The 70,374-nt window shown below is 37.7% G+C and overlaps 2 protein-coding genes and 1 long non-coding RNA gene across 5 annotated transcripts; 1 reads left to right on the top strand and 2 right to left on the bottom strand.

The window, feature by feature from the left end:
* The first annotated feature begins 8,795 nt into the window (after positions 1-8,795).
* On the top strand, positions 8,796-9,747 carry LOC121955001. The gene is made up of 3 exons (XR_006106584.1): positions 8,796-9,257; positions 9,409-9,466; positions 9,588-9,747. It is a non-coding gene; the product is annotated as an uncharacterized LOC121955001 (long non-coding RNA).
* A 2,527-nt stretch (positions 9,748-12,274) lies between these two features.
* On the bottom strand, positions 12,275-57,757 carry LOC121954632 (equilibrative nucleoside transporter 1-like). 3 transcript variants are annotated; one of them, XM_042502269.1, is made up of 13 exons: positions 57,657-57,757; positions 27,460-27,550; positions 27,156-27,237; positions 25,811-25,992; positions 24,616-24,755; positions 22,045-22,179; positions 21,085-21,182; positions 20,672-20,753; positions 19,374-19,459; positions 19,103-19,211; positions 17,998-18,083; positions 15,978-16,177; positions 12,275-14,121 (listed from the first exon to the last, which is right to left on the bottom strand). In XM_042502269.1, exons 2-13 carry the CDS (start codon positions 27,486-27,488, stop codon positions 14,010-14,012), a joined length of 1,341 nt encoding a protein of 446 aa, XP_042358203.1. In that variant the 5' UTR covers positions 27,489-27,550; positions 57,657-57,757; the 3' UTR covers positions 12,275-14,009. The 3 variants fall into 3 exon arrangements, with proteins under 3 accessions (XP_042358203.1, XP_042358201.1, XP_042358202.1); XM_042502267.1 differs by lacking the exon at positions 57,657-57,757 and adding an exon at positions 39,298-39,388; XM_042502268.1 differs by lacking the exon at positions 57,657-57,757 and adding an exon at positions 28,121-28,190.
* A 6,265-nt stretch (positions 57,758-64,022) lies between these two features.
* LOC121954790 (zinc finger protein 2 homolog) lies at positions 64,023-67,431 on the bottom strand. Its single transcript, XM_042502491.1, has 2 exons — positions 67,198-67,431; positions 64,023-65,912 (listed from the first exon to the last, which is right to left on the bottom strand). Exons 1-2 carry the CDS (start codon positions 67,376-67,378, stop codon positions 64,915-64,917), a joined length of 1,179 nt encoding a protein of 392 aa, XP_042358425.1. The 5' UTR covers positions 67,379-67,431; the 3' UTR covers positions 64,023-64,914.
* Between the last annotated feature and the right edge of the window lie 2,943 nt (positions 67,432-70,374).

Here is a 70,374-nt window from a genome sequence, read left to right as displayed (position 1 = left end):
GAAATAAAGGCCAAAAACGGCCAAGAATATCATAATTTTGTATGTCCAAAAAATGGCCACAAAGGCAATAGTATAGTATGTCGAAAAATGTCAAATTTTGACATGTCATAAAAATGGCAGAAAACAACATATTATAGCTTGTAGAGTCGCCACATAGTGAATAAAGTGGAAATAAAGGCCAAAAACGGCCAAAAACATCATAATTTTGCATGTCCAAAAAATGGCCACAAAGGCAATAGTATAGTATGTCGAAAAATGTCAAAATTTGACATGTCATAAAAATGGCAGAAAACAACATATTGTAGCTTGTAGAGTCGCCACATAGTGAATAAAGTGGAAATAAAGGCCAAAAACGGCCAAAAACATCATAATTTTGCATGTCCAAAAAATGGCCACAAAGGCAATAGTATAGTATGTCGAAAAATGTCAAAATTTGACATGTCATAAAAAATGGCAGAAAACAACATATTGTAGCTTGTAGAGTCGCTACATAGTGAATAAAGTGGAAATAAAGGCCAAAAACGGCCAAGAACATCATAATTTTTTATGTCCAAAAAATGGCCACAAAGGCAATAGTATAGTATGTCGAAAAATGTCAAATTTTGACATGTCATAAAAATGGCAGAAAACAACATATTATAGCTTGTAGAGTCGCCACATAGTGAATAAAGTGGAAATAAAGGCCAAAAACGGCCAAAAACATCATAATTTTGCATGTCCAAAAAATGGCCACAAAGGCAATAGTATAGTATGTCGAAAAATGTCAAAATTTGACATGTCATAAAAATGGCAGAAAACAACATATTGTAGCTTGTAGAGTCGCCACATAGTGAATAAAGTGGAAATAAAGGCCAAAAACGGCGAAAAACATCATAATTTTGCATGTCCAAAAAAATGGCCACAAAGGCAATAGTATAGTATGTCGAAAAATGTCAAATTTTGACATGTCATAAAAATGGCAGAAAACAACATATTGTAGCTTGTAGAGTCGCTACATAGTGAATAAAGTGGAAATAAAGGCCAAAAACGGCCAAAAACATCATAATTTTGCATGTCCAAAAAATGGCCCACAAAGGCAATAGTATAGTATGTCGAAAAATGTCAAATTTTGACATGTCATAAAAAATGGCAGAAAACAACATATTGTAGCTTGTAGAGTCGCCACATAGTGAATAAAGTGGAAATAAAGGCCAAAAACGGCCAAAACATCATAATTTTGTATGTCCAAAAAATGGCCACAAAGGCAATAGTATAGTATGTCGAAAAATGTCAAATTTTGACATGTCATAAAAATGGCAGAAAACAACATATTATAGCTTGTAGAGTCGCCACATAGTGAATAAAGTGGAAATAAAGGCCAAAAACGGCCAAAAAACATCATAATTTTTGCATGTCCAAAAAATGGCCACAAAGGCAATAGTATAGTATGTCGAAAAATGTCAATTTTGACATGTCATAAAAATGGCAGAAAACAACATATTGTAGCTTGTAGAGTCGCCACATAGTGAATAAAGTGGAAATAAAGGCCAAAAACGGCCAAGAACATCATAATTTTGTATGTCCAAAAAATGGCCACAAAGGCAATAGTATAGTATGTCGAAAAATGTCAAAATTTGACATGTCATAAAAATGGCAGAAAACAACATATTGTAGCTTGTAGAGTCGCCACATAGTGAATAAAGTGGAAATAAAGGCCAAAAACGGCCAAAAACATCATAATTTTGCATGTCCAAAAAATGGCCACAAAGGCAATAGTATAGTATGTCGAAAAATGTCAAATTTTGACATGTCATAAAAATGGCAGAAAACAACATATTGTAGCTTGTAGAGTCGCTACATAGTGAATAAAGTGGAAATAAAGGCCAAAAAACGGCCAAGAACATCATAATTTTGTATGTCCAAAAAATGGCCACAAAGGCAATAGTACAGTATGTCGAAAAATGTCAAATTTTGACATGTCATAAAAATGGCAGAAAACAACATATTATAGCTTGTAGAGTCGCCACATAGTGAATAAAGTGGAAATAAAGGCCAAAAACGGCCAAAAACATCATAATTTTGTATGTCCAAAAAATGGCCACAAAGGCAATAGTATAGTATGTTCGAAAAACTTCAAATTTTGACATGTCATAAAAATGGCAGAAAACAACATATTGTAGCTTGTAGAGTCGCTACATAGTGAATAAAGTGGAAATAAAGGCCAAAAACGGCCAAGAACATCATAATTTTGTATGTCCAAAAAATGGCCACAAAGGCAATAGTATAGTATGTCGAAAAATGTCAAAATTTGACATGTCATAAAAATGGCAGAAAACAACATATTATAGCTTGTAGAGTCGCCACATAGTGAATAAAGTGGAAATAAAGGCCAAAAACGGCCAAAAACATCATAATTTTGCATGTCCAAAAAATGGCCACAAAGGCAATAGTATAGTATGTCGAAAAATGTCAAAATTTGACATGTCATAAAAATGGCAGAAAACAACATATTGTAGCTTGTAGAGTCGCTACATAGTGAATAAAGTGGAAATAAAGGCCAAAAACGGCCAAAAAACATCATAATTTTGTATGTCCAAAAAATGGCCACAAAGGCAATAGTATAGTATGTCGAAAAATGTCAAATTTTGACATGTCATAAAAATGGCAGAAAACAACATATTATAGCTTGTAGAGTCGCCACATAGTGAATAAAGTGGAAATAAAGGCCAAAAACGGCCAAAAACATCATAATTTTGCATGTCCAAAAAATGGCCACAAAGGCAATAGTATAGTATGTCGAAAAATGTCAAAATTTTGACATGTCATAAAAATGGCAGAAAACAACATATTGTAGCTTGTAGAGTCGCTACATAGTGAATAAAGTGGAAATAAAGGCCAAAAACGGCCAAGAACATCATAATTTTGTATGTCCAAAAAATGGCCACAAAGGCAATAGTATAGTATGTCGAAAAATGTCAAATTTTGACATGTCATAAAAATGGCAGAAAACAACATATTATAGCTTGTAGAGTCGCCACATAGTGAATAAAGTGGAAATAAAGGCCAAAAACGGCCAAAAACATCATAATTTTGCATGTCCAAAAAATGGCCACAAAGGCAATAGTATAGTATGTCGAAAAATGTCAAAATTTGACATGTCATAAAAATGGCAGAAAAACAACATATTGTAGCTTGTAGAGTAGAGTCGCCACATAGTGAATAAAGTGGAAATAAAGGCCAAAAACGGCGAAAAACATCATAATTTTGCATGTCCAAAAAATGGCCACAAAGGCAATAGTATAGTATGTCGAAAAATGTCAAAATTTTGACATGTCATAAAAATGGCAGAAAACAACATATTGTAGCTTGTAGAGTCGCTACATAGTGAATAAAGTGGAAATAAAGGCCAAAAACGGCCAAGAACATCATAATTTTGTATGTCCAAAAAATGGCCACAAAGGCAATAGTATAGTATGTCGAAAAATGTCAAATTTTGACATGTCATAAAAATGGCAGAAAAAACAACATATTATAGCTTGTAGAGTCGCCACATAGTGAATAAAGTGGAAATAAAGGCCAAAAACGGCCAAAAACATCATAATTTTGCATGTCCAAAAAATGGCCACAAAGGCAATAGTATAGTATGTCGAAAAATGTCAAAATTTGACATGTCATAAAAATGGCAGAAAACAACATATTTGTAGCTTGTAGAGTCGCCACATAGTGAATAAAGTGGAAATAAAGGCCAAAAACGGCCAAAAACATCATAATTTTGCATGTCCAAAAAATGGCCACAAAGGCAATAGTATAGTATGTCGAAAAATGTCAAATTTTGACATGTCATAAAAATGGCAGAAAACAACATATTGTAGCTTGTAGAGTCGCTACATAGTGAATAAAGTGGAAATAAAGGCCAAAAACGGCCAAGAACATCATAATTTTGTATGTCCAAAAAATGGCCACAAAGGCAATAGTATAGTATGTCGAAAAATGTCAAATTTTGACATGTCATAAAAATGGCAGAAAAACAACATATTATAGCTTGTAGAGTCGCCACATAGTGAATAAAGTGGAAATAAAGGCCAAAAACGGCCAAAAAACATCATAATTTTGCATGTCCAAAAAATGGCCACAAAGGCAATAGTATAGTATGTCGAAAAATGTCAAAATTTGACATGTCATAAAAATGGCAGAAAACAACATATTGTAGCTTGTAGAGTCGCCACATAGTGAATAAAGTGGAAATAAAGGCCAAAAACGGCGAAAAACATCATAATTTTGCATGTCCAAAAAATGGCCACAAAGGCAATAGTATAGTATGTCGAAAAATGTCAAATTTTGACATGTCATAAAAATGGCAGAAAACAACATATTGTAGCTTGTAGAGTCGCTACATAGTGAATAAAGTGGAAATAAAGGCCAAAAACGGCCAAGAACATCATAATTTTGTATGTCCCAAAAAATGGCCACAAAGGCAATAGTATAGTATGTCGAAAAATGTCAAATTTTGACATGTCATAAAAATGGCAGAAAACAACATATTGTAGCTTGTAGAGTCGCCACATAGTGAATAAAGTGGAAATAAAGGCCAAAAACGGCCAAAAACATCATAATTTTGCATGTCAAAAAATGGCCACAAAGGCAATAGTATAGTATGTCGAAAAATGTCAAATTTTGACATGTCATAAAAATGGCAGAAAACAACATATTGTAGCTTGTAGAGTCGCTACATAGTGAATAAAGTGGAAATAAAGGCCAAAAACGGCCAAGAACATCATAATTTTGCATGTCCAAAAAATGGCCACAAAGGCAATAGTATAGTATGTCGAAAAATGTCAAATTTTGACATGTCATAAAAATGGCAGAAAACAACATATTATAGCTTGTAGAGTCGCCACATAGTGAATAAAGTGGAAATAAAGGCCAAAAACGGCCAAAAACATCATAATTTTGCATGTCCAAAAAATGGCCACAAAGGCAATAGTATAGTATGTCGAAAAATGTCAAATTTTGACATGTCATAAAAATGGCAGAAAACAACATATTGTAGCTTGTAGAGTCGCTACATAGTGAATAAAGTGGAAATAAAGGCCAAAAACGGCCAAGAACATCATAATTTTGCATGTCCAAAAAATGGCCACAAAGGCAATAGTATAGTATGTCGAAAAATGTCAAATTTTGACATGTCATAAAAATGGCAGAAAACAACATATTATAGCTTGTAGAGTCGCCACATAGTGAATAAAGTGGAAATAAAGGCCAAAAACGGCCAAAAACATCATAATTTTGCATGTCCAAAAAATGGCCACAAAGGCAATAGTATAGTATGTCGAAAAATGTCAAAATTTGACATGTCATAAAAATGGCAGAAAACAACATATTTGTAGCTTGTAGAGTCGCTACATAGTGAATAAAGTGGAAATAAAGGCCAAAAACGGCCAAAAACATCATAATTTTGTATGTCCAAAAAATGGCCACAAAGGCAATAGTATAGTATGTCGAAAAATGTCAAATTTTGACATGTCATAAAAATGGCAGAAAACAACATATGTAGCTTGTAGAGTCGCCACATAGTGAATAAAGTGAAATAAAGGCCAAAAAAAAACGGCCAAAAATCATCATAATTTTGCATGTCCAAAAAATGGCCACAAAGGCAATAGTATAGTATGTCGAAAAATGTCAAAATTTGACATGTCATAAAAATGGCAGAAAACAACATATTGTAGCTTGTAGAGTCGCCACATAGTGAATAAAGTGGAAATAAAGGCCAAAAACGGCCAAAAACATCATAATTTTGCATGTCCAAAAAATGGCCACAAAGGCAATAGTATAGTATGTCGAAAAATGTCAAAATTTTGACATGTCATAAAAATGGCAGAAAACAACATATTGTAGCTTGTAGAGTCGCCACATAGTGAATAAAGTGGAAATAAAGGCCAAAAACGGCCAAGAACATCATAATTTTGTATGTCCAAAAAATGGCCACAAAGGCAATAGTATAGTATGTCGAAAAATGTCAAATTTTGACATGTCATAAAAATGGCAGAAAACACATATTGTAGCTTGTAGAGTCGCCACATAGTGAATAAAGTGGAAATAAAGGCCAAAAACGGCGAAAAACATCATAATTTTGCATGTCCAAAAAATGGCCACAAAGGCAATAGTATAGTATGTCGAAAAATGTCAAATTTTGACATGTCATAAAAATGGCAGAAAACAACATATTGTAGCTTGTAGAGTCGCCACATAGTGAATAAAGTGGAAATAAAGGCCAAAAACGGCCAAAAAACATCATAATTTTGCATGTCCAAAAAATGGCCACAAAGGCAATAGTATAGTATGTCGAAAAATGTCAAATTTTGACATGTCATAAAAATGGCAGAAAACAACATATTATAGCTTGTAGAGTCGCCACATAGTGAATAAAGTGGAAATAAAGGCCAAAAACGGCCAAAAACATCATAATTTTGTATGTCCAAAAAATGGCCACAAAGGCAATAGTATAGTATGTCGAAAAATGTCAAATTTTGACATGTCATAAAAATGGCAGAAAACAAACAACATATTGTAGCTTGTAGAGTCGCCACATAGTGAATAAAGTGGAAATAAAGGCCAAAAACGGCCAAAAACATCATAATTTTGCATGTCCAAAAAATGGCCACAAAGGCAATAGTATAGTATGTCGAAAAATGTCAAATTTTGACATGTCATAAAAATGGCAGAAAACAACATATTGTAGCTTGTAGAGTCGCTACATAGTGAATAAAGTGGAAATAAAGGCCAAAAACGGCCAAGAACATCATAATTTTGTATGTCCAAAAAATGGCCACAAAGGCAATAGTATAGTATGTCGAAAAATGTCAAATTTTGACATGTCATAAAAATGGCAGAAAACAACATATTATAGCTTGTAGAGTCGCTACATAGTGAATAAAGTGGAAATAAAGGCCAAAAACGGCCAAGAACATCATAATTTTGTATGTCCAAAAAATGGCCACAAAGGCAATAGTATAGTATGTCGAAAAATGTCAAATTTTGACATGTCATAAAAATGGCAGAAAACAACATATTATAGCTTGTAGAGTCGCATAGTGAATAAAGTGGAAATAAAGTGAATCCAAAAAGTGGGAAATAAAGGCATAAAAAACGGCCAAAAACATCATAATTTTGCATGTCCAAAAAATGGCCACAAAGGCAATAGTATAGTATGTCGAAAAATGTCAAATTTTGACATGTCATAAAAATGGCAGAAAACAACATATTATAGCTTGTAGAGTCGCTACATAGTGAATAAAGTGGAAATAAAGGCCAAAAACGGCCAAAAACATCATAATTTTATATGTCCAAAAAATGGCCACAAAGGCAATAGTATAGTATGTCGAAAAATGTCAAATTTTGACATGTCATAAAAATGGCAGAAAACAACATATTGTAGCTTGTAGAGTCGCCACATAGTGAATAAAGTGGAAATAAAGGCCAAAACGGCCAAAAACATCATAATTTTGCATGTCCAAAAAATGGCCACAAAGGCAATAGTATAGTATGTCGAAAAATGTCAAAATTTGACATGTCATAAAAATGGCAGAAAACAACATATTGTAGCTTGTAGAGTCGCTACATAGTGAATAAAGTGGAAATAAAGGCCAAAAACGGCCAAGAACATCATAATTTTGTATGTCCAAAAAATGGCCACAAAGGCAATAGTATAGTATGTCGAAAAAATGTCAAATTTTGACATGTCATAAAAATGGCAGAAAACAACATATTGTAGCTTGTAGAGTCGCCACATAGTGAATAAAGTGGAAATAAAGGCCAAAAACGGCCAAAAACATCATAATTTTGCATGTCCAAAAAATGGCCACAAAGGCAATAGTATAGTATGTCGAAAAATGTCAAATTTTGATATGTCATAAAAATGGCAGAAAACAACATATTTATAGCTTGTAGAGTCGCCACATAGTGAATAAAGTGGAAATAAAGGCCAAAAACGGCGAAAAAAATAATAATTTTGCATGTCCAAAAAATGGCCACAAAGGCAATAGTATAGTATGTCGAAAAATGTCAAATTTTGATATGTCATAAAAATGGCAGAAAAACAACATATTGTAGCTTGTAGAGTCGTGACATAGTGAATAAAGTGGAAATAAAGGCCAAAAACGGCCAAGAACATCATAATTTTGCATGTCCAAAAAATGGCCACAAAGGCAATAGTATAGTATGTCGAAAAATGTCAAAATTTGACATGTCATAAAAATGGCAGAAAACAACATATTGTAGCTTGTAGAGTCGCTACATAGTGAATAAAGTGGAAATAAAGGCCAAAAACGGCGAAAAAAATCATAATTTTGCATGTCCAAAAAATGGCCACAAAGGCAATAGTATAGTATGTCGAAAAATGTCAAACTTTGACATGTCATAAAAATGGCAGCAGAAAACAACATATTGTAGCTTGTAGAGTCGCCACATAGTGAATAAAGTGGAAATAAAGGCCAAAAACGGCCAAGAACATCATAATTTTGCATGTCCAAAAAATGGCCACAAAGGCAATAGTATAGTATGTCGAAAAATGTCAAAATTTGACATGTCATAAAAATGGCAGAAAACAACATATTATAGCTTGTAGAGACGCGTCATATTATGGTATGTTCTAAGAAAATGCCAGAAATGTCATAAATGGCATCAACAAATTTTATCGGCCCCTAATAAATACAACATAGAGAGCAGCTGGATAAGAGATGAGTGATGTGTTGTCGTATTTAAAAAGACTCCCATCTAAAGTTTGACTTTTGAATCACTGATCTTATCAACGTGTGTTTTTAAAGTCATGTAAAGTGGAGAATTTGAGTTTTCCACTGATGTCAGATTTGCCCCTTTAAAACGTTCAGTCGCTCCGCAGTGAACGTGGTTACATCATCAATTCCTGCGCATTGATTGGCCAGAGAAACCACGTTGTTCCGTCCACTGAGCCAATCAGCGAGGGCTGTGAAGGCTCCTGTGTCCCGATTGGATGACGCCTCCAGCGTCCATGTTTTTCCCGGAAATTTGAACACACGGAGGAAAAACGAGACGCAGCACGAGTGTTTGTTTACAGGAAAACATACCCAAAAAAACAGCATATTAGCAAAACAGAGCTCAGCAAAAAGCGAGACCAAGATGTGAAGATGACGGTGAACAGCTGAAGAGACGCTGCAGCTGATCCTCGTCACAAACAGCTGATGCAGCAGCAGGAGGAGGACAGGCAGGACACAGACCAGTTTGGAGACATTAGCTGATGTTTGGTGAGTGACTTAATTTTTACGGTGTACTTAAAGTGAATCTCTTTGAACGACTGTCGGGGGGTGAATTAAATGTGCGCCACACTGACGATGCCTGCTGCTCAGCCCGGATAATTTGTTCACCAAAGTGACTGATGTGTTTTGTATTTTATAGGAAACTGCGGCGTCTCCAAAACTGAGCGAAACGACAGGCGCTGTGAGCCGCTGCAAGGGTAAGATTTAAAGAAAACAGCTGACTGCACTGTGCTGAATGGGATCAGTATGTGTATCGGCCAAATATCTATGCAGTATTAACACCACAGCGTAGTACTGATTGTACTTTTGTGTTTTCAGCTGCTGGAAGCGAGGAGAGCTGTCTCTGCCGAGGAAGAAAAGGATGTTTGGAGAGGGATCACATCAGACATGACATTAGATGAGGAACACACCGCAGAAGGCTGCGTTTTGGGCCACCCTGAGACAGACCGGCACCGACTGCAAACGACCCCGAAGCAACAAAGAGACATTCAAGCATCTCATGAAATAAAAAACAATAATAAATAAAGCTTCATATTTTCAGTATTTTCCTGGCAAATGTGTCTTTTTCTCAATGAACTGATATTGTGACAGGTGTCTTCAGTAACTGAATAATAATATTAATAATAATAAATATAGTAATATATTTATATTATATTGTTATTATTATTATATGAATAATAAATATAATAATAATAATAATAATATATCGACATATTATTATAATATAATATGAATAATTATATAATAGTGATAATAATATATTAATATTATATAATAATAATAATAATAATGATAATAAACTATTATATTATATTTAGCACGCAAAACAATATATATATATATAACTTATAAGGGTCATATAGTGTTGAAACAGAAAATTCAGTGCATTTTTTGAAAAGTTGACTGATAAATGAGTCCGGCCGATAATCGAACTGAAAACTTCTGATCAAAAAAAATATCGGCAGCGACGTCTGTCGAAACTCGACTGATATATGTCAGGCCGATAAAGGCCACCCCCCACACCCACCCCCCCATAACCCCCCACACGCCCCCCTCTGTCGGAAGCGAGCAACTGCACCCTTTTTTTTTCTCTCTCAAACTTTATTGAAAATGTTCAACATGTACATTTTTGATTATTTTATTTTTCTTATATAAAAAAGACTATAAAACAATTTATTTATTACTTTATTAATAATAAAAAGTTCAGAAAAAAGTTAAATAAAATCCAATTTCTTTCCATTGTTCAGTTTTAAATCTTTATTAGTTATAAAATATGTATACAAAATGTATATAATATGTACATGAATGTGTATATAATAATATTTTATGTCTGTAATGTTTGATAAAAATGCAAAAAAGTTTAAAACTGGAGGAATTCTTTTAGATAAATGAATTTAAAAAGGGGAGTGCAAGACAACAGTTTTATCAGCAAAGTACTTTATTCGTTTTTACATCAAGTGTCAGAGGAAGCACAACAAAAACCATAATATCCCACTTTCCTGGGATATAACAGCACAGGACGGTGTGGATTTTTGTCATCTGTAGATGTAAGAACTTGAGTTAAAAAGCTTTAGTTTTTAATTAAAAACTCCTTCAACTTCAACGCTCGCGTAAATCCTTATCGCTCCGGTTTTGGTTGTTTTTCTTCATGGAGATCTTCTTCATGCTTCGTGCATGATGCTTCAAATAGTTTCCTCTCGTCAGTCACCCGTGGCATCAATAAAACAGACCATTACTGTGGCAGTAGGAGAATAAAATAAATCACATGACATTGTCGGTAACTCAAAAGACATTCCAACTATTTCAGCCTAAACTCTCTATATTCCTGTAAATGATCAGCGTTCAGCTTATCATTACCTGTATGCTACTTGTTAAGCTAACGTGAGGTAAAGCACCTCGTGTGTGGTTGCTCGAGGCCTGAGGTCGGGATTAAAACGCACAGGAACAGGACACTAACCTGTGCAAATAACAACGCCCCGAAAACGGTCAAAAAGCTCAATAAATCGCTTCAAAGTCTTATTTAGCTCGGTATTGTTACCTTAGCTCCGTCGTGTTCGTCGCTTCCTTGTTGTGAACGCGTGGTGACGTATTTCCGGTGACGTGTTTCCGGAAGGGCGTGTCTTCCACGTGCCGTCTTCAGCTAGAAAATGCAATTTAATCCTATTCAACTTTTCTGCATCATATCCTAACTCCTTGTCTTTCCTGCAACCTCCAGTCTCTTTATCCAGCTTCATGTTTTCAGCCTTTAAAGTGTCAGCTGAGATTTGAACCAGCGACCTCAGGATCACCAATCACCTGATTTATCCACTGAGCCAATCCTCCAGATACTGTTTCATTTTTTCAACATTCAATTTAGCTCCGTGTCAGTAGTGACATCTGTCAAAAACTTGATTGATATATGTGTCAGGCCGATAATCAGCTAAGTTCTTGGTAGGGAAAATTCAGTATATGAAAATTCAGAGAATTGAGTGTTTTTAACTCTGGATGACACATTTAATTATGATCTTTTTAGGATATTCTGGACAACGTATATACTATGACTTTTTCATGATCTTGTCGACACCATAGTATATTATGAAGTATTATTAAGTTTTTTAACATACTATTCTGACTTTGTGAAAAAAAAAATTAAAATGTCAGTGTGGCATGCTGAAAAACTGTTAGAATTCATGGTATAGTTTGTCAAAAAAATGTATAGTATTCTATGACACAATAAGTTTTTTAGTATGTCTACTATAAAATATTATTATACTTTATACTTTATACTATAGTTAAGCATGGCGTATTATAGTGTCAAAAAAAAGGTTAAAAAACATCATATGCTACAAAAAAGTGTACAGTATAGTGTTTAAAAAAATCATTATTGTGTTTTGAAAAAAACAATTTAAAAAATCAAAGTATATTATGTCAAAAGAAACTGTTAGTCGTAGCATTGTATGTCAAAATAAAGAATTAACAGGTGTCAAACTGTGTATTTCCATAAATGGCCAACAGGTGGAGCCAGATCCTTAAAAATACAGGTTTATTTCATCACTGAACTGTTGGAAGCTGAAATACAAGTATACAAGTAACATTTTAGTGGTCCACGCCTTCCATACCAACCAAAATACAAAGTGCGGAGGAACGGACCAATGTTGTGCTTTTAAACAAACAAGCAGTTACAATGTACACAGGTGGTAATTAGATCAATAATAATAATAATAATGTGTAAAACAGACTTAAAAAAAAAATGTAAAAGGCCACAACAATATAACACTGAGAGGCACAGAAGCCTTTTATCTCCTCGCCATTCATAAACAAGAAACGCACACTTAAAAACTACTTCTGATGAAAACTTAACTTCCATGAGAACATGTTTCAGTGAGAAATGTGTCCGGCTCCAGAAATCCAAACAATGACATTTAAAAAGTCGTCTAATCTCACATACAAATGGCATTTCTTCTGTCACTAATGAATTTTTCTTTTTGCTGCGTTCAAAAAAATAAATTGTGGCAAAATGTGTTTATCAGGAAGACACAGGAACGGTAAAACCTTTAACATGTGGTTTGAAAATCTAGACTGAAAACATAACTTCTGTTTCTGTCTGTTGAATTGAGAAAAACTGAAGTGATGTTTTCAGATAAAACCAAAAACACTCACGCAGGTACAACTTTATCTAAAACTACAAACAAACATCGCTCTCTAAGACAACGAAAATACAGCTGTTAGTGGCCCAGGTTACTGATTAAAACATTGTCTTTAGGATTCGGTCAGTCCTTACATTCTCTTACAATTTATCGATTTGTCATGAGGACATTAAAATCACTATGACCCGGGTCATGACTGTAAGTAACTCGCCGGGGAGCAAATTGACTCACACACGGCACATTAATTAGCCACGTAACGGGTCGTGACCTCCCTTCAAAGTTCATAATTTTCCCATGTTGTCTTCATGTATTTGGCCTGATCAGAGTTAAAGAGCTGCAAAAGTTCAGAGTGAAGTCATTAAAAAAAAACAAACAAAGTCTCATTGAGGATCAGTTTACAAACGAATGGTTAAATTTACTAGTTAATGTTGACGGTCTGAGCACCAGAATCTAAGAGCCTCATAATAAAATGTAAGACTTTATTGACACACCCCTTAATTTGCTTATGATTTCTAAGGATTGTGACTGATCTAAAGGAAGTGTGAGGACTTTACATAACATCAAAAAACATTATCGCCATCTAACACTATCATTTCTTCAAACAATTTTGTGAAAAAGAAAAAAAAGAACACTTTATGAATGAGGCTCTAAGTTGCTTTGTGTGCAGACCGTCTTCATTAAATCTGCTCGGACTCAAGATTTGTGATATCAGGGAAAATGTAAAACCTTGAAGAATGTCGTCTTCTTCATGACGCGTCCACTACAGCTGATTTTTATACACTTTTGGTTTAGTTTTGCTCGTCGAGTTGCACTCTGCTTTTCAATTCATCTCAGGGAGCAAACCTGTTTGATCGATGGCATCAAGTTCACACGGTGCTGCTGAGTTTGAAGGAAAACAAATATTCAGTAACGTTTCAGCTTACATTGCTGGCTGGATGAGACAAGTTTCTACTGTACACTGGAGAAGACTAAAGTCCTCTAGTCTTCTGTGCCGTCTCTGCTCCATCGGAGATTGTTGTGGAGAAGCAGGTTCTCCCCTGACAGGTAAAGACAGGCAGAGCGTTGGAGGGCGGGGTCGTCTAATCTACGTCTACTGAAGGTTCTGCTGGAGATTTTAGATCATGGCCGTTGTAGCAAATGAGGCTGCAGCGCCCAGCGCCAAACCGAGGGACAAGAAGAAGGCCATGATGGCCCCCGCCGTCTCTGCCTCATGCTGCGAAACCTTCCTGTGAGGAGAAAGCAGAGGGACAACATTATTTAGGAAGGAGTTTCAACATTGAATATTACGGTGTTAGATGAGGATAACAGTTCATCGTTAGGAGACACGCTTCTTCGTTTTCTTTCCAAGAGTAGGGTGAAAAGAGGTCATCTCATCGTTTTGTGCAAGCGTGTTTTGAGTTTTATCATTTGATTTATATTTTGATCTGTTTTTACCTCCTATTACAAGGTGCATACAGATTCAACATAACAAACAAGGAAATGGTGAGTTTTACAGGTGCTGGTACGAGTGCTTTTGAGCTTGAAAGCGAGTCGGGCTTTTTCGAGTCTGCATTTTCTTTATGCTAAGCTCGGCCAGTCGCCTCCGCCTCCCAGACCACCGTTTAAAACGAGTGCTACTCTGTTGGAGTAGCACTCGTTTTAAACGGTGCATCACTGCATCGCTCAAACGTTGTTGTGTTCAAGGTGGACAAACATTGATTCAGTAGAACCAAAAATAGTCATTTTTATTCCACACATTTTTCTTTCTTGCCAAAACCCGGTGCCTACATTTCCCACAATGCAACTCAACAGCCAATAGTTCAGTCAGAGATTTGGGTGTGCCAGAAGAGGCTTTAAACAGCTTTTTCCACGTTACGCAGCAGAGCTCCTCAACACCTGTTAATACACTTTCATGTGTAAAATCGGTGGAGTTCCCCTTTAATGGACTTGAGAGTGGACTCAATCTTCTCATCTCAATCTCAGAAAGACAACAAACAGGAGACTTCCACGGTCATTTGCCAAACTAATACTCATCAGTGTTCGAACTGGAAGCAAGACATGAACAGTGACTGACCTTTCTGGCATCCGCTCCGCACTGACTCTGTCGTCTGTCGGCAGCTGACTAACAGCTGACATTTACTGACCCAACATAGTTTTCACGGCGGCTCCTCGTGAGGAAAATCGAGTATTTTTATGTATCGATTCAGCTATTATACTAAACCATTTAACGTAGCGAATGAGGGTAAACCGCCTGCAGTGTAACAGGCAAGCTCACAGTCTCGATCGATCAATGTAGATACGGTTCATAAGTTAAAAACTAATATGAGCAGCGAGATATTTATGTGGCTTAAACAGCTGTCTATGCAGATGCGTTGACTTAAAAATAGGGCCGTCAAACGATTCATTTTTAAAATCACAATTAATCGCTGAATTTATATTTTTAATCGCAACTAATCACATTTTTTAATCGCATGTTTGCAATAACATGATTTTGCATTTCAAAACAGTTTTGAAGTCCATGTTGATATTGAGATCACCAGGCTGCTTGACTGAGAATCAAATGACAGCAGGTCCTGAATGACGGTAAGGCGTGAGACCGGTCGACCTGAGGTCGTCCCTTTGACCCGAGTCTTTCACAAAGTTGACTGGTCTGCAGTCAGTTGCCACCAGTTTAGCTCAGCTCATAGGTGTAGTAATATCAAGACTGTTTAGGGACCCAAATATGCAGAAATTTTCAAATACTATGAGTGAAAATAACATTTATACTGCATGCAAAAAACTGGATGGTTTTTGCCCCAAACTGTGCAGGATTAGCAAAAAGAGGGCATGTCTGTGGAGGAGACTCGTGAGTACCTAAAAACCGATTTTATTCAGATATCTGAGGTCAGAGGTCAGGGGACCCCTGTGAAATGGCCATAATGTTTTTCATTTTTTGCAATATTTATCCCCCTTCCTAAGAAGCTAGCATGACAAACTCAGCCTGGCGCAGCTTCGGAAAGACAGGAATGTTGCCTGGGACAGCCCCCAATTATCACAATAAAAAAAATTAAACAATAAAACTCATTTCTTTACGGTGAACAGTGTGTCTGTGTGCAGCTCTTACTTGGGTCCGAAACACATGCAGAGACTGGCCAGGTATCCGTTGGAGAAGGAGAAGAAGATCATGAAGATGATGTACCAGGCGTCGTGGGCAAACAACACAGGGAGGTAGCGACGAGGCTGGACGTTGCACAGCATGAAGAGAGGGACGAAGATGATCCGCATGCCCACCAGGACGGGAAGCCACATACTGTCTTTACCCGGCTGGACACGGACAACACACACAACATCAGACAAAGGACACACTTCAATTTGTAATAATGACACTGTAACACACTTTTACTCACACAGACTGTAAACACACATGAGTAGAGTATTTGAGTGCCTGTACTGATCACTGTGGGTGCTTTTGTTTTAGGTTTTAGTTTAAAAACATTACGGATTAAAGGACTGGGGGTCAGTGGAAATAGTCTGGATCCTAATCAGTGTCACCTAAGGGCCTGTGTCCACCTAACATTTATTTCTCAGCCCAGGCATTTGTTCCCTATGAGGAGCGAGCATCTGGCGAGCATGCGGCCTCAAGAAAAAGCGCCGCGCCTGGAGTCTTTTTTCAGAGCACTCCACTTTTAAAAAAAAATCTCTTAACTCTTCAGAAGGGCGCTGGTGATGTCACCGCCGCTTTTAGGCTGCTGTCAGAACAGCAACAGAGAAGTGTGTGTGGGAGCAGATCGGTCGGAGGACACTGGTGTATGCTGTGCCTTCATCACCGAATGGCTGTTAGCTTGTTTTGACTCATGCAGTCAAACTTCTATTAACTTAGTGTCACGTTATCTTACTAGCTCGTGCCAATGCCACCATATTGTCATAGAAACAAAACCCATGCACAGAGCGTCATTTGAAAAAAAAAGAACTGGGAACGCTCTTTCACGAAGCGCTGGGATGAAGCTCTCCCCAGCGCTCCCTGCCACTACTTTTCTTCTGAGGAAAAACGCAAGGTGGACTGGACACAGGCCCTAATGATGGGAAATAAGCTCATATGATCTTGCAGCAGCTGACTGGTGTTATCTGCTCTCGTACCAAGCAGCTGCATTCCAGTGCAGGTCAGACCGGCTTAACTAACTGTACTCAGTTTGTACAGAGTGAATTGATTTGATTTGATTATTTCCTCTGGATCGCAGGAAATTAGACATTTAACAGTCAAAAGAGGAAAAAGCATTCACACTGAGGTCAAATTAGACATGAGTCCCAACTGGTGAACCACCCACCAGACCTGCTGGAGATATTATGGACCAAAAACATAATCAATTAACGCTCTTAGCAGAAAAAATATATGCCTTAATGACGACGGACACCAGCTGTGTAGCAGCGCCGCGGGCTTCTTAGCAGTTCAACAACTTTCAAACTGCATCATTTGTCCACATGTGTATATAAGAGAAGAGGGAGTAAACCTTCAAACACCACCGTCACTCTTCACTGAACCCTCAAACCACTTCCTTTACACAAAATACACACGCCTTTCTCCAAAATAAACCTCTGATCTCAGCAACAAAACTTGTCTCCTTTCTTTTTTCCCCAAAGTCTTCGCGGCTGATGTTTTTCCAGTCACGACTCAGTGATTTATTCGTGTGTAAACATTTCATGCAGCCAAAGGCTTCCATTAAAGTGTCAACAAGTGTGTCTGTTCTTTGCCTGCCAGACAACAGCAGATCGCACTAAATATTTCGATGCAATCATTTTAAAAGGCAAACGTATTTATAAACCAGAGTGCTGTGTCTCAATAGATTTGGTGATGGGTGAGGTAGCAAAGTTCAACATTGGTCACCATCTTCACTACAAACTGGTACATTTTAACACTTTTAACAAGATGTTAGTAGCAGCAAACATATAAGCCATCCTGGGACTATCAGGCACTTTTATGATTAAATTTCACCTAAATAGGTCCACTTAACCTGCAGGAACATTGACAAAAAATCAGGACCAAATGTGATCTAATGAACCCACAGAGGAAGCCCAAACCTCCACATAAGGTTAGAAAGACCGAGCTGTCTGTAAAACGTGTTATTTGTGTTTTTATCGTTACTGACCCACATACAGACGGCCGTCAGACTCCTGCCGGCCCAGTCCATCAAGTTAAAGAGGAGGAAACATGACACAGGGATGAAGTAAGTTTCTGAAAAGGGAGCAAAACAACAAGCTGTTGTTAACAACAAGACTGCAAATGTCTTTGCTGAAAACCCCCTCTGCACAAAGTCTCTGCACAAAAAGAAACAAATCATCCTTAGAAACAGCTTGAACTACTTTGGATTTTGTTTTGATGATTTCAGTATTTGTACAGGCTGCTCTCACAGCCTCTCATAAATAAAGCCTTGTGCAGTGAAATGTCAGTTCATCTACATAGATCTGCAATGACAACAGTTAAGTCTAATTTAGTACATTTACCTGATAAAAGGTAAAGTATGCAGCATTAGAATAATAATAATAATTACTTTATTTATATAGCACCCTTAAAAACAAATGTCTTAGGGAATAATTAAACATTGACAAACATGCCAAACAGAGAACGGTTCAGAGAAGTCAAACAAAAAGCCAAGAACAAAATGCGTATACAAAAGGTCAACAAGAATAAATCAAAGAAATGGAATAAAAATGATTAAACAGGCAGATCTCGAAAGGCAGTTAAAGTACTAAAATGAATAAAGTTTTAGAGAATATAGGAATAAATTCAGTGAAAGACGCTAAAAATACAAGATAAGAAAAACTAAGAACATTAGTCCACTAATGCAGAACAGAAAGCAGAAAAAAAATGTGATTATTTTTGCAAACAAATCTTGTCATTGCATTGAGTGGCGATTTTAGTGGTACTGGTAATTTCTTGCTTTTCATTTTTCCTAAAAAAATATTTAAAAAATGATGTAAGTTCCCTTAAATCTGTATTATTACGTGTGATCTGAGGCATCTCTTTAACACCACAACGCTTCATTTATAATTGTATGTTTTTACACATTTTACCAAGAAACTGCAGCTCCTGTAATATGGATTTTGCACTTGACTGTGTTGCATTTTTAATACGATTTTGATCAATTCTGCAGCCCTGAGGTGTTTGAACAGGGACAAAAACTTGGCAGGTCTCCCTATCAGATGTCAGATTATTAAAGTTATTGGCTTTGTACTGATAGAGACGAGACTCACCCCAGGCACCTCCATTTGCTACCATCGACTTCACCTCCACTGTTACGGCTGGGAATGTGCCAATAGTGACGGTGAAGATGAAGCACACTGACAGAGCTATCACCCAGATCTGATGAGACAGCAAAGGAATGGCATAATCAACATAAAGTATCATTGTAATCGCTGTCATAAAAGCAAAAGTTGGAAAATGTATAAAGACGTCATTATAAAGTGCTTCAGTTACATTCATTCATCTGTGTTCATATGCAACAGTGAGACAAAAACATCTCACCTGTTTGAAGATGTTAAACACAGACACGGTGGGTTTTGACTCGTCCTCCATCAGACTCACCACCGGTCGCTTCTCTCCTGAACCATCTGAAATACAAAGCGCTCTCTATCATTTCGTTGGTCAGGTGACACACAGCAGTTAAGACCATCATTCCCACACTGGAGTGGGTGTACACACAAGATTTCAATTATTACGTAACATGGGGTTCCCATTACGCCTTCACACGCTAGTAATTAACAGCATGCACTCACACTGGTCGAGTTGTCTCCAAAACACAAACTGAGGCAAACACTCTCAGCGGGTTTGGCCTCTCCGGTCAGTGTGTAGTGAAACAGTAAGAGACAGTAAGGCTACACAGTGACCAGAAATAATCCAAATAAAATGTCTGGCACAAAGTGACTCATCAGACAAATGTTTTATTATGGTGATAGCTTCACCATAATAATAGCTTCCTGCTCTTTTTCTGCACAGTGTTAGTTGACTCCAGTCCAAGCACTTAAAAGGTTGAAATGGACATGAAATTCTCATCCTGCTAAAAGATTACTATTGACAGAAACTTGATAACATTCGGCAGATTAAATTCATTAAGAGCCACCAAACTAACTGAAAGAAGACATTTAAAACAAAATACAAAACCAAAGGCCCTAACATAAACTGTACGTGTTATTAATTGTCACAGCGTGACTAACTGTTTTTGTTGGTGTCATTCAAAGAAAACTACAATAACTGTTCATTTTAGTTTGTTTTTTTTGTCACTGGTTTAGGGCTGCTCCATGATGGCAGAAATAATAATCACAATTATTTTGGTCTCTATTGGTATCGTAATTATTAAGCACAATTACCAGCTGACCGGAGGCTCCCTTTCCTTCATCGACGTGAACTAAACATGTCACAGCCTGGCTGTGACCAGAGAGCTGCACGGGTCTGATCCTGAAGCACTCCTGAAGTGGAACTGCTACGTGTAATACTGCACATGGGACCAATTAGTTCCACAATCTAACCCGTCCTGCTGACACAAGACCTGCTTCTGACCCAAAACCACAAGTCCTACAATTACTGTGCACTGATCAAATAATACAGTTAGGCATGATGTTGAAAGGACACATTATGGGACATTATATACATGTAAAAAAAAAAAAGTATAATTCGGCAAATACACCACAACGGCATCACTGCAAAAACAAAATGCAGCATAATAAGTTTTTTTGTCTCTATAATCTTGTTTTTATAATCACTGAAAGCCAGAAAGAATACTGAAAATAAATTTTATCCACTGCTCAGTCCTGTACTGTATGTACCTTTATTAAGTAAGTCCATCTTGTTCTCGGCATCAGCAGCGGGTCTGGATACATTACTCTCCATGTAGTACTGGAAAAACTCCTGTTGACAAAAACCATGATGAGGTGTTTCCACTGAGCTGAAGATAAAGGATACAGGAAGCACATCAGGCTCCCTGAGGTGCTATAAATTAACTCGTCATCCATCATGTCGCACACTGATATCAAAATATTAAAAGACTAAACTTTATTTAGCACCTGTCTAAAAGCATTCAACACTTATCTCAAGTTTACAAAGTATTTTCCATAAAGGCACAACTGGAGTAAATACACGTGAAAGGGTTTAAAACAAATACCTCATGATTTAATATACAATTCTTAAAAGAATTTAACTCTGTAAAACAATGTTTATTTTGGAGAAGATGAGGTCTTACCATCCTGGGCAGAGCGAGGTAGGACAGTATGGCCAGGAGAATAACAACACACGCTGTGATGAAGTAACCAAAAGCGCTGTCCTGCAGGGCCGACCCACCTACAAAGAAAAAACACAGAAAATTTAGTGCTCATCATAAGTATTAATTTAACTAATGAGGTTTTCACAGCCTCAGGCAAATGTACTCCTAAATTTCCTTCTTTCAGTTTTCCTCTTCTCAGATTAAGTTTTCAGTTATAGCTGTTGGATTAAATAATCTTCTCTAGAGGCTGAAAGTCAAAAATGAGGAGCCTCTTAAATCTTAGCCTTGATAAACCCCCTCATTAAAAAAGACAACTAAAACTAATGCAGAAACTAATAAAAAATAAACTACACATGTTTTAACCAAATAAAATAAAACGAAACAAGCAAATTCATACTGGATGTGTGGTTTAACTGAATTGAAAATAAAAAACTATTTAAAAAATATGACACAATAATAACTCCAGACAGCACGCAGATATATTTGACAGAAAATAATCCTGAGTGCAAAAAGAAACAAAAATTCTTAGAGATCAAATGAAAAGAAAGAAGTTACTGTTAATCACTGAACATTTGGCTGACCTTTAACCAAAACAAAATCCTTTAACAGATGGAACAATTTTGGCTGTGAATGTGAATTTCAGACTTTCTCTTCAGCGCAGAAATAAACTTATTTGCTTCAAAGTTTCAGTCACTATTTTATTAGGAGTTGGGATCACAATATTGAGCAAGACATGGGCAGTCTTCTAGAAATGGCAACGTGGTGGACAGGGAACATGTGGTTCTGTTTAGTGCAACAAAACTTTTAACTTGTTATGCACCGGAGCCTCACCTCCTAAACAGTTACTGTACAGCACTGTGTGTTGTGCTGTGATGGTGTTTTGTCCACCTCTTATGTATCTTTATTTCTAATGATACAAGAAGTGTGTGTGAGACATACTGGCCAGAGCGCAGATCATGGAGAAAGCAGCGAAGGCGCCGGCCAATCCCTGTCCACTCATGATGGGAGTGGTGTAAGAGGCAGGCAAGATCCCTGCCAGCCCGAACAGACTGCCCTGAAGAATCGCCCCGAAAGCTGAAACCAGACAAGATCAGATCAAATATTATTTTAAAAGTCACTGTGACACAGAAAAAACACACACACTGCTCCACAGCAACAGGAAAAAAGAAAAGAGAGATGACACAGTTTCTGAAAACAACATGAGCAAATAGTTTTAGATGACTGTTATGCAACTACCATTAACTCACTTTTCACAAAATTGATGCCAACAAAACTTTTTCACATGAACTTGCATCACACAGAGGAATTGCAACAGTCCATAAAGTAACTTTCAGGCTTAACTGACTGCAGAGATCTTCAAATGTGTCCACTAAGAGGAATGTGCCAACGCCAATATCAAAGCTTCAAGGTCACGACGTCCTCCCCTCTGAATCAAACACAACGGGCTGGTTCTCATGAGGACCTGGGGGTCAGGACTGACCCGACAGGGATAAGGAGGCGGGTGAGCTTATCCCTGCTGCTCAGTGAGTTATTGTATATAAACAAACCCAGTGGGATTACAGACTGCGTTCTGAAACTCAGTGTGGTATGAGAATGTTTGTGTGTGTGTGTGTGTGTGTGTGTGTGTGTGTGTGTGTGTGTGTCCGAGAAAGGGAGTGCAGTGGATGCAGATCATGTTTCGACATGTTAAAATAATTAATTGCATGAGTTCATTGTGGAAATGACAAACAGGCAATTCTTGAACTAATGCATGTCAATACAACAGCCCTGCAATAAAAGCCATTAAGGTCAAAAGGTCATTTTGTTCTGTAACTGACTGTTGATTAGTTTTATATAGGTTTGAACTTTCTTTTTGAGTAGGAGGAAAGTCCCTCCCTGCAGTGACTAATGAAGGATGATGTAACAGTGCCCAATGTAACATTTTTCCACCACTGGCCCTTCATATATTTTCAGTGGACCTGCAGCCAAAAAAATAAAGTAACTCTTTTTTTCCATAATTCTGGTGCCTTATTATACACAATATGTACAACAGGTCACATTTAGATTTGGTTGGTTTTCCTTTAATTATTGATATGCAATTTTGATGCACAACATTAAACATTCCAGTTGCTGTTTTCCATATTTTTATTGCATTACAAATGTTGTTTCTATATATTTTAAACTGCAAAGGGTTAAGAGCTATGTGCTGAATTTTAAATAAAAGCCTTGGATTTACAAATGAAACGATTCTCTCAGAAACGCTAGAGGGTGTTGAGTTAAATATATGTATAGATTTATCTATCTTTTTATTTATTTTGATATTTATATATAACATGCAGGGGCTCACTGGATGTTTAAGGTGTTCCGCTCTTATTCCATCTTGTGAGTGGTTCATTGAGTGGAATATGGTGTCAAAATAAAATTAAAATATAAATTGGCACACTGTAGTGCTTGTACAAAATTAAAATGCATTTATGTTTTATGTTGAATTTTAATTTTGCAGATCGCCTTATGTTTTACTGACACTATAGTCTACCCATGCAATAAGCCCTTGATGAGTTGGTTTAACTGTATTATTTCTGATTAGATTATGATCATAAATGGATCATTTTCACCGTCTATGGTTGCTGAAAATCGTGCATCATGCGGAAAAAATAGGAGACATGCCGAATGTCTAGACGAGCAACATATGAGCCATGCAGCTCACGTGTGCTGCACAGCTGTTAACATGGACGCCGAAATGAAAGTAAGAGATTTTGCGTCAAACATGCGCTGCTCAGATTTGCTTATTTTCTGAGTGCTGGTACTGATGGATGGATACTTCCTCTCAGGAACAGGCTAGCAGGCTGAGAGCGCATACGATAATCATAATCACATGTGTTTCAAAAAATCACAATGCATTTCATCGGCCACATGTCTTAAAAACAATGAAACTGCTCGTATTACAGACTGATCGGCTGTTAGTGGTCCACTGGCCAATTAATTTGACCCACATAAACTTCTCCTGGCATCGGGCCATTGGTTGTCGAACCCAATCCCCTACGGAACAGTGCAGGACTGAGCAGCTCATTTTCGTAGTGGCCAAATGTGGAATTACGACTTCCAGGTCTGTCATGTGACGCCCAAAAAGACTTTGTCCCATAGACATACATTAAGAAAGAGATGTCTGTTAATCAGTGGGTACATTTCTCTGGGCTTCACAGTCTTCACGAAACGATTCTTTTCAGTATCTGAATTTGATCCTCTTGGTCCAATAACATTTCGAAAGTGTAGAGGAGCCACAACATGAAATCATTTTTATCCTCATTCCAGTTTGCTTAACTGCTCAGCCACCATAAGTTTGCGCTTGCTGTTTGGGCCCAATGATGCAGAAAATCTGGGTAATTTCATATTGCAGAAGTCAATCTTTTTTTGGCCTCATGCGCCCATGAGGGACTTTCAGCAGGGCCCTGCCTTTTACACTATATCCAGCTCTCTTTATACATCCATGGTCAAATCCTTAGTTATTTAGTAAAGTATTTAGATACTCACAGTTGATGCAGATGATTTTGATCATAGTGAGGGTGAAGAAGGGCAGGGGGGCCATGTCCACCTTGACGAGCACGGCCGTCAACAGGAAAACCACCAGGATGACCCCCAGGCTGCCAGAGATTCGAAGCTTCTGAGGAATCCTGAGAGTGAAACAACACGGAGAAATTAAATTCGGACTACTTCATATCATGTCTGCTTCCCAAAACACCAGTCGAGATTATAAGCCATACACATAATGGACACTTAGGATGTTAATTCAAAAAATAAATGCAAAAGGTAAAGTCAAATCAAGAAAATGAAAGAAATCTGGTGTTAAAATTAAAATCTTAACATAAATTGAATGTGAGAAAATATCCAAACACTTCTGTTCATCATATAATAGAGATGTTTTCAAAAAAGAAGCGGAAGAATAACCGGAAAGGTTTGCAGGTCTAACTGGAGAAAGAAAGGAGGGGCATATGGTAGACTGGATTACGATTCATTGTTAAACAGAAGTAAAAACAGAAACATTTTGCAATTACAAAGGAAAAAAGGTTACTGCCTTTCAGAGGAAGCTGAGGTCCCTCTGACCCAAAGTGTCAAGTTGAAAATAGTGTGTGTTGTGTTGTGTTGTGATTAACAATGAGCAACCCCTTTGCTCATAGAATAAAGGAAAAACACGCTTTGTGTCTTTTGGAAAGAAAAAGGACAAAAAAAAGGTCAGCAGGAATTAAGTAAGTATGATGATGAAGAGAGAGAGATGCCAGGGGAGATGGGGGGGGGGGGGGGGGGGGGGGGGGGGGTAAAATAGCATTCCTGGATGTGTTTGTGCAGGGAAAGAGTCAGCCGCAGTCAAGGTCCACCCCAGATCTCTCTCAATCCAACTCTGATTAAAGCAAACAAACTGGAGGCACACATTCATACATTCATGTGCCAGGATCATGTTACCTATAGTGGCATGTGGTGACCACCGATAAGCAGGAGGGTGGGCAGGAAGAGAGAGAAAGTAAAAGGTGTGGCCTCAAAAGACTTCCACCTTTCAATTTATTCTCGCGCTCACAATTTCATAGTTTACGCTCTTTTGTAACCAATTTCATGTTTTAGCCTTGTAGTATTAACTCAGAGCTTCCAGTGTACATACTAGACACAAGACTGCATGTTACATAAACCTACATACTGTGTGTGTAACTGTTTGAGTATGGAGCAGGGTGTATACCTCTGGTGCAGGAAGGAGTTGAGGCAGGTGAAAATGAGCAGAGGCACCATGGCGCAGAGTGTCATCAGGCTGTTAAACTTTGCCTCCAGCACAGTGCGTGTATCTCCTCCCTCCATCGTCTTATTTATTGTCTGATTGGGCGAGAGGTCCGCAGGTGACTCCTTCAGCCGACTTGTGAAGTACTACAGAAAAAGAACGGAGGGATGCATATTTATCACGATGGTTATCAGCTTTTGAAACTCAACAGTAACAGTGAATGATAATTCAATCATTATGAAGTCACAATTTTGGGTCAAATGATGTACCTGGCAGAGACAAAATGTTTCACAATGTACAAGCTTTATTTTCTGTAACATTTTAGAATTTTTCCAATTATAGATCCCAAAAGGGTCAATCCTGAGAGGTGTGTATCACGTGTGGCTGGATCAATGACATGACCGCCTTGTTTTTGCCCTGGTGAGTATGTTTGAGAATCACTGTCTTTTTATATTGCTATTTTATCTCTAAAGTAACTTTGCATGGATGGATGCAGCACTAGCATCAGGCTACGAGCTAGCTGGCTAACTGTCGCTAGTATTTTCTACCTTCCTCTGTCCAGAGGTGTTCAGGAACACCGCTGAAAACGTGACATACAAAACATAAAAGATCATTGTCTGCCTCTGTTCCTCAAGACTTCCCTCCAGAAACCACAGTTTCTCTGAGTTTTTCAAACTTCTCAGAATTTCTTATATTGTTTTTATATTGTTTATTTTGCTTTTGTTGTTATTTCCCCTTTTGAGGGGGAGAAAAAGTGTTAAAAATGTTAAAACCGAGTTTAAACAGGGTCACAGTTCAGCCACATGTCTGGTCCAGGTCTTCAAGGTACATAATCTCTCAAAGTGGATTTCTAACTTTCCTTTGTCAAAACAAACAAGCACTAAAAGCCTTCTGAGCTCCAACAAAAATTCCCCCCAAGGGTGGGTCAAAAATTAACTCCTCCAGGACAATGAAATTCCACATTTTAAGAAGTTAACTCCTTAAAGCTGAAAAAGAATAGCCAGGGATTAAAGGCTATACCACTGCCATGGAAATCCACCCGTCTGGAGTCAGGTCAGCCATCCTGACTGAAACCAGGTGGTTTTTGGAGGGAAATGTAAACAAACAATCTTTGTTTTCTCCACGTTAGGTGACCTTACTCTAAATGGAGCCCAACCTTTTAATTAACCAATTACCAACCACACGGCCACCAACAGGGCTCTTCCTTTCACGTGCATCTGCCTGCTGCTCTTAGGATTGACTGCAATTTGGCAGCAAATATTCCCACATTCAAAAGATTACAATTGTCCTAAAATGTTGCTTAACTCACCATTGTTGCCGTCATGAAGAAATTCCATGGTAAGAGGGTTCCCAAGCCCAGGATGAAGAAAATGATCCATACTGCTTTGTATCTGGGAAAGGAAAAGGAAGCAAAGGAAGTTCACATGCAAGCACATCAATGAAGTGATTCAACTGAAAATCAATCAGCTTATTTACTGGATGTCATCCAGCTTTCATTTCGACTCACATTGTAACTAAAACAGAAATGAGAGCACTGCATTTACAGTAACAGACCGTTATCAGACTTGGAAAAAGCAACATTTTCCCCTCCTTTTGGCAATAGCTTCTCTTACTTGTCCTGAGGTGCGTTGATGGCCGTCATGTTTCTTGTTAGGCAGTTAGAGGCACGTGCTCAGTCAGGATTTGATCAGGGTGGTGCCAGGTCTGAAACACACAGATAACAAATACATGTTTCTAATGTGGTAAACATTTAGAGTTTGGCAGCACCTAAAGTTTTTATCATCAGCAGCCATACGTCTCTTCTTTCCATATTTAGATATTTTAATGAGCCAGACAGCCTGTGAGCCAACACAACATTTAAATAATGGGCTGCATAATGTAATTCATACAGTGAATAATGCAATTAAGACTAAGTTTAAAGTCAGCTCCAAATCCAGTGGCAGCATGGCAGCTGCAGTGGCAGAAAACCTCAAACGTCACAGCACAGATACAACTCAGCCTCTTCATTTTTAGTTGATGTCTGAGAAAAATCAGCCAAAAGAACAATGAGTTGTTGAACTCAAGCAAACAACGTAATCCAAAGAAATCGTGCTACTTCACAGTAAAGTTGTATAACAGTTGAGAAACTCACAAGACATCCTTCACATCGATCAGAAACACACGCTTCCTCACACAGCATTCCTCATGAATGTGCTACAACGTACAAAGTTCGTGCTGAAACATGACAATTTCTTACCCCCATTGATCTTTGAAGAAAACTTTTTATAAACTTACTTAAAGCAGAGTTCAGACTTCTCTTTTCTCTAATCAGATGCAAAGCAAAGGCAGAACAAGCTCTGGATGTTTCATTTTATACTATACAGAGGTTTAGTGGGTTGACACCCCGCTGTCTGCTGTCCATTGGACCTCCTCCTCTTTGCATCTCGGTGTCCATCCCTCCCTCTTTCCTTTGCCTCAAACTCCCCTTTCTCCTCCACCCTTCCTTCATACTTTCACATTTACATTCCTAGCATACATGAAGCTCTTTGGCATATAGACATTAACTGCTTTATTTCTTTCCTGTGAGAATTAAACAAAAGTGCTCAGAAAAGAAGCAAATGTAATAGCTCAGAAAAATATTTTTTGAATCATATTGTTCATGTATTTTGCCTCTACACTACCATCTGTTCCACTCTTTTTTTCCCAATCACCACCACCACCTACGTCTTCTTAATTTCTCCCTCCATTTCCCCCCATGTTTCCTCCTGCGTACTAATTTCTCACCTCGTTGCATCCACTGTTTCTCTGCTGCGCCTCTTTCATTATCTTCACATGATCTGTTGCTCCCCTGGCTTGCATAGTGCAACTTGTATTTTCTTGCCCTATTTTTTCATATCTTTTTGCTCACATCTCCACCCTTAACTTATCCGACACTCTCTCCCATGTGCTAGCATCTACTCGCCTGGACCTGATGGAAGACGTGCTCAGATAGCTGTGTGACATCTTCTCCAAACAGAATAACTTTTTTTTTTCAACTTCCTCCTCAAAGAAAACAGCAAATTTGGCTTCAAATCAAGCTAAACAACACAAGGCAAAGTTTGGGTGTTCTCTGTAAATACATAAATGATAAGCACTTACATGCAACAGCTTTCACTGAAATGCATTGATTGGTTGGCAACCCATTGTAACAGGCTGGTGAAGGTTGAAAGGTTCCTTATGACTGGGTTCCTGTTTCATTTGTGTTCATGCACGAGAATACACACATATGACCCTATTGCCTCCAATGGTTTCACACCATTTTTTTAATCAACAGCTGGCAATAATGTGATAAGAAATGCAGCGATATTCAGCAAAAGTAGGGAGAAGAAGACTTAAATTCAACAACAAACAAATAAACAAAAAATACAGCTTTGCAAATGTTTGAGGAAAAGAATGCATTCACCACATTTGTAAGGATACACATGATGGGTCTCAGTCATGAAACATGAGCAGAACAAATTTGCATGTAAAGTGTTAGCAGAAGGAAATGTATGTGTATTCTGGCATTTATCAATATGTAAAACACGCAAGTGAAACATGACAAAAGATTAGAAATATAACACCTTTAGATAGATTATGTGGCAATCAGCAGATGCAGTCAAAAAAAGAAAAAATCAGTGATGGCTGTCAGAATGGATAACAATTTGTGAAACCATCGCATAGCCTAAAATACTGAGCCTGAGCCCAACCAAGCCTGAATGTAATGTAATGCCCGAATTTAATATGGCTGATCACGAGAGCGCTTTCAGTTAGGACAGAGACTGCTCTATATGAAGGGGGCCACACACACTATAGCCCATTCAGTACTATGCATCTAAATTATACTGACTGAGCAAAATGCAACTCTAAGAAACAACGGTCTATGGGAAAGGTTTGTAAAGCAAGTCAGACAGGACTTGTGCCCAAAAGACAGTATATATTTGTCAAATAAGTCCATATGTGCTTGCTTGCTTATTACACAGGAATTCACAACAAGACCAGGCGTACTCTGTGTGAATATAAAGAACAGATATACTAATACGGGAGCATATACTTTGGCCAAAAGGCAACAAGAGTTTCCAACACAAAAATTATGAAGACATTGTATGTTTGGGGTCATTTACAAACAGTGCACTGTCCTTAAAAAAATACTGGTTGACTGACTGTCTCTTTTTAACATTTTCTTATGTCAATATCTTACTGTCTTAGGGTTGGGCTGATGGATGATGACATCATTTATTAGAAATGGCTGTCAGTAGGGCTGCACGATATGGCCTATAACCAATATCTCGATATTTTTAGGCTATATCACGATACACGATATATATCTTGATTTTTTTTATTTCTCCTGTAAATCACTATATAAATGTTAAATTCAACCCTTTGATGCATAAAATAACGTAGTATGATGATTCAAGTAGACCCTTCTATTGGAGTTTTTTAAATTTGCATGCAAAAAGGGGAAAATCACAATCAAATTAAGTTTAGCAAACCTTTTATTTCAAACCAGGGTGCTGCGCTCACAAGCTTTTAACAAATAAAAATAAATAATGACATGGTAGGCCTTTCTACTGTGGCCTAGTTCTCAAAGACCCTTAACAAAAACTCAGCTCAAAGCAAAAAAAAGTGCATTCAACAAGAATCCCCTGAGAAAGACATTTCAAAACTATATAAATTAAAGTGCACTTTTTCTGCTTGATCATGTTTATAACAACATATCATTTTAAAAAGTAAAATAAAATTAGCATTGTGAGCAAACCACAGAGGCAGAAGTCCAGGCTGTGACTGCGAAAACCACTCTGAACAGTAACAGTCACATCACAGGAGGAGTGGCAACATGTGCGTATATATGTTGTTTGTGTTTGAAACAATAACAGTTAGAAACAGTTGTTTGTTTTTTTCGCTCTCTCCGCTTTCTTCCTTCCTCACTTGATACACAAATACGCATGCGTGCAGGGGAGTTTTCTGGATGGGCGGGGGAGTCGGCTGCTTGCTGTGAGAAGAGCACTAGGGAGAGAGTGAACGGAGCAAAACTCCGAAGACAATTGCATGCCGACGGCTTAAAACATTTACGTGACAATTTGTACTCGATGGTCGCGATATAGTAATTTCATACATCTCACGTTGAACAAGCCGCGATATATCGAGTATATTCGATATATCGCCCACCCCTAGCTGTCAGTCATCAATCAATCAATCACTGAGCTTGACATCATAATTTAAAAGATTTACAAAAGGATATGTTTTTTAGAAACCAAGTGTGTCATCACCATAATAAAGATTTACCACCATCACTAATCAATATCCACTCACATTGCTGTTGCTCCTTTGTTTTTTAAAATTACTGGCGACGTTATAAAATATCATTGATTCCTGTGTGTGGATCATAAAGTAACGAAGCAGTGGTCTGAGTAAGTTATTATCGTAAACTTACAAAAAAAAATGATGTGCAATAGTCCACCTCCCACCTTCTCCTCCTCTCTCTTTCACACTCTCTCTTAAACACACATACAGTTCGGAGGGCACTGGCACTCAGTTCTTGTCTCCGTCCTCAGCTCTGACAGTTGTGTTACTTATGCATTAAGCTGGCAGTTTGCAGGTTGAGTTTGGTTTGGTTGGTTGATTAACAAATATTTCTGTACTGTCACCCCAAACAATGTCATTGTCCATTGCAATGTTTGTTTCACTGTGGACATAACCATATGCAAATTCAGTAGACATCGTCCAACCGGGGTTAGTAAGAAAATTTAAGTAAAAACCTAAATCATGATGTATTTAATTAAATGCATTAATTTAATTTTAGGGGAATAATATGAATCAAGTCTAAATGCTAAAGCAATATCCAGCTTATCCTGTGTGGCTTTTTTCTGCAGATTTTTGATTAGACAATACCTTGGTGAGTTTGAATGGTTGTTTGAGAAATAACTGCCAAACATTATCATAGCCTGGGAAATTACAAACACCACTACAAGTTACAGTTTAAAACACACCAGCTAAGCCATGTCCCAGATTCCTGTAAAGTATCCCTCTCTCAACCTAACGTCATCAAAACGAGCCAGCTGGCATGAGCTGCCTGTTGCTGAAATGTTGCCCACCACACACACAGTCACACAGGCACTTTGCAGTCTGTAGAGTGGTACAAAACTCCAGTTTGGCATCGGTCTGACACTTTAACTAGCCGGCCTCTCAGCTACATCCAACTCCAACAATCAGCACTCCAATGGAAAAAAGATTTAACAGGAGTGACGGCAATTTATTGTTTCCTCCTCTAATGTCATGGTAAAAAATAGAGTGCAAATCTTGCCAAGGAGGGCCAGTTCAGGCTAGTGTGCTTGCCATGGGTGCAATTGTGAGGAAAATTTTAATTATGCAAATTGAAAACCTGGTCACATATGTTATGATTGGCTGAATTTATATTTCCTGCTTGAGGCTTCTTATTAGACTCTAGGATTTTGACAAGCACCTGCTGTTGGTCAGATGATTATTTAACTCTTATCCACCCTTGAGTTATGAAAAACATCTGTGCAAAGCTCCATGTTTTAAAAAAAAAACAAAGTTGGCACATTACATTATCATCAGGTTGGTTCATCACATTTTGTTAATAGTAGAAAAATGTGATATTGGATTTTTCTGTAGATATGCGGATATATAACAACTCACTTCGCAGATAACGGATACTGATATCAATATATCCACAGCCGAGTGGAAGAAATGTGTCTCACTCTGAGATGAACGAGCATCAGTCCACACACACTCTTTAAAAAGCAGCCAACATTACTGGAATCATTTTGCCATTGTGTCCCGTATGACAGGAAAGAGACCCACTGCAAAGCTGTTACTGATGCAGTCACACTGCATATCACTAAGAGTAGGATATAAATGAATTCATGTAAATGTTTTGTAAAATTATTGCAGCCTTCAGCGCAAATGTAATCAACTCCCTCTCCCCTGAACCTACATAGTGAACTTTTAAAGACAAGTTTGCAGCCCTCACTTCAACCCCAAAAGCAAAATTCAGTTTACTTTATTAACAGAAGGGAAATTCAGTTTGCCTTTAATTTTTATCAATAAATTAAAAGCAAAACTTGTTTTGAGTAATTTCGTTGTCATTTGTAGTGGGTTTAAAGGAAAATTTAAAAAAAAAGATTACAATCGTAAATCGAGTTTAGTGTGAATAAAATCTGAAATTTTATTTTTAGGCCATATCACCCAGCCCTAGTGTTAGTCTTTAAAATTTTCTTGACCGTCACTTTGAAAAATCTATTGTATGCAGCATTAACAGGACAAACTAAATAAAGAATCACAATACCTTGTACTCGCCACATCAAAACACAAAGATTGTGCACTTCACCCCCCTTCAGTGTTCACAAGCCATACAGGGCTGTTTTCTCAAAAGCTGTACCTGAACTTCTATAATAAACAAAGGCAGGATGCAAACAACAAACAAGAGTATGATTATCCCCCTGTATGGGAAGCAATCAGTCTTTGGGTGGTGGGTTTCAGGGGCAACAAGCTACTGGGGGCCGGAATAGAAATTAACCTGACTTAACTCCGGCTTCCCATGCACAGCTCGTAAAACTGTTCACCGATGATTCATATGCCGTTCACTGACAACACAAGTTTCCAATTTCACGCTGTTCCTGCAACACATAGATGGACATACACGTACATAAAATGCAGCTTGCTCAACAGCCTGAGAAGATCCAAGAATATATTACAGTTTTGTTGCAGCACATTGACTTTTACAGCCTTGATTTCATTTCACACTGTGCTGCCTCCTGTTCTTACTTCAAGGGCAGCAATAGTGACCTCCTCTAAAAACAGATATCCAGCTACAGACTGACTGGACCGTTTAGCCTTTTACATTCTCTAAAATATCAAACTATTGAGAAAAGCCACAGAAACTATCATGTCTCAAGATATCCATTTTGACTAGCCCAATCAAGAGAGATTAAAGAGCAACGATTAAAATATCAAGCTTTACTGGTGCCTATCTGTTGCCTTCTGGTGTAGTAATCAATTTCTGATTTAACTGCTTGTTTAACCACAGCATTTAACCACAGAGTCTCACCACCTCCCAGTGCTCACTGCAGCTGCACTGTTTCGCTTATAAATAAAACAGCGGATTATGAAAAAATCTCCAACTTTTTAGATAATCAAATAATCATTTGCATCATTCTTCAAGCAAATATGTCAAACATTTTCTATTGAAACCTCTTAAATCTGAGAATATGCTGTTTGTCATTTATGATAGGAATTGACAAGTCTTTGGGTTTTGGACTGAAAAGAAACAAATTGGATGTTTCAATTTGGGTCCTTTTTTTAAAACTTTTTACAGACTTGACAATTCATTGATTCATTGTGAATAGCCCGTTAGCCGCACCCCTAAAAAGCACACAGAATTACTGACAAATTCCCAAATATTTTTACAACAAAGATCATTCTATCGTCACTGCAATTAAATGTATATGTTTAATTAACAGCAGCAATCACCCGAAAGCACAAGTAAACATCACTAATGTACATTAAATCACAATAAGTGGTTGCCTTTTAAATGTAAGTAAGTCATGTATTGTCAATCTAACATGAGGTAGTATTTACAGCCGGTCACCATGGAAGCAGATGCAACGCTGCCTCAACATTTAACCACTTCCCATCACATGCCCAGACTGAGGGCTGGTGTGAAGCCATTCTCACAGTCAGTGGCCGTCCCTTCAAACAGTTTTTTTATACCAAAGTATTGTCTGGTTTTATAAGGGTGGCTAAATTAAATCTTATTGACTACAACATTTTTTTAAAAAACTCAACAGGTTAAACAACTTCTCAGCCCGAACCAAAGCTCACTTCAGGGAACACATGCTCTGAAAAGGAGGACTGTGACAGGTGGCAACACACAGTCACCTCATCACTTTCACATTGACAGAGAGACATTTGGGTATTCAAAGTCACACCAAGCAGACACAGCAGGCCTAGGTGACACTGTGAGATCCCCACAACTGATTGACAAAGACACATAGAGACGGATAAAATGAACTCAAACAAACCTCTAACAACACTGACTGCACCTCAGTCCAATCAAGACACAACTTTTAGCTTAACGCATGCACGCTGTTCTCAAATCAGGTCTCTACCAGATCATTCATCACCAAGAGACAAAACTGCACTGATATTTCAACTCTTTACATTTAATCAGAGATTGTAAAATGAATAATCTTCTTTACTGTCAACAGGGAGTACTGTGGAACGAACACCGCTGCAAACATCTTTTTGAGGAAGAACGAACATCGAAATGTTTACAAGGGGCTGCTTTACTCCAAACAATCCAATTCCCCCCCCAAAAAAGAGAGATGACTGGTTGCTCTGTATAATCATAGATCAGAATCTTGGGTCGGGTGCTCATGGAAAACAGGAAACAATAGGATACACAGGAAGGCAATCCAAACACTCCAAAAATATATGAACAAGGAAGGAAACATTAAAAAGCCTTTAGTGGATAAATTGTTAAATAAAAGAGCCAACATATGACAACAACTGCAGGTCTTTATCAGGGCATTTAAAACAAAACTACCATTTTCCACTCATTTTTTACTGTCATGAATGCAGGGTTCCCACGCTTTCTTAAACTTCCAATTGGGAAGGACTTTTTAAGGACTTTCAAGGTCCAGTTTTCTCAAATTCAAGGACCCAACACAACAAAGTTTGAATCATGGATCAGTATTAATTATGTTATAATGATGTCTAGCAGGCTTTAAAGAAGCTCACAGACAGCAATCAAAAAGAAAAATCGAGGTTTGGATGTGCTGACACTTGTCAACTGGTCTATGTTACAGTGATGGCAGACATACCAAAAGAACTCAATTTATATTCTTGCACAAAACATATACATTCAAGCACTTCCAATGAGTCTGTTTAGTAGGGATGTACCATAATATTGTCATGGCGACGGTATCAGCAGATATAGGCTTTAAAATGAAATATAATCGGCCAACATGCTGATTTCTGCCAAAATCACAAAACTTTTTTTCTTTCTTATTGACAAAGTGAACATTTACAAAACATCAAACTTAAGTTGAAGTTAGGGCTGAGCATCAAAACATCAAAATTCAAAATGAATGATTACGTACATTAAATATTACGTACATTGAAATAAGGGGTGATAAAAAGTATATATATTATCAGTATCAGTTATCTGCAAAATGAGCTGTGATATATCGGCTTATCTGCAAAACATCCAATATCGTGCATTCTTACTACTTACAAAAACTTTTAAAGGGCTTGATTTTACCCCTCTAATTCACAAACTTTCAAGGATTTCAAGGACCCCTAGGAATCATTTGATTGTAACAATATGCACTTACAGTCGGTGCTTTCTGCTTGCAAACAAGTTATGTATATGATATGATTTATGTCAGTAATTTCCACCTAGACACAGGTCTGTTCAGGGGAGTGACCCTCAGCAATTGTCATTCTTTGTATAATCAGGATAATACAAATAAAAGCAGGAAACAAAGGAACAGAGACGGGAAAAGAGACTTTCGTGAGACACTAATGAGAGCAGCATAAAGATAAATCCTGGGGGAAAACTCTGCAAAGAAAACAAAATCCCATCCATGCCAGAAGCGGGAGGGAGCAGCGAGCAGAGGAGGTGTCCAAATTCATTGTCTTCATGCAGACCCGCCCCTTTACACCCCAAATCATTTCCCGCCACTCAGAGAGGAGGAACAAAGCCCATCTCCAGCTGTCTTTTTAGTTGGTTCAAGCGGTCTGGATAAATACCTGACTGATGAACTGGCACCAGCAACTCCACTTATCACCATGACTGCGCTACAGTCAGTGCCGACGGGTTTAAATGAGTAAGACTGAGGGTTTCCATTTTCTCCTCGATGAGTCAGTATATCCTAATCTTATCTTCACAGGATCAGCCAAAAGTCATGAACATATAACTCTGCCAACAGAGTCTATGATGAGTGACATTTGCTTCCTACTTTGCCATTAAACTTAGAAAAAACAGAGGGAAAAAAAAATAACACCCACTCCTATAACACAGATGCTCATGTGCACCCAGCGGTGCCGGTGGGTCGATGCTGTTGTCCCATCTGCTGTTCAGTGGAAAACAAAGCCACCATTCTGGTGCGCTTGTCTTCTTGCTTCAGGGTCAGTGAGTTACAAATAGCACAGACACGTGTGACATGGAGCCACGCCAGGAAACACTCACTCACAGTCAGAGATTCCTCGTCATTTAGAGGTGTTATAGTAATCCTGTAATACATTTTACAAGAATAAGACAAAACTTTCCCCCAAGGGACTGTTGGTTATTATGAGGGGGCAGGAGGTGGTGCAAACAGGGGCAAGGATGCCAAGTCTTTTTTTAAGCACTGGAAAATGCTTTTTACTTTGGCTTAGGAGAGGAACATTTAACTTTAAATGGCTTTATTTGTATTCATTTTGCTGCCGATTTTAAGAGCAAACATGCTGATAATCCCAACATCTCTGGGTGCATATAAGCATCTGTTATACTGATGTGGATGTTATGTTTTTAAAGAAATCATGCCTCAAAATCCACCAAAGGCATGTCTTCTTTAAAAATTGCCAAAATTACACCATTTATCATTATAGCCATAAAATATAAGAAGAAATTATCCTTGAATTTTAAAAATTTCTGACAGTCCTTTAATACATTATGGAGGAATGCTTCCTGCTGAAAAAAAACATGACCAAGTCTAAGCTCAAAATAGTAATATTTGACCTAAATCAAATTATTCTGTCTCATTTAAAATTTGGCCAAAATTAACAGTTTGCAAAAACTAACCTGCAACAAGACTGAAAAGCTCCAGGATTACATCTTCCAACTTTTCACTTTTGACATCTAACATTCACTTAATAGTGGAGGGAGGGCCATGCACCATTACCACAACGAATGCGCAAAATCTGCATGCCATTTACTGTGTATCGTAGCCACTAGATATGCCAGATTTGCTGCTAAATTTGTCACCACGACCACATGTCCAACAAAAACACAAACAAATTCAGACAGATTGATAAAACAGCAAACTGTTGAATTCTGTTACGGCTTAAATATAATCCTACTGTGACCATTACTGTCCATGCAAGCTACTATTTATCAACTAGAAAAGCTGCCATGGCTTTTGTCCTGTGGACCAACATTCGCTGTTTGTTTTGCCAGCTGACAGTTTTGGGGTGGCTGCCACTGGCTGACAGATTAAGCTCCATTTAAAACAGCTTTCCTGACCTTCGCTGTTACGTGTTGAGCAGAGCAGTAACTCACTGAAATGCAGCGGACCCACTCAGGGAGGCGCAAGGAAGAATATTTGTAGCTTCGGGGTGACACCCCGTCTACCCTTCCCCTCTAATAAATAAAGAACAGTCCCAAAGATCATTAAAATATCCAACATTAATGACAAAAATACTGAGTAGCCTAATAAAAACATATAAGTCAGTTTATAATGTAACTGAAGTTAGTATTGATGCACCACAGGCACATTTAAAGCTACTGAAAGAATTATTACAGTGACTGTATGAGTGACCTACATACAGATTTGACATAAATTCACCTTGTATTATTTACCCTCCCTGCGGCAGGATATAAGCGCCTGCTGCCAAAACCCCACTGAACATGTGTATAAAGCTGACAATGGAGTCTTTTCTTAACTTTTTCTACTGTCAGGTCCTGTGATGTAGCATCACCCACGTGGTACCACTGAAGAAGAGTTCATTAAAAGCTTCCTGCCTGTACCACACGTGCTTACCCACAAGAAGGAAATGTCACGCGCTACACAATTTAGACCAAATATATTTGGGTCTCCTTTATTTTTAGACAGAAAAGGCAATATTTCGGACTTTAAGTATTACTTATCATTCTCTGAATTGTGTTCTGTATCACATGTTGGATATAACTGAAGTTCTCTGAAGGGTGGAAATTAAACAAAATCTGATTGATAGATTTACTCAACATCTGTTTTTGATAATGAATATACAGTTAACAAACAGCATTTTTTTGTCCTTTTATATCGCCCACAACACTTTCGCTAACTGTAGTTAGGCTAATAAACTAGCTAAACGGTTTAGCTAACCCTGATTTAACCGCACAGCCCAGCCGCACGGACCATGCTTGAAGTTGGCGCTAGATTTGATTCAGTCAACAAAGGACGCACGCTGGCGCCAAGCATCAAACCACCGGCATCCTTGTCTCTAATACACAATCAAAGACGTCAAAACGAGCAATGAGATCATAAAAGTTGGCAAAACACACCCGAAAGAAGACAAAATCCCAACTGAAACGAGTAACCGTTAACGTTATTTTATCAGCCGGTTCGCCCCTAAAACGTTAGTTTTAAATCAACCAGTCGCCAATTTTTAGAGATAACGGTAACAGCAGACTTTTAGTAGCACTGGGTAAGTCAACACTGTCTTTAACTGAGCAGGAGACGTCCTACCTTATCATTTAGAGTCTGTGAAGGCTTGTTGTGTCTGATCCTCTGTGTGTCCTCACTGACAGGGGAACCGCTCAACACCCGTGCTACCTTCAGGGGCTCCTCGAAAAACTCAATTTCCAAACGCAGACTAAAACAACGAGCAGATAATAAAACACAATTTCCTCAAAAAAACAATACACACAAAAAAATATATTTATGTAGATTTATATAGGTAGATACTGTCAAAAAATACTGAAGCGTTTAACAGTTTGACTTTGTTAACAGTCGTAAAATGTACTCATGTGTCCCTTACTGTATGTCCATCTCATAAAAAGAAGATTGCTCAACAATTAGAATGCAGTATTATCCCAAACACAATAAGAGACTTCATTTTAGTACTAGTAACTGATTAAATCCATACATACGCAGTAACTTTTATTAGGTAATTCAACTGGCCTGAACTTGTAATTGTAGAATTTCCAATTTTCATTGAATCCATCTTCCCTAGAGTAGGCGGGGGGAATTTAATTTAGGTGAAATTACACTGAAATGTCCTCAGATAACCGTGTCTTTCTACTTGTTATCAGTCTGTCAAATTTAGGAAACCCTCTCTGAGTCACGTTTGGTGATGAATAATCTCTTCACTGACACACTAACAGCCTCTGCTGATGTGATAAATTAAAGCTGCAGGATGCTGTGACTTCCTGTCAGTCATTATCAGATCACAAACTGGTGATGGTACAGAGGAAGAGAGATAACAAATGGCCCAAAATCCGTATTGGGATTGTTACTTTTGAAATAGAATGGGTTATAGATAACTAGTTACCCTGCCAAAATGGATTACCTTTCTAACAAATGTTTAAAACAGGGCAATAAACCTGAAAAGACCTAATTTGGCTCAACTGGTTTGCTGACCTGTGTTGTCCAAAAACATGCCAAAAGTAGGAATTCCTGCATGGCAAAAATATGTAAAGCAACAGAATGAATTTTTTATTCAATATATAAACTTTTTACAATTTTTTTTCCTCATATTTAACCCCCTTGATAAGAAAGTGTAATTTAATTACAAATTTGCACTTAACTTGAGTTTATTGTTTGTGTACCACTTTTTACTTCTACCCCACTACATTTCAGAGGGAAGAGGGACACTTTTTATTTTACAGCATTTATCTGAAAGCTTTTGTTAATGTTTACTATTTTTGTGTGTAAATATTTTTTGCATAAATATTTTTTGTTATAAGTTAAATTTCCCAAACAGTTCATACATTTTCAGATTAAACCCTTAACTGATTAATCAATCATCCAATTGAGAGAAAATCAATAGGTAACTATTTTGATAAACAAGAGTAATTTTCTTTTGCTAAGTTTGTAGTTAAGTTACATTTTCAATGAAGGCCTTTTACTTGCCACAGATTGTTTTTATAGTGTTGTATTAGTACTTCTACTTAAGTAGAAGAGTAAGAATACTTCATACTACACCACTGCCCATTAAATAGGCCTACCACTAAATAGATGGAGAGTGATTTTATTTGCAACATTACCCACAATGACCTAATATACCCAGAGTTATTTAAGGGAAGGACACCACAGTAAAATGATATGGCAAAATATGTAATGGGAAACAACTTTATAGCATCTCACCTCATCTCATCTCATATTCCTGTTCAGTCATAATTTTGGTCACTGAAAGCATCCAGCACAAATAGTTTCTTGTTTGCTGGCTGTTCAACTTCAGCGACCAACCAGAGAAAAAGACTGCTAGAATTAATTTGCGGTTCTGAGTTAGCTTGCACAGATGAGAAGTCACTTCCTGAAGCAGCAGTACATATTTCTCGAGCAAGATAGAGGTTCAAAAAGACCACAAGTAATGCTTATTCAGCATAGCAGCTGGCATGAAATTGTCCTAAATAGCTTGTTAGAAAATGAAGAGCTGCGTTTGTTCTGTTTGTCGGGTTTTTCCCCAAAAGCACAATGGACGTTTGCATGAGACAAAAAGTGATACGTGATTGATTTACTGAAAATTAATCAGTTAAGTGCCCTTTTTTGTTTGTGAATGTATAAAAACAAAATGGTATGCAAGGAGGAAGCTGCAGCTTTCAAACAGTGCCCTGAATAGTGTCATTTGTGCATTATTCACATTTAACCACAGCAATTTCCCAAATGCAAAGACAGCACATATATCCAGGCTGAAGGTCAATGCTGACACTATACAACAGTCTGAGGCATTTAGTGAAGTACAAAACAACACAGATAAGAAAGACAGAGTGTGCCTGAGGAAGCTTGTATTCATGTGACTTTGGTAAAACTGACATGAAAGCTTAAAAGTTCCCACTCTTAAAAAGGAATTAGAAATATTGAATAATCTTACTTTAAATGAAATGGAACAAATGCATCCTTTAGAGAAAATGTGAAATAAATTGATGCTATATGCAACAAAATGTTCTGCTGTTTGAAAAGAAAAAGGAAACACGCTACATGCCCCTCTTCTATTGCTTTAAGAGCACAGTTTGTTTTCTAAAGTGTCTGCGAGAACTGACACCAGTGTATAATTTCAGCACCTGGGCCTGTCTGAGCCGCTGTGCTGAGGCGTTGTTTACGGCTGTTTTTTGCGAGTCTGGACACACTAAGCATTGGTCTCTGCTGTTTGCTCATATAGTCGTGGTAGGTACGCAGTCATCCACACCCTGTCTCCCCCCCCAAGTCTAAAAAAAGCCTGCTGTGGTTATGGACAGAAACCATGTGTAAAGGAGCGCTGCTTCAACACTACCATAACCCAGCGAGGAGAAGTTGGGCTGCAGAGGACTGAAGGACCACTGTCTCTCTCTCTGACTCAAAACTTCATTGGGCATTTAAATATCTGTATTTCCTGTTAAAGTCATCTCTCACATGCTCTCTCTACAGTGTTGCTCTGATTTGTTTTCTGGCATGTGTGGCCAAATAGGGAAAGTCAGTCAGCAGCGTCTCTGAGCAGAAGGCCACAGTTTTGACTGTGTTTTTCCACAGACAGGAAAGAGACCGTGAGCAAATAAGAGAAAAAGAGGAAAGTGGTGAAACAGAGACAAGAAAAAAACTAAGAGCATGGTTTCTATCAGACACCTCCTTAATTAGACAAACACTTAACCATCGTGCAGAGTAACGTGTTCCCATCCCTGCTCGTCATATTTTGATACTTGGGCTGAACCCCCATCGTCAGTATAATACGCCACCTTAGAATTATAAGGTTTTATCTGCATTCTGAGCAGTTTTAAGATATTGCGCTTTTAAATGTTGCATTCAAAATAGACATGAACTTTTTATTTTCTAAAAAAATGTCCAGAAATGCATATAACTTTAAAAAAAAAAAAAAAAAAGCCTAACATATTGTTATAAGCAGACTAAGAATATATGAAAAAATGTCAGACAAAAATGTCAGACAGAACCTTATTATTCTAAGGTGAGGACTATTAGCCTTAATTGAACTTAAAGAAAATGAGGAGCCCTGTCTTTTAAAACGCTACTCTGTTCTACCAGAATGCATATCACTGCTGCTTTCATAGACACTGAATGGTAAGCATGGAAATGACAGATCCTTTGGATACGCACCATAATGAATGACATGACATTTATCAAACAGAACACAAACACCAGTTTAGGTGAAAGTCCTGTGCTTTTTCGACCCATCCACCATCCCTCCACACTCACCCTGAACAGACTTTTGCTTTCTTTACTACACCCATTGCTCTGATTGTCTAATAATGACAAGGATGAGTCTTAAGTTGGCTGAACGCTCTGTGAGTCTCATACAGACACTAAAAGACGCCTCTCTCTGTCACTGTAATGACACCAGGGACATTGCCCAAAAAGCATATTTTGACACCCTGGCAATTGGGAACAAGCTGTGCAGAAATGAGAAATTTGATGTAAAAAGATGACTGCAAATAATTAAGAGTAAACCACCAACGGTGAAAACGGTCTCAACCACAGCTAAACAGGTGCATGTGTCGTTGAGGTCACTAACTGATTTCTATGAGGCACCTGTTTGATAATACTGTATATCTGCCAGCAACTAGTGGAGCCGTTTTCAGGCAGCAAAAGCTGAACAATAATCCAAATCAGCGTGATAAGAACTCACCAACAGCAGCTTGTGCCTGGAGGAACAATCAATGGCCCCATTTTTGATGCATAGTTGTACTCATTTCTATTGTCAAGAGAAAATATTATGTCATGAACTCCTTCACTTCCTGCTGACCCCACACAGTTCCTTCTCATGCCATTTTTAGAACACAAGTTTATGAGCAAATAAACATCGTACATGTCTAATTCAAGAATATCCTGTGAAGTCTGTGGCATGAGAGGCGAGCTTGGGGAGAGGAGGAGGGCATGACATGAATGGGCTGGAAGTGGCTTTCTGACCACATACTGAGATTCAAGAGTACAGCGGTAGAAAAAGGAATTCCAGTGGATGGCCTCTCCAACCCCTGAACGGCTCTGGAGACACAGAGGGAGTGAAGTAAATCCCATTTGGGATTAAGAACTTCGAGGCCTGGCTCCGTTTTGGGAGGATTAAGGTTTGGGGCTGAAGAGACGAAGACAGGCAAACAAAGAAAAAACTCCTCAGGGAGATCTGTGAGAGCAAAATCTTCTCTACCTTCAGATTCCCATCAGAAGCTGAGTGGTCTGCAAGGGTCACGGTCTATGAAATCCCTGTCACGATGGATGGTCCACAAATCTGCAACTACTCTGACAATGAATTCCTCTTAATCCAGGGGGGCATTTAGGGACAAAAGCTATGTTTTAAACACTCATCATAGTGTAAGGCTGTCTTCTTAAAGCCTTTACTTTATAAGTTGAAATTAATTAAGGGCTGTCGGTAAGGAAAGCATAGGGACAATGTCCTCTCAGTTTCTCCATCACTTTAATGTATCCTTCATGTCCACAGGACAACAGCAACTCAACTGAACTCACAGAAAGGTGTTTTGTCACATCACATCTCTCATATCACTCCGCAATCCTTGACCTGGGAAGGTGCACCGCATTATGTAGTTCCTAATTTTAATTTAAAGGGGAGCAGACAATGTATGAATTTACCATTATGACATTAATTTATTTGTCTAAATAAATCAGAACATAATAAGGTTATCTGCCAAATACAATAAACCCTCACAAAAATAAATCTCATTTTACAATAGGATTCACCTCTTTAGTTAGAGTTTAAAACTTTTGTCTGGAAATTCAGCACCTCTGGTGGGTTGAAACCATAGAAATCATCCCAAAACATCATATCAGTTGAATTAAACCTGTTCACTCCTTCAATATTTCTTTCCTCATTTATCAAAAACTTGGTATGTGCAAAATGTTGACAGAGGTTTAGATTTTGGCACACACTAATCTAAAAAATGAAACCACATTGCCAAATACATTTTAGATATAGGGGGCTATAATCTGTAGCTGAAATGTTATTTCTCAATGAGTTTCAGATGCATCCATCACTATTTTTTAGGTTCCTGCTCAGTAAAGCTCAATAACATCTATTGTGTTTCCCCCATCTATCAAAAACATCATTATTCATCCTGGCACCGACAAACAAGTGTGATCATTCATATGATGTAAATGAGAGAAACTGAAACAGGCCTCGGAGCAAAGTAGGAGTTCCCATCAATCGTTTTGGCCAACAATAAGTTCTTAATCGTCTTGCAATGAAAGCTCATAAAATTTGGGAATTACACAAAGTTCATATTCTGTTATGAGGAGGAGGATTGTGTGAGCGTGCATTCCTGTCATTTCTACATTCCTGTGCTTGTTGGGCTTGAATTTGACATGTGTGTTCCCCTGATGACGGGGTGGAATACAGAGAAGGTTGGTGTTAAAGGTTAAATCCACATTCACATGGGTGGAGGCCCGCTGAAGTCCATAGGGGTTGAAACTTTGAGGATGTTTATCCTCTGGGCTAATCAGTATTGTCAAATTAGGCATTTTTTAATCATTATAGTTAATTTCACTTCTTTTAATTTGTGCCTTGATGCCAATATATTGCTATATCACAAGTCTTCATGTCTGAATCACCACACCCAACTGTCACTCTATATAATACTCAGAGGAATTTGCGATAACACCACCCTTTCAGCCTGACATGTAACAGAGACGCTTGGTCACCAACAAAGGGAAGAATCCAACTGTGGTCAGGATCATCAGTTTACCATAAAGGATATGGTCAGCATTTTTTTAAGTTGGTCACTTTTTTCCCATGCTTTTGCGTCTCTGTGACTAATGGAGACTACAGTTTTTTGAAAGTAGTCTTGCATTGATCAAGAGGGTTGCAGCTGGCAGCAGCGAAACTGGCTTCAGTGCAACAATAATGGGCAACTGCGCTCTAAAATTTAAAACCACTGACATGCACAGATTCTGATTATAAGTTTCTGACATTTTAAAAAAAAGAATCACTACAGACACCTTTTTGTTAAAAAATTAAGTTAACCAGAAACAGCCCTAATTTCACTTTTACCAAAGCCACCAGACTGCATTTAAATAAACAATCATTTTCTCATCATAAAGCAAATCAAAGTAGACAGAAACAGAATAAAACTCACTAAACTCATCCTGGTTCGTCTTTCCGCCGTTCCAACAATTGCCAACTGTTGGCTGAAATAAACCCTTAATTTGCCCAGTTAGATTTGAAAATATTCTGCCTCAATTCACCCTAAAACTACTGTTCATTTAAATGAAGTCTGGTGGGTTTGGTGATGCTGATTTCGGGGCTGTCTCTGGTTTAAAAAAAAGGATTTTACTCTTTAACAAAAAGGTCTGTCTCTGCAGGGATCCTTTCCATAATGCTGTCAGGAACTAATGACAATAATCTGAGTCTATCAGTGGCAAAACAAGCACATTTAGCGGAAGTAAATTGATGATGCAAACATGCCCTGAGTGGTTACATCGCAGCCTGTTTGTTTGCAGCCCTCTCGCACAGTACGGGACCAGTCTTATAAATTGTTGTCTCCATTGGTCACCTAGACCAAAAAACACAAGAACACAGGTTTCAAAGTACCAAATTACATTTAAATTCTAAGGCAGTTAGTTTTGGACATATAAGCTGAATCTATAATTTCATTTATCTTCAAGTTGAAAGTTTATTTTGGCGCAAACATTTGTTTCACACTGAAAATGTGAAAACATAGAGTATTTATACCCAAACTAAATTTGGGTTTTTCAAGCGCAACGTTGAGACTTTGTCACATATAGTTGCAGTTAACTAAAAAGCAGCTGCATTAAACATTTTTAAAGCTCATTTTCATTTTGTTATTTTGTTCAATGATAGATATTTAAACTAAATTGTGAAACTGTGTCAACAGTTGTTGAAATGCACAGTGATACATTTTTTAAATCATTTTTGAAGACTGTATTGTTCATATTTTTTGTTGAGTATGTCAGTCTTGCAATTACATTTAAGTGCATTTTTAAGTACATTTTTGAATTTTCCTTTACAACCAAGGAAAATTTGTAGCAGTCTTAAATTGTAAATAAATGTATAGGAATTCCATAACATTTATTTCTTGAGTTTTTAAATATTAAATCGCACATTGTGTTTAATTTGACTAGTTCTTACGTTGTTGTTTATCACGGTACAGTCTGATGTACACATGTGCGCTGTTCAGTGGTTTCATGTGCTCATTCCTTCTCTGTACACATGATGTGTGCCCGACACATTTACCATACAGCTGCGTGTGAGCACACATGTGTGTTAAAGTATAAGCGTATCATATCTTGTTGACTTAGGCCGAAAATGGTTCCACAGCTCCATGCAATCAGATATGTTTTCTTTGTGCATGTACAGTATGTTCCCCACATACAGTAAGTAAGATCACCTGTTAAATCTATTCAGGAAATATGAATTCCCTGCTGACAATTTCAGCTGCTGAAATACTTCTGCTCCTGTTTACGTTTTACTTCATGACCATCTATAGATCGACTCTTCTCCTCAGTGATTTCTCCCTGTTTGACTCTTTTCAAAGATCATCCTTATCAGTCCTCATCCTGGCCCATCCTTTTATCTTATCAGAGGCTATCAGCCATCCTGTCCGACTGTCCTCAAATGGTAAATAATCAAACAGAGGTAACTGAGGGCAAGGTCTTCTTATTTTTTGAGATTCTGGAGCTCTGCCATTACCATGTTTTCTATGGTGTTATAGCATCCTGTTTGCCAGTACGATATCCATTAGTCAATTGTTCTCTCTCTATTGTTGCGTGAGACGGCACCAGCTGTATTTTCCAGTCTTATTGATACCAACCCATTAAACCTGCGCTTTCCCCTTGTTTGCTTGGCCCTCTGGAGCCTGGAGGCCATCTGCTGAAGCCATCACATTCACAAAGACATACTCAAGGATATTAGTGCTGAAGAAAACTTAAAGTGAAATTTAAAGGGAAAGTAATTACATGATAACTACAATTCTCGGGAGATGGCCTTGATAAGTAACAGACGACTGTCAGCATTTTTTATAGGGACTATCTGATAAAACATGTTCTATGTGTACTATCCAGAATGAAGTTGGAATCTGTTTGTACAAAAACCTGCCAAATATTTTATGTTATTGTAACCATAGTTAATGTATACATATTTTTGGATTATTTTAGCAGTGATCATTCCATATTTAGATTTTGGATGAGGGGTTGACAGATTATCTGCCCGGCAGATTATCAGTGCTGATATTTGGCATTTTGACAATTATCTGTATTAACGTTTTATTTTAATTAGTGGTGAGAAATTATTTAATTAAAAAGGGAAAGGGAAAGTGTCAGCTTCTGAGGAACTTTTTGTAAAACCTCAGGGTGCTATGTTTAATATTCATTCTTTTTTTATTTTAATTTCCACTTGACTTTTTAAAAAAAAAAGTTGCTGGGAACTTGCTGTGTATGATGTTGAACATTTCAGTTTTGATTTAATATTTGCTGAAGGTATCTCAACAAAGTTTTGTGTCAAAGTTTGTCATATTTCAAATTAATACTTTCATTTTATTGTTCATGCATATTGGTTCAAAGATGAAAATTGATGTTGTATTGCTGTATTGGTGTTAAAAAAACAAAGATTAAATCAAGAGAAATTGCAGCCCACTTTATAGTCTCACAACAGAAGGACTGAGAACGCTACCAAACAAGAAAGAAGTGTTATATTTCTAATTTTCTGAGCACCACAGCTGAAACAAAATCAACAGAAAGTAAATCTTTTGTCATATGACTGAACCGACCTATTAAAGAGTAACTTCACAGTATCTGTAACAACACCCAGCAGTAACATCACTGTGTACAAACACAGCCTGCAGTACAATTCTGCAACATTAGAAGTTAAACCACTGAGAGGTAAGCAAAAACAAGATTTTCAGTTGCTGTTAAGTAAAGGGCCATCCACGCCAGAGCAAGTGAGTGGAGTACGTGGTGAGAATTACCTCTCCTCGCTCACAGAGCTGTTTCTTCCCTTTGCTGCCCCGCTTAAAGCCGCTCCAGGCCACTCTGCTCATTATTGTCCTGCGCTCAACTCAGATTTCCCCATCTCACAGCCCCACTCAAATTGCTTGCCTCTGGCTCAGGTTTTTCAAGTTTTTTGTAAATTTCATTGTCAAGCTCACAGCAGATGATTTCCAAGGACGGGCTCAGTTGCATCCCAAATGTCTTCTTTATAATAGAGATGCACGATAATATCGGCGAGTCATATCACAAATTGATACTTTATTTTAATGACAAAATGAACATGTACTTTATGTCTCCATTGCTGGTGGGTCATCACAATAAGCGTGTGCATAATAAGATGTTAATTCTACTACGGCAAAAATTTGATGATCACTAAAATTAGGTGGGGAAAAAGTGGATATAACAGTATTGGTTATTGGCAAAATAAGTTTTTATAATCAGTATATCGATTATTGGCAAAAAATCAGATATCGTGCATCCCTACCCTAGTTTGCTTTATAGAATTATAAAGTTACACCACCAACTACTGGCCTGGCATACATACTACATCATTTTCAGTTGTTCTTCCAGATCTCACAATGTTATCATATGAACGCATATTTTTTTAAAAATGCAAAGGAAACACTTTTCCATTTTGAGTATAGGGCCATTCTCAAAATGGAAAATGGCCTTACTCTAGCCGATTAGAGCTGTGCTAGATATAACATTAGGACACCAAAGTTCACGCACTAATAAAAATGGTGCACACTCCCACACAGTCCTGAGAAGAGGTCTAATCAGCAGACATAAGTGAAAACTCCTGTGTGGGTGTGCAGAGCTTTTAAACAATTTCTCTTTTACAAATTTGGTACAAAACAGCTCTGAATGACGAGAACAAATTCGTTTTCAATGTGCCCTCATTACACCATATAGTGTTCCTGAAGGTCTGTGTGTTTTTACATGCTTAGATAAAGTAATTTCAGAAGCTGTCACCACATCCCTCAGCTGCATGTTGACAGCTGTGACACCGATATGTTTAAGTGAAATGCATCTGCCATATGTATGTACAAATGACTGCGTGTGAAATGTATCACAGGCCACAGGCCTCAATAATCATATTACTCTTAGAAGACATTTTTACTATTACATACTTTTGAATTATTGTACAAAAAAAAGTTCACAAGTAAATTTAAAGTCATATAACAGCATTTCAGACAGGGTACTTCTTACAGTGCTGTTTTATGCGCTGTGTCCTTGCTCGGCTCAGGGGGTCGTTATACAGCACAATGAAAGTGAAACCTCAGTTTACACATGGAGATCTAAAGTGTTCGGTATTTACTGATAATAAACAGGACAGCAAAATACCTTAACCTTAGGCAGCAGGAGTGCTCTTAAATGTATTTCTGTTCAGTTTACAGGACATTTCTTTGAGTGACGTTCACATACACTCTAGGAGTGGTGTGTCAACAGGCTGCATATAACATTTATCAAAGCCTGTGCAGAAAATGTAGCAGTGCAGGTAGACATACAGCAGAAAACTGATTTAACAATGCATGTGTCAGAACAGAAAAAAAAAGCTTTTAACGAATTGGTAAATTAATTCAACATGTTTGTAAGACCTTAAGGTTACACAAAAGATACACTCAAATTTTTAGTGAGACAAATAAAAACTCCACAGGGTATCTCTAAAGCTTTGGCAAACAGCTCCCTAAATGTGTCCATATGTTTGTTTGTTTTGTTTTTCTTTAAACTATCACAAAATAATTAATAATTAATAAGTTACCAAAGCCCAAAATGATGCCTTTGCATGTCTTATTTGTCTGAATATCCAAAAACTAAAAAAGTAAACATTCTATAAATGAAACAAATAATAATTATGACAAAATTGACGACGTATTGGGTTCTGATCTTCAAGATGATTAATTCATCTTCTCTCTGTGCCTGTAACTGTCTGTGACAGTTCAAGGTCATGCACAGAGCCCTGTGTAAAGCCAAACTATCTTGTATGAATGTGGATGTTAATCCCTGTTGTGACACAAGAAAAAGAGTTAAAGCATCTCCTATCCCCATGTAATCGTATCCTAGCCTTGAAAATGGAGAGATATTTTCAAAAATCTGAAGTCCAACCCTCTGGTTGCTCTTTTTGGCACCACTGGAGAGGAGGATGTGCACTTGACTCCAGTTAGAGGCCGCACACTGTCCTTCACCTCTCTTTTGGACAGACATTCAGCATTAGTAAAATGGAGACATTATGTCAGGTCTAAACCTTGAAAAGAACCACTAGTCACTCTGTAACTCAAAACAAAATGTTACAAAACTTCAGTCAAACAAAAGACTTATTTTCTCACTTATTTTTTGTCTTTTTGCAAATCTCTGTCAATAACACAATCTTTAGAAGTTTAACAATTTCTAATCCCTTTCTCTTATTTATTTATGTTTTTTTCTTAATTTATTTTCTACATCTAAAACACAACTTCCAGCACTTTCCTGTATGACTCCAGGGATTAAGTATAATATGCATTTTTAGTTTGTAGATGGGGCTTGTGGAGGTGAGGGATGACTGTCACAAGACTGCATGTCATCATAAGGTGGGTTTCCATTCACCCTCAAATTGGGCAAATTGAAATTGTGATTGTAAAATACACATCATGGAAATACTTTTAATTTAGAAAAAACTCCCATATATCGCAAAAAGGTTTTTATGCTCGCATGAAGTGGTATTCCAGGTGATTAGAAAAAAACATTTTGCAAAACTGTAATGGAAACACCTTTTTCATTTTTATTAGTCACATGATGCTATGGCTTTGCAAGGTAGGCATGTCAGAAGAAACTGACTCCCTTAGGCATGATGCAGCCGTGCTACAAGAGGTATTATTGCATCGTTGTTATTGTGGATTCAAAACTTCCAGATCATCCTGAAGTTTTGAATCCACTACTCCTCTTTGAAATCACAGAAAAGACAATTACCTCCCAGAATTCCCTCATACGTGGCCGCTCCCTCGTGTAAGGGACTTGCCTTTCCATTTTCGCTTGCACAACACGCCTACGTTGGCTTTCGATTGGAAATACAGCTAGTGCGGTGGCTGCAATAGAAATAAACCTGCTAATGTTCTGAACATCCATCGCTTTGCTTCTTGGAATTTTATCACGAGAGGAGAAGTCACATAACCTCATGAGAGAAGTCGCATAACATCACTCAATGGAAATGCGGTCATCTTGCAATTTTTGCACAAATCTGTAGTGGAAACCCCTCTACTGTTCTCTGTTAAACTGACCGCTCTGTTGTGCACGCACTATATATATATTTTTTTTTTATATATTATAACACTTTTTAAAACTTCAATAGAAAACACGCATATGAAAAAAAATTCTGACGTCAATCATAGATTCTGTAACTAAATTGACAAAATCCTCACATATGTCATAGGATTGTCTGAATACCACAGCATAACCTGAGAATTTGGTTTGTAGCATCCTTTGGACCGTTTGAAACAAAGACTAAACAAAAGTGTTAACAATAGACTTTATTTGAATAGCAAATTAAACAGAGACTGAAGCCTGCTCTGTCCTCCAACCACCGAGTTAGCTGACTAAACTTTGCTGAAGTTAAGTTGTGGTCGTCTACAAATTAAAGCGTCTAGCCAGTTTGAGTAAGAATCACCCACAAGCACCTCAAAGAAAGTGTGTGAGTGTGTGCTTGTGTGTTTTTCAAATGTCTCCAAATTTAGTCTAAAGGCTTAAAGTTCATTTCCCCTCTGGGATATTCAGTAGCTCGCCCAGCAGACTCTGTATACTGCAAACAGTGCAGCAATATTCTTGAATCTGACATGAATCAGAGGAAATACAGAAGAAACCTTCAACCATGACTGGAAAATAAGTTCTGGAGAAATCTTGTAAAATCTCTGCATGGTCTTTGCTCTTTCTCACACAACACAAATTTCCCAAGTACCTCTTAATTCAAAACCACTCCTGATCTTCACAGAATCTTACGGAAAACTAGTCCAAAGTTAGCAGCATGTAGTCTGAGCTTCCCAAAAGGCAACACCACAATAGTCACAACAAACCCAGATCTTCAACTACAATCCACCAGCAAATACTCTAATGCACACTGAAAAGCACATACAACAATATCTTCACCAAACATGGTGAGCGCCAAACCTCAGCAGCACCATGACAACAATCGTAGCCAGGAGAGGGAACAAGGTGCATCATATCTTGTTGACTTTTGCCAAAAAATGTGACCACAACTCCAGCACCAGTACAAGTGCTGGGAATAGTGTGACCTTTATGTGGGGAGGTGGAAAGTGGAGCGGTGGATGTCAGGGTGGTGATGCATGGGCAGGTAGTGCGTCAGACTTCCCTGCAGTGCTTTTATTACTAACTGTAACCATGATTTTTCCCCAACCTTAACCATACTGTATGCCACACACAGATATTTTCTTTTGACATTATCTAAACCCAGTTTGGAAATTATTGAAGAGGTCTGACCCCCTGTTTGACCTCACAACCTGAAATAAAACTCCAATAACAGAAATCCCAATAGATTTATTTAGGAGGTGTAGTGCTACATATAAAGCACTGCATCCATACTGTTTGCAGACATAGAGGATCTGAAAATACATTTCATTTAACCCTTATGTCGTCATAGGGGTCAAAAATGACCCGCCAGTATGTTTAACAGCATAAAAAAACCCTAAATGATCTTTTTTTTCCCCAAACTATAAATTCATTAACTTTTCTTACAATGACCCACACATGAGAAAAGGTGAAACATTGTCTTTCTTCATATTTCCACAAAAGCTGTACACCAACAGGGTGAACATTTTGTTTTAGGGGTCATTTTGACCCGGATGTTATAACATCGTTTTAGGACCAAAAAAAAAGACAGAAAACACACACACACATACAGAAATACATCTGCACAATCCATGTACACAAACTTGCATACTGTCCTCTTTGTACAGTAAAATATACCATGTTGCTAAACATGTTTCCCTATGAAAAAAAGGTTTATATATCTATTTATATACTACATATGTTAACCGACAAGAGATCCTGTGTCACATATTACATAAAAACCACAGCTGAGATGTATATTTGAAATGTGCTGTGTATATATACCAAATAATATCAGCATATCTCACCTGCCTTAATCAGAAAATGCTACATTCAAATGAGGCAGTGACTACAAACCATCTACAGACACTCAACAGATACACAGTGACATAACTTTATGTCTCCTACAAACATGAGGACAGAATAAAGAGACCATTATTATCTGTGAAAGTATAAAATTATTCCTCAAAATTTGAGGGTCAGCTTTCAGTAAGAGAAAGTTTTTTAAACACTTTGGCATGTGGTCAACTTGGCAGAGATCTGGCTTGTTTTCGACTATATTTTTGCACCTACGTGTTTACTTAATTATGTGTAGGCAGATCACTTTGTGGATGTGAATAGCAACAAGCCACAGGCAGAAAATGACGATATCCCACAGTGCTACACCTTAAATGGCCAACATGTGTTTTAAATTATTTCGAGGAGTTTGCCTGAAGGAACACTGGGAGTTATGTAATATCATTTTCTGATGAAAAATGGCTTTCTAACCCTCTAAATCTTCATCCAGAAACATAATGACTCTGCCGCATTCTTTTATTGTGAAATATGAACTTCAGTACAATGTGTGAAAATGGTGCTGATAACAGTCAAACTGACCCCCAAGTCGCCTCCTCCGTGTGTGTGTGTGTGTGTGTGTGTGGGTGTGAGTGTAAACAAGATGTTTTATTCAAGATGTGAAAACAAACCTAAGTTAATGGAAAGTTAATGAAGCCACATTCCAATGTGTTTAAACTAAACTGACCTGCAGTAAGACTTATTTTCTCAACAAATAAGCCCGAAGTATTTTATCTTAGGAATTTTTTTTAAAGCAGCGTTTTCTCTCAGAGCTCTCTCAGGTCAATCATCCCTCACTCCAGCTTCTAGGCCACAAGTCTTAACATGATACTGCAAACAAACTCAGGACAGACCACACACGCATGCAAGCAACAAATGTGAAATATTAGTGTTAAAACCATTAATTTGCATGACTAAAAATAAGTAAATAAAAATAAATAAAGATAGCCAAACATTTGCTTGCTCTAGCCTCTATGATGTCACAATTTTCTACTTATTTGTCTTTTATATCATTATTAATTGCATTATTTTACATTTTTGGACTTTTGGTCAGACAAAAAAAAACAGCTTGAAGACATCTTCTCGGACACTCTTGAGTGCATTTTTGATCATTTTGACATTTAACACAATAAACAAACATCAGATTAACAGATAAATTGATAGTCTGCGCTTGTTTACTTCGTCTTCCTTGCCTTGCCCTCAGTATATTCCCCTGACTCATCAGTATCAGTGACCTTGTGTGCCAGAGGGCAGCTGGTTTTAAACACAATGACGTTTTTGATGATTCAGTCTTGGTCACCTGGTTTCACTCGACTGCATCATATTACGCTGCGACATACTTATGTGCTGTTTCCCCTGTCTGGTTTTCAGATGGCCTTTTCTAATAATAGTCGTGCGTTGTCTCGGGACACAAGGTCCTGGTATCAGGTGATGGAGAGAGCTGCAGAAAGGTGCAACTGGTTTAATGTTAAGACTGTATCGGGGATTCAGTGCTCAAAGAAACTTTATCAAGATACACTAGTCCAACTTCTAGCCTTTGACTTTAGTCTTAGTACTAGCTACTTTAGTCTTGTAAGACTCCTTTTTCTTCTTGTGCCGTTCGAGATTATGACAAAAAGCAATCAGGGATGTCACAGGAGATTATTTTCATTGTCAGTTGATCAATCCTTTTTCTTTATCAGAAGAATTAATAAAAGGACATTTTACTATCAAAAGGGAGTACTACTCAGCCCGTTTCAGTTTTGTCGAGTCTGAGTAAATGACCCATGGTGATGTCATAGTGATGTCATCAAGATTATATACAGGTTTTGGGCTTGAAGCTTTAATTATCTTTAAAGACTTAATGTAATGATTTTGACAAAGTATATTATCTATAAATGTAGGTTAAGCAATAAAAAACCTAATATTGTTGCGTTTCTGAAGGATGTTAAACATCATATTAATCTGCTCTTTCAAGCATCATGAGACTAATCAAGTTACAAAAAGGCTATTAAGACACTTGACATCTGTATATCTTATAATATCTTTGAGTCATGTCAATTTTATTTATTAAGCCCATTATCACAAAACATAGTTTGCCTCAGAGGGCTTTACAGCATACGACATCCATCTGTCCTTAGACCCTCACATCGTCTAAGGAAAAACTCCTGTAACGGGGGAAAAAATGGTAGAAATCTCAGAAAGAGTGACTGAAGAGGGATCCCTCTTCCAGGACGAACAGATGTGCAGTCGATGTCAAAAATAACAATTAAGTTTAGTGTGATATTCTGCTATTGTTGTGTTTGTATACTTTCAACTGTATACTGGATCTTTTTTTACAGTCTGTTGTTAAAATAAAAAATGGGGGAAAACGGCTTGAAACTTTAAATTTATAACAGAAAGCCACAATAAAACTAAAATGTTGATGGAAAAGGGGCAACATTGCAGACGCAGTGCTAGTCATTGGCGTATCATTATATGCAACAATTGATTTTTTTTCTTTATCAGGCACCACTGAGCATGACAGGAATCAACGGGGCCCTGCCTCCTACACGGTATTAAGTTGTCTATATACATCGATGGTCTACCAGACAAAAAGATGCAGGTGCTGACTGCATTATGGGAAATGTAGGCTCATACAAAGGGCTTTAAGTCAGGATATCTTGGCCTCCACTGCTTTGATTTTAACCATTTGTCACCTAAGAGTCCCCTAAGTTTCTAAATCTCAAGCTTGTCTTGCAGTTGCATTTTTTGTCTTGAAAAAAGTTCAAATCCAAATTAATTCAGTTTATATAAAATAAAGAAAAGCTGCAAATTGTTACCCAGGAGAAGCTTGACCCTACAAATGTTTGCACTTTTTAAATTTTCAGTGCCAGCTTCTTTAAACTCAGTTGGGCATCTTGAACTTTCTCCTCTTTACGTGTCGGACACTGCTCAGTGCATGTGAAAACTGACATCAACAGAAGAGCTTATCACTGTGAGAATAGCGGCTTTCTCAAAGCCCCAGGAGAGTGCTGATAAGCAAACAGCTTCAAAGTTATCAAACACACTCAGCCAACATTGTATCAACCAAACTGAGTAGAGAGAGTTTTGAATATGTGTGTGTGTGTGTGTGTGCGCGCGTGTATGCACTGAAAACCTAGTACAACTTAGTACCAAGTGTTTACATGGTACAGTAGTGGTTTTTGGCTCAATGGGGTCTATTCTCGGAGCTCTTTCATGCTGCCCCCAACTGTGAGGTGTGTGTGAGTGTGTGTGTGAGGAGGATCCATATTCTCACACTGTCACCTGCTGTGATCCCTCAACTCAGACTGTGTACAAGTCTCAACCTCTGGCCCCCAACAACTTTGAGTCCAAAGCGAGGTCAGCTTTCAACTTCCTCTGCAGCTATCACAACATGCATGCTGGATTATTGACACAGAGATTTATTACAAGTCTTATTATGGAATATTAAAGCTGCAGCACACATGCATGTACACTTTCTGATATCACATATCAAGAGCAGCTATCAGCAAATGCCCTTGATCTCAGATCAGCTGGCGCACCTTCAGCACCGCGCGCTGTTGGAGACGTGATGCGCTCGTCACGTCCAAGCAGCGCACTGCGACTTTGTGACCATTTGACCTTGTCACCGTTTCAGAATCGGCTACAAAACAAACATCTGCATTAGCAATAGCAGAGAATAGCAACGTGGACATCCCAAATACTCTCCCCTCCCCGCCTCCCCCCCCGGGCTCAGTATTTTTGGCAGGCTGTGTCAGCGGTCTGAACACCGTCCTTTACTTTCTATCGCCGACGCATGACAAACGCACACTTACCGTCATGCAATCGGCCTGCGATGCCCTCACATGTGAGCAGCACGTCGCTTCATAGGCAACAACGTTCATGCATGCATTCGTCTGTTTTTGTCGTGTCTCTTTTCAGCAGCAAAACTCAACTCCGCAGTCATGCAGCTGGCACACAGAGACGGGCAGAAGGGGGGAGGCAGGGGGGTCTCTGACTGGTCCAGATTCTGACAAATGGCAGGCCAGGTGGTTGCTCTGGATTTTACAAATAAAGCACCAGATTATAATCCTTTTACAACATTCGTCAGAGTCCAGAGCCAGATACTGGGTCAGAGAGAGTTGCATCGTCAAGCACTCACTGGCTTTGTGACACTGCCTAAACCAATGGACTGGTATTACAGCCGAAGTGCAGGAGATGTAACAAAACAGGGGTGTAGCTATAGCGGTCCTGATGCAATGAAAGGGACTCTGGGTCACCACCATCTGCCATAAAAACAGCGCCACTTCTCACTCAGTAATTTATTGATCCAGCAACTAAAACTATATAAACTAAAGAGCAGTCAGAGCAACCATAGGCAGGTTTCCATTACAGAGTTGCACAAAATTTAAGCAATATTTTAAAAATGGCGAAAAAACACAATCGTGAGATGACTGCGTTTCCATTGAATGCCGTTATGCAACTTTTCCCCTCGTGATAACTTTCCAAGAAGCATGGCGATGGATGTTCAAAACATTAGCAGCTTTATTTCTATTGCAGCTACCACCACGCTACCGCCGTCATTATTTCCAATCGAAAGCCGACGTAGGAGTGTTATGCGAGTGATAATGGAAAGGCAAGCCCCTTATACGAGGGAGCGGCCATGAATGAGGGATTTCTGGGAGGTGAGAGTTCATGACCTGTGATAGCCTGGCGAGCTGTCCACAGTGTACCGCACCTCTCGCCTAATGCCAGGTGGGATAGGCTCCAGCCACGACCTCAATTAGGACGAGCGGAAACAAATAATGAATGCATCATGTCTCAAGGTTTAAGTCACTGAATTGATATTTCCAATATGAACCCAACATGGTCTTTCCCTAACTTTAACAAGTCCTGAAAGTGCCTAAACATAACCATGAAAACAGTTTTTTCATGCTTTAGCTGCTACGAGCAGATACCGTCAGAAACCAAACAAGAAAACATCATCGGAGAACATATTGCAGATACACTCGCAGTGGTGTAGCGGTAGCTGATAAGGTGAGTATACAACTAGGAAGATGGGTTAGTTATTGAGGAAGAAGTGGGTATACGCTTGTGTATATACCAGCAGCTTTTTGGCTAATAGGTGGGTATACTGTAACAGCCAGAAAAGAGGTGGATATACACTGAATACATGCATACCAGCCACAAATTACTTTATATTCTCTAGTATTTTGCAATTAATTAAAGATATTTCTTCATTATGCAAACAATGTATCTGAATGGGCAATCCTGTCTCTTAAAAATTTTGTTTTAAAGTGTAGCACTATTTTTATTTCCCTCAGACAAGATACGTGGGGAAATGTTAGATTCCAAAAGTTCATTTCCATTCACATTCTTTGTTAAAATCATTTAGTGAACCACACAGTATAAATAAGGTAACAGATAACAAGTGGGGAATCACTTGATCCAGTCAGCAGATCTCTAGAGGACAAGTGCACAAGGGAGGTATGTGATGAAACAACTGTGTTGGAAATCTTCCCACAGCAACCACTGAAGCAGCAGCAGCAGCAGCGTCAGTCACTCTCAATGCTTTTAATAGCCGAGTTCCTCGATGCATGAAAGGTCTGGCATGTGATTTATAGCTACTGGGATTAGCAATAGAAGGTAAACAATAAGGCAAATGTATCACCTGGCTTTCCTCAGGGTTTTCCACAAAACAAACTGTCTGTGGATTCGCACTATGGATCTCAAACAGTTCATTAGGAACATCATCAGATGAGATGCAAAACTTGTATATAAACACTTTCTGGCCTGTACAGGACAAGATGACCGTCTCTGCATTTGTTCCTGTGCATGAATGTACTTTTCTGACCCTAAGAGAAAATATTGTTTTAGATTAAAATCAATTCCAAATTATTATGTAAATACACATTTCCCTTCAAAACTTAACAAGTATTACAGTTTTTCTCACTTACTTGAACAAACACTCAGACGAATATTACTTTTTCAAAACAGTTCACAGACAGACCGCAACTGAAAGTCTCTGTCCAAAATGACACATTTTGTTTGCAAAATGATCTTCCACTCACAAAACATCAACAACTTGCAACAAAAGTAAATATTTCCCTCGTTCAATACAACTTGTGGTCAAATGATTATATTACTTCAATCAATCAGTTCACAAGGGACAACCAAATATGAAGCACAGCTGTCGTTTTGAGCCGGCTCAGCCTTGCAATAATTTGTCTTCAACACCGCCATCTGTTGATACTGCACATAGTTATAACTATATATAAAAAAAAATGACCTTGTCTTGTTTGCAGACGTTCCTAAACTCAGAAATACTGAGTAACTGTCTGTTGCATTTTTCATATTTGATCCAAAATAGCAGCACAGAGCTCCTTTATAATAGATGGATGAGGACTGATTGCTGATTTAAGAACTGTGCAAATTTATGTTTACTTTATATCTAATCATTAAGTTTACTTGAAATGTAGTTATATTCACTTGATTATGTGAAGTTATTGGAACTTAAAAATAACAAGTTTAATTAAATCAGTCTTTCTATGTTTTGGTAACTAAACCAAGTTTACTTCTGCTGGTTGCAAACTAATCAATCATATTTGTATATTTCTATCAACTGTGAACAGATATTCATTTTGTTTAAAACATTTAATCCAATATGTTTTTTGTGTCTTTCTACAAACTTCTGCTCTGCTAAGGTAATGATGAAGCATTCCATCGAGAAAAACTGTAAACTCAAAGAATTTAATCTCTGTTCATGTTCCTGCACAGCGTCTCCTCCCATCAACTCCCACATTAAACAGATGTGCAGAAAAAAAATAATAACTATAGTAACGCTCAGTGTGATCGACGGCTTATTTCCATTTCCCCATACCCTGCTTGTTTGTGTGTTTTGTGCAGTTTCCAAAAGATGTTCACCAGATGTTTCCTCTCCTTCTCCACATCAAACTCAACAAATGAGGATGATCCTGTCAGAGCTCCTCCTCTGCACCAGAAACTCCTCTGCATCACCTCTATCTGCACCTGGGAGTGCATTTGGAACCCCCTCAAATACTTTGGGCTCACTGACTTCCCTGGGCGGGTCGGAGACTACTGTAACTGACCCACTTATGTAACGGCGAGGAATTCCTGATGATTGCCCATTGCTGGGGAAATTCTTCATAACAGCTCGTAGGAGCAAAATGTCATTTTTCTCTCACACACACACACACAGAAAAACTGCCAACATAACCCAGTTAGTCTGACCCACATAGTGAAAAATCCCTCCAATTCCCTTGAGTAAGTTTCCCACAATTTACCTTCACAGCAGATTAACCTCTTGCCCTCTTTTTTTCTCATAAATGTGTAGGGAAATTCTCACAAATAGCTGCAGTTTGGGTCAAATACAAACACAACATGCAGACGAAAAAAGAGAACAGCAGTCTAATGGTGAATTTGATCTTTGATTTAGCGGTAATTTATTCAGCTGATTATATCTGAGTGACTGAATTTAGATATGAGCTAACATGGTAACATGTGGGAAGCTGTTCCCAGGATGCAGGGGTGTTAGCTGGCGATCCTGTGTGTTTCGGGTGGGGGGATGGGGGGGTGGGGGTTGCATAACCAGATTAGAGGAGTTGGTTTTAGGTTTGAGGGTCACAGAGACCCGATTAGCTCTTCAGCTTTACAATCTAAAATCTGGATCGCCTGAAGCAGCTTCCCAAACGCATAGATTCCTGACTGAGCTCCTGTGAGATTTTGAGGCCACCTGGAAGCGATCCAAGCTTCTTTTTTTTTAGGTCTTTATGTTCCTTTGATTAGTTCAAAAAGTCATGGATGAATGGTTCAAAGCGTGGTGACTGTGTGAATGTAATTTCTGCTTTTCTAATGTACCTGCTTCCTGAAGAATTCAGTGTTAAAAGAAACAAACGGACCATTGCAGGAGCAGCTTCTGTGAAATGGAAAGTTAACGAGAAGAGTTTGATTTGTAACAGTCATCACTTGGCTGCACTTGAACTCATTTGGTGTTTAGGTGACACAAGATGTGCAAAATAATAACAATAATGTTGCACTTTGCCAGTAACTTACAAATACTTTTACTGTTTTGTTCTGTGATAAAAATATATTTTTTTAAAAGTCAAAGGGGAGCTAATCTCATGTTTCTTTTCTTTTTTTCTTTTTTTTTTTTTTAAAGTTTTTAAAGTCTGTTTACCTCAAGTATAAAAAAAAAAAAAAAAAAAAAAAAAAAAAAAAAAAAAAAAAACTACATGATTATCGTAGCCAAACAAGTTCTTGCAATGATATTGACCAGGTAAAAATTATTAATATTGTTATCAGTGAAATTAATCTTTAACAGTAACTACATCTTCAGTTTAAATTAATCCTTAAACAGCGCGTTTTGTCTATTTTTTCTGCTAGTTAATTTTATTCAGAATACGAGTGTAGGGAGGTGAACAAGAATTAAAATGATTCAAGAAGCGCTGGGTTATTTACACAGTATAAGTGTATTATTAAAATTCTTTGAAAATGTCTTTTTTAAATTTCACATTGATCATTAATACCTGCACACTGTGACTGCAGCAGTTTGTGTAAACTTTGGGGAGACCTCGCTGACTAAGTGCTTAAATAAAAGCTCCTGTTGCACCACCTACTGGTTAACTATGTTCTTCTCAGACCAGAGACGGCAAATATTAATGTTCATGCCTTTGTTATTAACCATAACCCCTCCTGAGGACATTCATGGGTGGAGTCTGGTGTATAAACAGGTAATGAATACTAAAATAGTAAAACACTACTGTAATAATATTTGTCTAAATGGAGGAACTGTTGACAAAGACTACTTAATAAAAAACGTCCATAGATGCATACGATTAAACGGTCTTAAAAAACACATTTTAAATATCTAGTTATTATAAATGCTACATAAGGGTTGTACAGTAAAGTGTTGCCTAGTGCAGTCAAAAAGGATTATTCTTATTTAAAGCCATAAATGCTGTCAGATGAGACCTAACCAGCTGCAGATTTGTATTCACTGTCTGCATTAAATTTTCAGTTTTCTTCTACGTGTTGTAAATGTGAATGGAATCAGTTTACAAACCAAAAACTTGGCCATCAGACTGCAGCAGTGCAGAAATGATGCCAAAATCTTGTTTTTCCTGGTTATCATAATATTTCACAAACCGTGATGACATGTTTTCAAAGTTTTGTTGAGAGAATTCAAACTTTAAAAAAAAGAGAATCTGGGGCCAGTTTGACCAGAATCATGTTTGCATCAACTGTAACACCTACGCTCACGCGTTTGTTTCTATCCAGAAGTTCATGTTGTGTAACCACTGCAACGCTCATGGCTTACATCAGCACTAAAATGCATTGTGGGTGATCCAGTCCCACACAGTCAGCTCTAAATACAGATGTGATTTAAGGCCAACATGAAACTGAATTTCAACACTTTCAGAGTCACAGTCAGAGCTGCGACCTCATCTGCAGCAAAACAACACGCTTACAACACGCTAACTAAAACGAACAACTGATGGTGCACATTAAAGCTCTAATATACATTTATTTTCTCATATTTCAGTAACAAAAAAATGTAAGTGTTTTTTCTAGAATTAGTACCAAATTACACAATTCTTTACATTAACTCCTCTGGAAATCATTTTAGGCACATTACTAATGTAAAAAATATATAGCATTATCAGATAGAATATAAAAATAGAGTGAAATCTGTGGTTGTCAGCACCAAGCTCTGTTTTTCTTTAAATATGTATGAAAAAGCAGCTGCTGAAGTGGATAGCGCACCTGCTTAATAAAACTTTACTTGATATAGAAGAAAAAAGTGCCCCAGTGTGTTCTTTGTAACTCACTTGGTTTTATTGTGGAAAGCAGGTCTGAAGTAAAACAACAAAACGGCACACACAGATTTAACATTCAATTTCAGTTACATAAAAAGATTTATGACAGTTTATTTTCCTGAAGTTAACAACAGTGTCATTACTGAACATGGTGACTCCTCCTGTTAGCTGCTGATGAGTACTGAGATCCCACCGACCACAGGTCATCTCAACAGCGGAGGTAAACAAACAGTTAAACCTCTGAGCTCATATTTATCAAACTGCTCAAATGAAAGTTAGGAATACTTTACTTTTTTCTTACATTTGAACTTTTATTATGAAAACCAGCTGCAGAATTTGTTGTTGCTGCTGTCTGTTCCCGTTTGTTTTTCTCTCCTGTTTTTTCTTGCAATTATAGCCAATTATTATTTTTATATTTTAAGTTAAAAAAAAACACGTCTTTCAGTGAGAGACTTTACAATATGGCAGATGTAGAATAAACTGTTAATGAGTGGCTGCTCCTGCTCTGATAATAGCTGTGTTGGCATTTTTCTGGAAAAAGAAAAACAAAAAAATTCAAAGCACAGGTGTGTTCCTGTAGCTCTCCCCTCTCCGTCCTGAGCTCCTCTCTCCAGATGTGCACGGGTTTGTGCACGCTCTTCATACAGTTACGTGTGCTTCATGCATTCACCTGCACGAATACTTGTCACTGATTTCAATCATGCCAATCACGGCTGTGGTCCTGATAGAGTTATATAGTGGCCAGAATTACCTTTTTTTTTTTTTTACTTGTATTTACTGACTCTTTTTGATGAGTCTGTCTTCCTTTTTTGGTTTGCAATGCAGTTCAGGCAGTTGCTGCCAATAGCAACTTTCTTTGCAAGACTCTTGGTCATCAGGCTGGAACGTGCACACCCATCTGAATTTGTAGAGCAGCCAAGAGAAATGCCGTCACCCTGAAATGACCTGTGAATGAGCAAATTCTCCCATAACGGGCAACATTTTCTAAAGCTGGAAAACAGAACCAAGAGGAAAGTCTAGTTTTCTCTCAGTTCATTTCAATTACAACATGCTGAAAGGTTATTGAGGATTTTTTTTCCCCATGATGCAAAAAAACCCCAAAAATGTGCCTACCGGAGCAGCTTTAATCATGTTATCGTTTAAGCCACTCTGAACTTTTACACTTTGCTGTAAGGAGAAGTCCCTCAATAAATGTTTCCTAATGCACACACCGAGCAAAGAACTTTTTGATAAATACGAGCCCAGGTGGATGAAAAAGTCAATATTTCTGAGTGTGAGTCCCTAAGTGGTATTTCAGGTGTGCACTCTGTAGGAACCCTCTGCCGCAGATCTCACACTGGTGCGGCCGCTCTCCTGTGTGGCTCCTCATGTGCTTCCTCAGATGTCCGCTGTGGGTGAAACTTTTATGACAGAAAGAGCAGCAGAAAGGCTTCTCTCCCGTGTGAATCCTCATGTGGATCTTTAAATCTCCTTTGCGGCTGCACTCTTTCCCACAAATGTGACAGCGATGTAGTTTCACCCCGGCGTGGCCGGCCATGTGTTCAGTCAGAGCGGTGTTGCTGTTGCAGAGTTTACCACAAACGTGACAGCACTTTGAGCTCCTGTGGGATTTAAGGTGCACGTTAAGGCTTTCGGTGGACTCGAGGGTCTTTCCGCACACGGCACAGAGGACGTCTGCATCCTTTAAATGCATGCGAAAAGCATGATTTGTCAAGTGTTGACTGGAGGAAAAAAATTTATCGCACGAATAGCAACGATATTCGGGTGCGACTGCGTTTAAATGAGACAACTCAGAGGATTCTCTGGAAGTGATAAAGGAAGTCTGACTTTGTTCCGTCTGTGTTTGGTTTAAAGATAAACTTGCAGCAGGTCTTTCATTCTCCGTACCATCTCGGACCCGTTCATTGTGGATCAGAGTTTGTGAAGACGGACTCGAGCCGAGAGGTAGTGTGAACTGCACAGGTTCGTGAAACTGCTCCTCAATTTCACTGTTTTGAGTCTGAAGTTGCAGAGGCGGTTTTGTGTCCACCATCTCGTTTTCCTCCCAGACAGATGAATGAGGAATGTACGATAATCCAGCATCCTTGAACTTTTGAACCTCGTGTTCTTCTTCTTGTTGCTGACAGGCCCAGACTTCATCGTCTTCCTCTTTAATGTGTTGGGGCTCTGGGTCACTCTGACAGACGCTCGGCTCCTGCTCACTGTGGTGCTGCTCAGAGGGAGTTTCCTCTTTGGAGATGGACGACTGAGAGAAGTCTGAAAAAAAGAGAAAAAATTTAAAGTGTCTACATTGTTCACATTTTTATTAGCAAAATAGTGATTATGCTGTTTGTTCTGCCAGATAACAAGAATTAGCACTGAAACTACTAATATTTTCATTACAGTTAATCAGCCGTTTATAAGCTCCCTTAATTAATTGTCCATAAAGTTTCAGTAAATATTGAAAAATGCAAACAGTTGAAGTAACAGTTGAAGGTGACATTTTCATCTGTCTTGTTTTGTTCAACTAACAGACCAAAACTCCAAAATATTCAGTTTACTACGGTGTTGAACAAAGAAAAACACCAAATCCTCACATTTGAGAAGCTGGGAACAGTAAACGTAAAATGACTATTTGATTTTCAAAATAGTCGCAGATTCATTTTCGATCGACTAACTGATTTGTCAACTAATCTTTGACTTTGACAACTAATCTCTGATTTCAAAATCAGTACAAGTATTCAAAATTTACATTAAAATAATCGATTCATGTTTGTTTAATAAAGACAAATGGAAAAAGACATTATAATACTAATGCTAAATATACTAATTTAACTTTCCAATAATAAAAAAAGAAAAAGGAAATTGTATTACTAGTATTATTATTAGAACTATTATTATTATTTATTTATTTACTCATTATAGGAAAAAAAGAAGACAAATAATTTATATGGCATTTTTCATTTAAAAAATGCAGCGCAAAGTGCTTTATATCAAGGGAATTATGTGCTTTGTGTGCTTCACATAAAAAGTGATGAAATAAAAATAAAACTGGCCAACAAGGCAATTCAATATGAAAAGAACTTTAAATACGGCTTAAAGCAAACAAAAACAGATGAAAATAAAAAAAAAACAGAAGGCACAGAAGATAATAACTGACTCCCACAAGATAACAACTTGTTCCCACAAGATAACAACTTGTTCCCATAAGATAATAACTTGTTCCCACAAGAAAACAACTACTAATCAGTGGATATTTAACGTGTTCCCTCAAGACATTAACTTCACTTCACACAGAACAACTTGTTTGCAAAGCATTTTTACTTTTATTTCAATTTTTTTTTACTCTAATTGATTTAGAAGTTGTTTTTTCTTTGTAAAACATAGATTATAAAATAACCGACTAATTTCAGCACAAAAGTGCAAACGTTAAACACAACAGAAAATAAACACACAAGCAAATGACACTTTGACAGACTGTGAGGTTCATGTTTATGGTCTAGTGTGACACTAACAGATGTCAATTAATAATAATAATAATAATAATAATGCTTCCACTAACCTGTTTTGTTGTTTGACACAAAGTCCAGCAGCAGCCCTCTGAGACGCTCAATCTCCTGTTTGGAGCTGGAAGCTTCTTCTTCATATCTTTCTATCGTTCGCTCAAAAACCTGAAATATTTCCTCGGCAGCAGCCGTCAGACGATCGTTTATGAAAGCCCTGAGAAGCAGCGGAGTCGACATTTTACTGATATCTAATTTATAAGAAGGTGAATGACCCCGAGGGCAGCTTTTACTGAGTAGATTTCCTCCAGTGTTAGCTCATAGGCTACGGAAGTAGCAGTACAAACAAACCACAGAGGAAGAGTGTTTGCGCATGACAGATAAGTGCTTCCCCCTGCTGGACAACAGAGTCATTACATCTGACTCAACAGTGCGAAGTAGAGAAGTACAACTGTGTTTAAGTGCAAATTTGAAGTACTTATACTACAATTCTACAATTATACAATTTCATTTAGCAGATGCTTTTATCCAAAGCGACGTACAACACAAGCAAGAATTTAGACTTAAGGAAAAAACCCTTAGTAAGTGCAAAAAGTGCTTCAGGTGTGATTGGTCACAGGTATTGCTGTCTAGTGGCAGAAGAAGTGCCGCACAGCACATGTGCTGTTTTGGGCTGGTTGAAGACCAGAGGTGCTGCTGCATTCTGGATCATCTGAAGAGGTTTGAATGAGCATGCAGGGAGGCCTGCCAGAAGAGAGTTGCAGTAGTCAATGCATGAGATACTACAGTTGAGAATTTCCAATTTATGCCATTTTGTACTTATACTTCACTACCTTTTTTTGAAAGATAAAGACACTAGGGGTTGACCAATATTGATTTTTCAGGGCCGATACCGATAGTGATTAACAGTATTACCATAGTAAGACCATTAACCGATATTTGAAATCAGTATGCATTTACAATAAGAATTAAAATCTTTCAGTCAACATTTAGAATTTGGAGTATGACAACTACAACACAAAAATTAAAATGCCTTAGAAAATGTTTTATCAAAATTGAAATCATCAAACATCAAATATTGCAAGTTCCCAGCAACTTTTAATTTTTTTTTTATAAAGTTAAGTGAAAAATTACATAAAAATTACTTAAAAAAAAAAAAAGCTCCCTGAGGTTTTAAATGCTGACATTTTCTTGCACTTTTTAATTAATTAATTCTGTCAGCGATCATTAAAACAAAATGCCAGTACAGATATTAAAACTAAAACCTGTGATGACTATATGAAATATGATGCTTGACTGCCCTCAAGTATATAAAGCATTCAAAATTAATTCATCAATAATAATGGTTAGTAATTTAATGATATAACACTAACAGGGCCCATTCTGACAAAGGAATACTTTTAATATTTTGAGTATATTTTCATTATAATAATAAGTGAACTTTTGAATGCAGGATTTGTACTTGTAATTGAGTATATTTATAGAATGGTATCACTATATTTACCTAAGTGAACGATTGCATCTTGCACTGCTGCACAAATGTGCCTATTTATGAGCCAAAATAAAATGGAGAAATCTGGCACAAAGTGAAAAATCACAGTTGTTGGAATCAAACAACAGAAAAAGTGACACACTCTGCTGCCAACTGCCTGATAAACAAACTCACGAAATAATACGGGATTTGTAAAAGATGGAGGGAAAATAAAACAATGATGGAGATGCAAATTTGAACTCCACAAACTTACATTTCCTTTGACAATTTCACATGAGGAGTGAACAAACTCAGTTCAGAGGCAGGTTATAGGTGCTGCAATAACTGGTGTGGACTGATATCAGTATATTATTTGTTAATGATAAACTATATTCATACAAAGGCGTTTGAAAAAACTGCAGAAAAAGCCCTCTTTAAGTGGAGACTGAGTCGTGACCTGTGCCCGGTGCTCTCGCTTACTCACCCACTTGACCATCTGTCCCACGCTGAGCTCAAAGGAGAAGGAAAGGGCGGCCGTGATGTGAGCTGCACCTCTGCAGCAGGCACAAACAAGAACAACAAGCCTGCAAAAAAACAAAAAAACAAAAATTAAGGATGACTGAGAATTACAAATGCATTATCAACATTTAGTTCACATAGATTTGACAAACAACATTTTGTAGTTTGCACTCATTGCTCAGATAATCATTTGGGTTACATCATTTTATGTTGCTTTTTGTTTTTTGTTACTCTCCTGTGTGGAGCAATCACTAAGGAAAGAGTGCAAGTTAAATGGGCTCAGGTTTAGGTGCAGGACCATATGGATGTATTACTCTGATGTGAGCAACAGGGTGCTTGCATAACTTTCTCATGGTCCCTACAGCTTAAGACAAGTTAAAATCAAGACTTAATGCCACCCAGAATCAAATTTAACAATTTTACAATAATGAAAATTTAGGAAGAAAAACAAACCACATCAATTACAACAACTTGTCCAAATGCTTATGGTAACATAAATGTAACTTTTTTTGTCAAGTTAAAAAGTTGGATGATCTACTTAAAATGCCCCAAATAAAAAACGTAAATCAAAACATGTATTATTATAAAAGAATCCATTTGGTTTGCCTTGAAAAAAAAACCTTTTTAATTGATCATCTGATTGGATGTGGTACATGTGTTGGCGGTTCTTCTATCCTTATATGCTTGATGGCTTTTCAACAGGGATTCTGGTAATTATTTGAGAAATGAATTAATAACAATCATTTTGAGATTGTACAACACAACATCAGAAAAAAACATGAATAAAATCCTGGGTTTTTTTATATCATTTTTAAGACTTTTGACAGATCAATATAAGATATTTTCATACTAATTATGGCCATATTTTTAAAATAATGAATTCAGCGCCTTTTAAGACATTTTAAGAATCTGCAAGAACCCTGCTTTCTGGTCACCATCAGAGGGAGCCAAATAATACAAAATGCAACACACCTATACAGTTAGAGCATATTAAAGTCTCAGGAAATCAGCTGAAGCAGACCCTCATTTTCAATAATGCCAAGCATGACCAAAGACATTAAAAATGATCAACAAGCAAACAAATAACTGTTAAATTAGAAATAAGATCATGCAAAACAACAAACAATGACAAAAAAAAAATAAAAAAATATGATGTAGAAGTTAATTAAATAAGTTAATTAAAAAATGTTTACACTGAAAAACCTGAAATAAGGCATTTGAACAGCCGTAATGGTGGAAGAGAGTC

This window comes from Plectropomus leopardus, chromosome 15 (assembly GCF_008729295.1).
Source record: "Plectropomus leopardus isolate mb chromosome 15, YSFRI_Pleo_2.0, whole genome shotgun sequence".
NCBI lineage: Eukaryota > Metazoa > Chordata > Actinopteri > Perciformes > Serranidae > Plectropomus > Plectropomus leopardus.
Note: the sequence above shows the minus strand (reverse complement) of the source record. Positions and strands in the feature narration are given on the sequence as shown.

Excerpts from the sequence above, each read along its gene's own strand:
- LOC121954790 (XM_042502491.1), bottom strand. The coding sequence starts at position 67,378 with ATGTCGACTCCGCTGCTTCTCAGGGCTTTCATAAACGATCGTCTGACG. Across the intron at positions 65,913-67,197 it reads TGTGTCAAACAACAAAACAG|ACTTCTCTCAGTCGTCCATC; the intron begins GTTAGTGGAAGC and ends TCTTTTTTTCAG.
- LOC121954632 (XM_042502269.1), bottom strand. The coding sequence starts at position 27,488 with ATGACGGCCATCAACGCACCTCAGGACAA. Across the intron at positions 25,993-27,155 it reads TCTTCATGACGGCAACAATG|TACTTCACAAGTCGGCTGAA; the intron begins GTGAGTTAAGCA and ends CTTTTTCTGTAG. Across the intron at positions 22,180-24,615 it reads CAAAATCATCTGCATCAACT|CTTTCGGGGCGATTCTTCAG; the intron begins GTGAGTATCTAA and ends GTCTGGTTTCAG.